General features: G+C 30.5%; 4 protein-coding genes and 1 long non-coding RNA gene across 5 annotated transcripts; 3 read left to right on the top strand and 2 right to left on the bottom strand.

The window, feature by feature from the left end:
• The first annotated feature begins 4,301 nt into the window (after window positions 1–4,301).
• On the top strand, window positions 4,302–6,597 carry LOC110009928 (protein DETOXIFICATION 19). Its single transcript, XM_037635715.2, has 4 exons — window positions 4,302–4,379; window positions 4,458–4,696; window positions 5,734–5,853; window positions 5,934–6,597. The coding sequence occupies exons 1-4, from the start codon at window positions 4,348–4,350 to the stop codon at window positions 6,035–6,037; spliced, it is 495 nt and encodes a 164-aa protein (XP_037491643.2). The 5' UTR covers window positions 4,302–4,347; the 3' UTR covers window positions 6,038–6,597.
• A 1,787-nt stretch (window positions 6,598–8,384) lies between these two features.
• Window positions 8,385–11,357, bottom strand: LOC105637637 (3-hydroxyacyl-CoA dehydrogenase family protein). Its single transcript, XM_089724529.1, has 4 exons — window positions 11,102–11,357; window positions 9,623–9,844; window positions 9,291–9,403; window positions 8,385–9,032 (listed from the first exon to the last, which is right to left on the bottom strand). The coding sequence occupies exons 1-4, from the start codon at window positions 11,285–11,287 to the stop codon at window positions 8,663–8,665; spliced, it is 891 nt and encodes a 296-aa protein (XP_089580655.1). The 5' UTR covers window positions 11,288–11,357; the 3' UTR covers window positions 8,385–8,662.
• Window positions 11,358–24,370: 13,013 nt separating this feature from the next.
• Window positions 24,371–34,917, bottom strand: LOC149494960 (uncharacterized). The gene is made up of 7 exons (XR_016321699.1): window positions 34,171–34,917; window positions 33,827–33,954; window positions 33,033–33,117; window positions 26,552–32,230; window positions 26,208–26,335; window positions 25,414–25,498; window positions 24,371–24,611 (listed from the first exon to the last, which is right to left on the bottom strand). It is a non-coding gene; the product is annotated as an uncharacterized LOC149494960 (long non-coding RNA).
• A 4,604-nt stretch (window positions 34,918–39,521) lies between these two features.
• Window positions 39,522–44,102, top strand: PSKR2 (phytosylfokine-alpha receptor 2). Its single transcript, XM_012221162.4, has 2 exons — window positions 39,522–39,855; window positions 40,072–44,102. The coding sequence occupies exon 2, from the start codon at window positions 40,651–40,653 to the stop codon at window positions 43,786–43,788; it is 3,138 nt and encodes a 1,045-aa protein (XP_012076552.2). The 5' UTR covers window positions 39,522–39,855; window positions 40,072–40,650; the 3' UTR covers window positions 43,789–44,102.
• Window positions 44,103–54,328: 10,226 nt separating this feature from the next.
• Window positions 54,329–54,981, top strand: LOC105637744 (uncharacterized). The gene has a single exon (XM_037639881.2). The coding sequence runs from the start codon at window positions 54,601–54,603 to the stop codon at window positions 54,892–54,894; it is 294 nt and encodes a 97-aa protein (XP_037495809.1). The 5' UTR covers window positions 54,329–54,600; the 3' UTR covers window positions 54,895–54,981.
• Window positions 54,982–72,089: the final 17,108 nt, after the last annotated feature.

Here is a 72,089-nt window from a genome sequence, read left to right as displayed (position 1 = left end):
GCATTTCTCTAGTTAAGTGCAATGAATTTACTAATTTATCTTATTATCTAATTCACTCAAATTTATGTTATGGATATCATTGTAATTTATAGTTTGAGAGCAATTCACTTCTCTGGAAGTTGATTTGCATACCAAACACATACAAATTATACTTTCTAGGAAATAATTTCCTTGAAAGTGTATTTTTTGAAAATTATATTTCTCTGTAAGTCAATCATTTTGAACCAAACGAGACCTAAGATAATCTGATTCAACTAGTAATTTGAGGATGAGATATGTTGGATTGTTTTTGTACAATGAGCGTGAGTCGGTTCCATTTAATTAATTTTTTTTAAAATCATTTAATTAATAATGCTAATCTAACATGCAATATAGTTTGGCTTACAATAAGACAATTTTTTTAATTAATTTACTGAAGTTATACATATAAAAGAATTTTCTAGACTGACCTTTTTTATATTATACTTACAATTGCATTGTATTTATAAAAATTTAAATGTTTTACTTTTGGCAAAAGAAATAATTTTTATCAAAATAAAAATAAAAAAAATATTTTATTTTTTTTACAAATTTGATGGAATATTTTATTTATAAAATCAGCAAGTAGTTGTTATTTATTATTTAATGTAGTGGTCAATTTTTAAATATTAGAATCTAATAGCTAATTGGTACCGAAATATTAATATTTTGTGTCATAGTTTTATCCTAGGTTTTCTTAATATTTTTTAGAATATTACTCATTAAATATATATTATTTTGAATTATATTGAATTATTTTATTTAGTTATGGAAAGCTTTTATTATTGTTGTTGTTGTTGTTACTACAAGTAATAAAAGTTAATTCAGAATTATGTTTGAAGCGTTAATGAAGTTTCATGTATATATAATATAGCTTCAATTTTATATAAATACATGATAAATATTTCAATAACAAGATAAATAAAAATTTATAATTCTTTATTAAAATTTGAAATCCTTATTTTGGATAAATAAATTAGATATTTTGGTGAAAAGTAAATAGCTTATTTTTTGATAACCTATAGGACAAGTGACCAATAATTTGTTTAATTTTAAATCTAACTGTTTATATTTAACTACTTAAATCTAACTATTTTTATTTAACCACTTAAAATCTAATGGTTAAAAAACATTTTTTTTTAATAAATAAATTTTAAACTCTATACAGTAGTCTTATCCTTTCTTCAAATCATACAATTGTTGATCTGAAAAAAACAATGTGATTCATTTTCAAGTAATTATGAATAAATTCTATTAGACAATACTTATATATCTAATGTCAATGTTGTACAAATAATTGCACCAAGCATTGTTGTTATTCACAAAGTAAATTGTATCAAATTTTATTTATGAGTTAAAATTTTAAAAATTTTATAGTAAGTTGTAATGTCATAAAACTAGATTCGACATCCTTTTTCATTAGAAAAAATAAATAAAAACTTATTTTAACAGAAAATTTTTGTATATATTACTATTGTACTCTCCTGTTCTATTTATACAGACAAAGTCAAAATTTTTCTAGGATTAATGAGGGTGATCTTTTTGTGGATTTCTTCCTAATTTACCTCTGAAAAGATATTAAAGTGGTTCCCAATTTTCAATAAAAGGTAATACATAATGAGAGAGAGGATCTGTTACTTAAATAAGGCGTTTTATTTATTTAGACTTCCAATAATAAAAAACGTGGATTGTCTAATCGCAATTGTGCCCTAAAATTTCAATATCAAATTTGGATTGAAAAAATTGGCATAAAAATTGAAAGAACATTTGGAACCAAAATTTTCAATCTTAAATTCTTTGTTTTTCTTCTCCAAATTTACGCATAAAAAAATAAAATTTTGAGCCAAAATTTTCAAAGTTGAATTCATTTAAATAGAGATAAGTTCACAACTCTAAAATTTAATCCACAAACGCCATGGACACAGTACGTTCTTCCTTTGATTTGAATACAGTCCCTCAAAACTTGCTTGCAACTTCAGAAGATGTGCCCGTACTCAACAATCAATCCTTAGACTTGATCTCTTTGTCATCCATTGAACAACCGCCTTCTATAGAATCTGAAACCATACCACTACCAATTAACATTCCAAAAAAGACTCAAAAATGCAATAAAAGGAAAAACATTGAAAATGTGAAAAATATAGTTTGTATGTAACTATGTTCTGAAATTGAAAAAGGTGAGTAAAATGCTTGCAGTATTCATAAAGTTGTAGACATTTTATCTATATCCACTAAGGCAATTATAGAATTTAACATAATGCAAAAATTGCACACAACTATTTTTATTTAAGTAATGAAATTAGGGTTTAAATTTTGTAACTCTCTCTTTAGCCATTTAAGGATTTTATTAGAGTAATTATAAATGGGCATAACTATTTTTATTTAAGCACAATCATTTAGAGGAAATTTTGCTTCGTTTAGGATTTATTAGAGTTGTGAGTAAATTTCACTATATGTGGACAGTTAAATGTTAAGGCAAAGATTCTTGGTGAAATTAATCTGTGCATATAATGTGTTTGAATCTCGCATTTTCTTAATGCACGGTTCAGTCAATTTTTGAATATTGAAAACCAACTACAATAATATATGTTACTTTTTTGAAATACTCCCAAAGTCAATATTTAATCTATAAACCAAAGCAAAGGCATATTAGACTTTTTACTTTGGCATTAGTCCCAAAATTACCATATTAGGAAAATTTCTCTATGTAAAAAGAACGTTCAAAAACAAAATTTTCTCTTGATAAATAGAACCGAGAGAATAATTGATAAAGAATTGTAAATGTTTAGTATCTATAAAAAAAATTTACTTGTTACTCAAAATATGGAGACACGTGCAAGCATCTCCTTTCTAAGGTTTATACTAAATAGGAGTAGTTTGTTATTTAGTTTACTCCAATGTGACAAGAATTTGCTCATTTCAAATCGGAATAATTTGTTATTTACTCTGTTCTTTTTCATCTGTAGATTAAACATTGATTTTCTTCTAAAAAACAACCATCTCGTTCAGGGAGGTGACGACCGCTAAAACAAGTTGGGATATCATTAACATCATCTTCGCCGCAAAATCAAGAAATATTACAAAGTAACTAAACAACATGGACAAGAAACGGCCAACGAATGAGGAGATCAAAGCTCTGCCAAACGCTAGTTCAGATTCTGTACAAGCGGCGGAAGCAAATAGTATCGGTGGAGATCAAGAGGAAAGCAGGGGAAGGCGGTGGTGGCGGTGGTACAATAAGGTGTCAGATGTGAAAGAGTCCAAAACTCAAATCTTGTTTTCTTTGCCTATGATTCTTACTAATGTTTTCTATTACTTAATACCTTTGGTTTCCGTCATGTTCGCCGGCCTCCCTTGCCAATTCTTGGGCTATCGTCACTGGCTTTGCTTTTATGTAACTCAACCCTCTGCTCATGAATTTCAAGAATTCATTAACAAATTCATATTTCCAAAAATATTTCCTTTTAAAATTTCTATAAAATTTAATTATGTTTGAATTCCTTTATTAAAAAAAATATATATATGTTTGAATTTCTTGTTTAAATTTAAGAATAATTTATAAACTTAATAAGCAAATGTTAAATTAACAAAGTTTAATAAAAGAACTGTTTCATTATCTTACATGATACATAGTCTTTCTTTGTGGTCTACACTAGTGGCGGAGCACCAAGAGGACAGCTGGCTGTGGCCCCTAAGTCTATACGATTTTAAAGTTGCCTTCTGCTATTGATTTTTTAAATTAAAATAATTATGTTTATTTATTCAATTTAAAATGTCAATAAAAAATACACTACGTGATATTTATTATTTTTTATGAAATTGAAAATATTCTTAATTAAATTTGTAAATTTCTTGATTAGAAAATTATTGAATGTTTTTTATTTCTAGATTTGTATAAGAAAACTTGAATAAAAATATATGTTCAACATGAAAAATGATTCTTGAAAAAAATAAGAACATGTTTCTGTTTTGGTAGATTCTCATTCTTAATTTTTATTAGATGTATTATATTTTTTAAAAGTTATTGAGACTTGTTTTATTTTGATATCAATAAATAATTAGTATATATTTCTTTCAAATAATATTATTTTTGAAATATATTTGTATGATTAATTATTCTAATATTTAAATTAATTGCGCACAATTTACATGAGGTAAAAAAAAATAGCCCTTTATTAAGAAAGCTGACTCCTCCCATAGTCTATGCAACATGTGTATGACCATGACTAAAGGGCGTCCAATTTAGTTTGCTCGAATTCTAGTCATTTACTAATTATTTTAAATTGTCTGGTTTTCATATCCAGTGTAAATACAGAAACTATAGCCTACATGTTAACCTATGGTCTCAGTGCTGCTGCAAGGTTAGCTGATATATTATTTGTTAAAATCCCATGTTTTTTTATTATATGTCAAGTTAAATTAATGTTTTGTTGTGACAGCACAAGAGTTTCTAATGAATTAGGAGCAGGCAATCCGAACAGAGCTAAAGGAGCCATGGCTGTGACTCTCAAGCTCTCTCTCTCTCTTGCCCTCATAGTTGTTTTGGCTCTAGCATTTGGTCACAATGTTTGGGCTGCTTTGTTTAGTGACAGCCATGCAATAATAAAGGAATTTGCTTCAATGGCATCATTTCTTGCAGTTTCTATCAAATTTGATTCCATTCAAGGCGTCTTATCAGGTTTGAATTTACCCATTTGAGAATGACTTAGCAGGTGTACAGATCACTCATATACTAAGTCAATATATTAAGTCAATGCTATAAAGTTATTTAATGTAAACGAGAATATTATTTTCTTTTCATTGAGAAAAAAAAACATTAGTAAAAAATTAAACTAATTTTTCAAAATGAAAATCAACAATTATTTTGGTGCATGGATAGTTTCAACGTTAGGTGTACGCAAGTATTTTCCTACTTGTGCTAATTAGACTCTTGTGTTTGCATATGGACAAAGTGTCGAACTTTAATGTCATTTAAATTTTAAAGAAAGTCAATTATCCAAATGGTAGATTTTTTATGAATACTAAATGTTTAATTGAAATATTTTTGTAAAATAAGAAAAATAAGACAAATGCTACTATTTCATTTATCTTTTATATTTGATTATTATTTCCCTTTTGCTTAATTATGATATAGAATTTAATAATCTATATTTTCTTATTAAATTAGAAAATTAATAATTTTATTCAAAAAGTATATTAAAGATTATTTTAACACTAATTAATAGTTTGGACTATATTAGTCATAGTCTTAATGAAGTTGTAAACTTAGTAATTTCATACCCAATTTGAATAATAAAGAAATTTAAAAGTAAAATGATTCTTTAAGAATATAATCAGCATTTTAATATTTTATTAAAGATATATATTTTTAAAAATTGGGTAACTATAAAGCATTATGATATTAACAATAATAAATAATATATGATGCGAATTCTAAAATGCCATCAAAAAATAATAACAATATAAAGCATTATGATATTTATTTTGAATATTTTTATCGAAAAATATATCAAGAAGAGTATGGGAAAAAGGAGAAGAGGGGAAGAGAAAAAAAAATTGAGGTATGATTGATATATACATACTACATTAATCCAAATTCAATGATTTATCAAGTAAACTTCTCAAAAAAATAATTTATTAATTAAAGAAAATTTATGTATTGTTAATTAAAGAAAATCTTGGTAAGTGAAACTTAAACGTTGATGGTGCATGCAGGAGTGGCGAGAGGATGTGGTTGGCAGCACTTAGCTGCGTATGGTAACCTGGCAACATTTTATTTCATTGGCATGCCTATCTCTTGTGTTCTTGGTTTTAAGTTGAAGCTTTATGTCAAAGGTAATCTACAAACTTGTTTCTTTGTACAGCTAGAGACAACATTTTTATTTAAGTTATATGCTCTCTTCAATTTGGTGCAGGGTTTATGGATTGGCTTAATCTGTGGTCTCTTTTGCCAAACTGCTACTCTATCGTTGATCACAATCAGAGCAAAATGGACTCAAAGAATTTCTATAAGAGATGAAGAAAACCCTATTGTAATTTAATAAAAATTTCCATTTAGTGCTATTAAGTGAGAGTATTCCCTCTCGAAGTAGGTAGGTTCTGATACCATATTATAAAATAGAGCGGTTCTAGCTCCAATTTTAAAAGCTAGATCAATAGGAAATTGTCGAAGTCTTATATTTAAAATAATGATTTTATCTCAAATCAATATGGAATGACAGTTTGTGATTTCTATTGCGTGCGCCCACTCGAGAGAGAGAGTAAGAGCCACAGAAACTAGTATTCATTAATAAAATTGAGAGATAAAAGTAATTAGACTCATTTACGTCTAAATTATAAATGTTTAGAATCTATGTTATGCAAGAAGACATTGTTTTTGCTAATTTGAACTCCAGAGAAACCTTTCATTTTAATCTCTTATCACATTTTGTTTTGCAAAGCAACCTTCCCTATCAAATGAGACACATTAATTTTTGAAACTCAAATCGAAATTATTTTCAATTATAATTCTATTTATAATTTGATGTTGACATTTCATCACAATTTTGTTTTATTTCACTGGGAGGCTTAAGAGACCGATATAACACTCACCAAGTTAGAGAAAACACTTGTGGTCGAGAGAACTCGAACTCGAGACCTCCCACTACCACACCTAATTGGCATATTTCATCAGAATTAGCAGATCTAAATTAAACAGAATTGATGCCTTTCCATTTTGTGCTTGAACAAGCACTGGTCTTCATCAGCAATCAATTAGAGTTACTAACATTTTAGTAGGTTTTTGCAGCTAATAGAATTAGAAAATTTGTAAGAAATAATTGATAAAACCAATGTTAAAATCACATAAAATAAGATGATTGGATCTTTAAGTTTTAATTATTAAAATTGTAAAAAAGCTATGAATTTATGAGTTCAAATCCCAAAATAAACCAAATCAATTAATAAACAAGTGCAAAGCCATCCCCTTCTGTACCAAAAAAAAAAAAAAAAAGGAGGGCAAAGCCAAATGTTGTAGAATGCTTCAATCCTCACTAAAGATAGGCTCATTCACATTTTCCACTATAGGGGCAAGAGACAAAATGACTATATGCAAGCTTTGAAGCAAAATAAGCAGAAACTAGATATGAGCTTGATATCTCATACATTTTATGAGATTTTGTAAAATAAAAGTAATGTGACACCTTATTTTCCATGGAAAGCAATTAAAGATGGAAGCATTTCACATGAAATAGAAAGAAAATTGTACATACAAACAATTACTTGAGCACCCAAATACCCATTTTGCATCAGCAATGCAGCATTTGCAATTTTTTATCACTCTTTTTTCTCTTCCTTGGAGTCCTCTACTTTAGCTTCCTTCGGCTTTGGTTTTCCCTTCTTGGGCTTCACAAAGCAAAAACATGAGCAACAAGGACACTGAAACAAGAACTTCATTGCTTAACCCTGCTCTCTCTCTCTCTCTCTCTCTCTATACTCTCAACTCTCAAGTCTACCTTGTAAAGTAGGGAAAGTTTTAGCTTTCCTATGCCTTTTTATCTTCTTTTTTGTTTCTTTTTTTTTTTTTTGGATTATACCTTTTTTTTTATTTCTTATCAAATAATGTTGTTCATTTTTTTTAATTTTTAATAATCCATTGGATTCCAATTCAATCACTTTCAATATAGAAAATGCATGGCGTAATAATGCCAGCTTTAGAATGAGGAATGGTGGTGGGGTTGGATATGAGAAACAATGAACTTAATACTCTTAATCGGCTCTTCTTTGTGGGTCATGTTTGGTCACTTTGTTGAAATTTAGAGGCTCCTTTTTGATTTCTTTGTCTCACATTAAAGATTCCCAGCTGGCAAGCAATACATAACATAACAGAAAATTTACCTCGCAAATCTTGTTTTTCCTTTCTTATGTCGAAGTAATTATAAAACATAACTAAATGTCTCTAACTTCATGTTTCAATAAACAAACTCTTAACTCTCAATCTTTGACAGTATACTTGAATTGCCTTCATTTAATTAACCTAAGGTTAATTTCATCATGAGAATTTTAATCCAGTAATAATTTGGTGTCAGATTTTCGCAATCCTTTTTTTTTTTTCTTGCACAAGCAAGATGCTGATGATATCTATTTTCTATTATTATTTGACTTTGCTTTAAATGTTAACAAAGAAAAGGAAATGAAAGCATGTGAATTTCAATCTAGAATGCAACTTTCACTATTGCTATTGCCCGTAAAAGGACTGGTTTTTGAAGAGGATTGATGTGGAGATTCACTACCCTAAACAAAAGGTCTCTAATCATGTTACTATTGCAGATTTTGTAGCTTTCTTTTGATTTCAAAGGCACATACACACACGCACATTGCCCCAATAATTTGAAAAGACTGCTGTTATCATCCACCATTTACTACTATTAAGATTCATTTCATTACATTCAAAAGTGTAAGCATCAAAAACTTTGAACAGAATAAATTCTGCAAAAATTATCCCTTCAAGCACAATCTTTCTTTTTAGTACAGAATATATTCTCAATTTATGAGAGTGTCTCCCGAGGCAACTGATACTAATTTGTTACAGAATTGCCTCCCAAGGTGAGCAACATGATACAAAGAATTGCAATATATGCCCCAGTTTTGGAAAAGCAATCTAATTTCAAAGCCGAGAAGATGGTATTACTTGTGCAGATGCTCTACCATAATCATATACCCCAATACCACATTTTCGTCCAAGACGACCTGCATCAACATACTGCACAAGAAGAGGACAGGGAGCATATTTACTGTCGCCTAAGCCAGCATGAAGAACTTTCATTATTGACAGGCAGACATCCAATCCAATAAAATCTGCAAGCTCCAAAGGACCCATCGGGTGGTTTGTGCCTAACTTCATTCCAGTGTCAATATCCTCCTTCGTTGCCACTCCTGTATACAGAGTATGAAATGCTTCATTTATCATTGGCATTAGAATCCGGTTTACAATGAAGCCGGAAAAATCTTGAGAGCATATAACTGTCTTGCCAAGCCTGCAGAATTTGACAGCCATTGATGTTAATAGATGGTGGATTACAATTACAATAAAATCTAAATAAGAGAAATTTTTTTAATAAAAGCTAAAAAGAGGATTTCATTCGCATTCGCATAATGGAACACTATTCGAATATATTCAATAGTTTTGTTTTGAATAAAATAATTATTTTGGATTACAGACACATAAATGGCTAAGAAAACTGATTATCATTTGAACAGCAACTACATTGCACAAAGAGTGTATTTTCTGTCACCTCTCAGCCAATGACTTGGTTGCATAAAATGTCTCATCTGATGTGCCCGCACCACGCACAATTTCGACCAATTTCATTATGGGAGGAGGATTCATAAAATGCATGCCGATTACCTGCAGATGATGCATTACTTTGAGTTTTTGACCGAGTCAGAATCCCAAATTGTTAAAAAAAAAAGAGGTGATGAAAAAGAAAACAGAAATTTCTGAGTTCATTAACAGTTGAATCAAATGCAATTATATGAGACTTTTGTAATTTGTCCGAATTTTGTAATTTTATTATTAGACACTCCAAGCATAAATTCAGGCCAAAAGAAGAAATAAAGAAATAACCTGGCCTGGTCTGCTAGTTGTAGATGCCAGACGAGTTATGGAGATGGAACTTGTATTAGAAGCCAAAATAGCAGAACTTTTAACAATCTTATCTAGTGCAAGAAATAACTTTTTCTTCACATCTTCAGATTCCACAATAGCTTCAATAACAACATCTGCCATATGCAGCTCTTCCAAATCTGTGGTATAATTTAGACGCCCTAAAGCATCGTGACCACCTGCCTATCAAGTGGAAAAGCCAGAATCTTTTAGCATTCATTCACGCGAATTTACAAGAAAAGGAAACAGAGTTTACTTTCTCAAAATCTTTATTTGCAAAATTACTTAAGTCTGAAGGAAATGGGTTTAATCTCTCCAGTCCTATCAACATCTTCCTAATACAAATTTTACTCAAAACTTAACTTGCTAAAGGTTTGAAAATTTATCATAGAATAGAAATGCTCAAAAATTATGTTTCCACTATCTTAATTGTCTAAGTATTGGAAAATACTCCCTCTTTCCATGAAAGCCCTGATCTCAGAGGCAATTCCTCAGCTAACTTGGGATAATTTGGTAAGCCATCATGGAACATAATATAGTGTAATCCAATATATTTTTACACTACGGCTAACTAAATGGTCTTAATTTTACTACTTAAAGACTTCAAATACAATCAACACATGGTCGCCATCTCTTTATGCAATATATATCCGATTACTCATATTCTAATGTCATACCATTGCACACATAATCGAGCATTGGGGTTCGTTTAACAGAAAACATAGATAACCAGAACATGAAAGCACCCTCTACAATTCAATCATACAATATCTTCAGATTTATTTTAAAAAAATGGTCCAAATGTAACATGGATGCTATAAATGCTTACCTCCAGCCCAAGAAAGAAGAAAGACATTGATATTTTATAGTCAGGGGGTAGGATATACCAACTTTTTGCACTAAGTAACTGTTTGGCTTTACTCTTTGAATTGCTAGTGATAGAAGCATTAGATACAAATATGTTGCTCAGACATAGTTAAAGTTTAACTTTAAACAGAGATTCACATGTTTTCATCATAAGAACTTCAAAACAGTAGTTAAACGTCTGAATTGGTTCTTGTTGTTTATCAATAAATTCACCGCTGGAGTCTGATTAAAAGAGTTCAAACGAAAAGGAAAATATCAACACATAGCAAAAGAAATATATCTCCATGTGAAAATTTTCAAAGTGACACTTAAAAACTTCACCCTGGAAATTAATGATCCTCCTACTTTGTTACTTCTGTAATTGGGCATCTGCTAATCCTACAGTCCTTTTACTCATTAGTACTTAAACACAGCAAGCATAATTGGTGATGAGGGCTTCAAAATTAGAACTCAAGTACAGTCAATCATATCAATAAGAAAAAATTCATAATTCCACTATTAATATTTGATTTCCCAAAAAAAAAAAAAGGTGAAAATATCAGCAAAAAGAAAAAGTTGTGTTATTTGATTGACCTGAGAGAGTTGCCCTTTGGAGATGAGTCGATTGATGTTATTGGTGATAGATTTTCTAGCTCTAGACAGAGCAGAAGGATCCGTGTCTAGGAGCCAGACATCGAACCCATGTACGGCGGCAAGTTGGGCGATGCCCGACCCCATTTGGCCGCTACCCACAACGCCTATCGTCTTTGACTCCGCCATTTTTCTCTTTTCAGGGTCTTTGACTAACAATTTCTCGAGTCTTTAAATGGGTTCTGCAGATCGCAATGGATAAGGTCCGAGTATTAATGAAAAATATTTGTGTCAATTTATTAAGAAAAAATAATTAATAAAATATTACCAACTGTAACGGATTTTTCTTATATACTAGTAAGTACTAATTAATTACTTTGCATGTTGATCGGCTGATCGGCAGGCTCATACACTGAAAATAGATGAATTTTATCCTTAAAAATTATTTTTATATTGAAATTTACTAGTATTTTTATGTAAAGTATACGAAATGGTGCATGGAACGATTCGTCCAAATCACGATAATGAAATAACGTTAAAAAATACAAAGCGGGGTCCACGGATAATTAAATTAAAGCCGTATCCAAAATTTATTAAAGCGGTATCCAAAATTAAAGCGGGTCCGATTCGAACCGGATGCACAAACAAATTTTATTTTTTATTTTCATACATCCAATTTTAAATTCCTTTTATTTTCAATTTTTCCATTCGTAAACTTACTTCATTTGATTTTTTTTTAATAATTTTCTCACATTTTGGAAATAATAATTTCCAACTCATTCCATTAATTTCATATTCAATTTATTCATTTTTTTCCATAATTCCATTTAAAAACATGTCACACAATTCACAAACCTCCAAGAGAAAGTGAGTTACTCAAAGCGTAGAAAAAATTGATTCAAACGAACCATTAATTGATTTTTCACTACAATTTAATGATGAAGTTCAATATCAAACTCTAGTTGAGGAACGTTATATTCGTCGTCATCCATCACAAGAAGTAACATCTCCTAACATTTCAATAGGTAAACCACTAAAATTATATGTTTTCAAGAAGCACTTTGCAAAAATTGTTTAAGATAACGGAGAAATCAATACGATTCGATATAATTATTGCAAAAAAAAAATACACTCAAGCTTAGAGGAGGCTATGGCACTCATAATAGGCATTTAAAATCATATCATTCAAGTGAGGTAGGAATAGATCTAACTCAAACTCAATTATTGTCATCAAGGTATGGTGATCCTAACACTCCACTATTTAAATATAGTGATGAAGCTAATAAAATTGAAATGGCTAAAATGGTTTGTATGGAATGATTATCTTTTTCATTTGGTGAAAAAATTGATTTAATAACTATCGTAAAAAAACATTAAATCTTTTACAAAAAAAGATATCTAGGAATACACTTAAAAGGACAATTTTATCTATTTATTTGAAAGAAAAAGAAATTTTAAAAAATATATTTACAAATTTTGATGGTAAAATTTATTTGTTGTGATATTTGGTGTGATGCATCACAAACTCATTCTTATATGGGTGTTATTTCCCACTGGATTGACAATAAATGGAAAATTTAAAAAAGAATATTGCACTTGGAGTTTTTGATGACTCTCACACCTCCAATAATATTTTTATCATGTTAAATATTATTTTAGAAGAATATAGTTTGGCTAAAAATTTTTACAATTGGTTTTGATAATGCTAGTGCAAATACGGTATCAATAAATAAATTAAAAACTATTTGTCAATCCAAATTTGGTGGAAAATTTTTTTACACTGATGTGCATGTCATATTTTAAATTTAGGTGTTCAAGATGCATTAACAACATTAAATGAATTTTTACGTCCAATAAAAAATATTTTAAATTATTTATGGACACATAGATATGTTAGAAAAAAAAAATTAAAATTTTTGTCACTCCATGGGAAAAAAATATAAAAAATTTTCAAGAGATATTCCCATGAGATGAAATTCAATTGCATGCATCACATTTTCAACTTTATCCAACCGATTGGACTATTTATAAAAAAATATTATATATTTTACAAGTTTTTGAAAATTGTACAAGAATTTTTAGTGGTGTTTATTATCCTACTTCCCATTTATTTCCATTTCATTGTTTGGCCATAAGTAGTGCCATAATTGAAAATGAAAATAATGATGATTTACAAGAATGTATATTCATGATGAAAACTAAATGGTTAAAAAATATTATATTGAAATTCCTAATTTAAATTTAGTTGCATTGTTTCTTTGTCCTAGATTTAAGTTAGTTGCATTACAATAATTTTTTTGTCTTTATTATGATATTTTAATATTGAAGTATATTATTTTTCTCTTACTAATAATGTTTTAAGGTATGTCTGGCACTTGTACGATGAGTATTTTAAATTAGTATCTCCCCTTCCTCAAGTATTACATCCACAAATTACACAATCCACTAAATTTTATTCTACACAATTTAATTTCATGCAAAATGTTTCAAAAAAACCAAAAGAGGATCCACATTTATACACGGAAATTGAGACATATATTAGCACAGATTTGGAGTTTTTGGGTGATGATACTGATGAAGACGCAACAAAATTTGACATTTTGAGTTGGTGGAAAAAGCATACAAATCGCTTTCCAGTCTTAGCTTCAATTGTAAACGATATTCTTTCTTGTCCAATTTCTATTGTTGCAGTGAAACAAGCTTTTAGTGCTGGTGGACAAATTTTAGATCCAACACGGTCAAGATTATGCCAAATAATGTGAAAATGCAAGAATGCGTTGACGATTGCACTAGAGCAGCGTTGAAAATTTAAGACCAGCAAAATTCAAGCGATGATGATGATTCTGGCTCAATAACGGGGACTAATGGCACCGATGACTAAAATTAATTGTAATAATTTGGAGGTTATTTTCCATTGTAATAAAAAAAAAAAAAACTACGTGGGCTTTGATTTCCTCTAATTCCCAAGAATATACATAGGTAATTAAATTAAAATTTTTCAATTTTAATTTAATTCAAGCCCAAAATTAAAAAAAAAAATTATAATTTTCTATATTAGTGAATTAGCAAAATTTATAAATTTAATGTAATAATAGTTCTAAGTTAATAGAAGTTTTTCTTTTAAAATTTTATAATAATTTATTTAGTTAATAAAATCTAAACATTTTAAAATTATTATTTATTTATGAATTCAGAATCAAAATTTTATAAATATTTTTAAAAATTTGTATAATACCGGAACCGTAATTCGAACCGTTGATTCATCGAAACCATGCTAGAACCGGAACAGGACCAGAACCGGAGGTTCAAGGGTCGATTCCGATTTAAAATTTTAAACATCTCAAACCGGCGGTTCAATAAACCGAAACCGATAGTTCAATGAACTGGAACCGGCGGTTCATTTAACCGGTCATGCCTATTCCTAATTTCGTGATGATTGTTTTTCTTTTACCATGTAATGTTTATACTCCAATTGCAAATGCTGTGAATCGTTTTTGGTGGAAAAATGATGCTAATTGTAAAACATGTGTTTCATTGGCTATCTTAACGATCTATGTGACGGAAAAAAGGAAGAGGGTGTATTGACTTTCGGTCAATCCATCAGTTTAATATAGCAATGTTGGCTAAAACAGGCTGGAGATTACTGACAAGGCCAAATTCATTAATCAGTAAAAGGAAATGACTAATGGCTATACAGACTTGTTTATGATGAGTAAAAGGAAATGGGATAATGATGTCTTAGCAGACTTGTTTAGCTATACAGAGGTGCACTTGATTTTGCAGATTCCATTGAGTCTATATGCTGTTAATGACTCGTGGAATTGGAATTCGGAGTCCAAAGGTCTATATATTGTTCGTAGTGGGTATCAAGCTCTCCTTTCGCAGATGCATTCTCAATTTTTGTTACCTTCTGCAGAATGAAAATTCTTGTGGAGTCTCAAAAATACCAGCAAAAGTAACAAACTTCATGTGGCAGGCCCTCTGTTGTACAGTTTACCCACGAGAAGTGCTTTATTGTCTAGAAGAATTGAGGTTCCACGCATTTTCCCTGTACGTATGTTGAAGAGAATCTGTTTTTCATTGTCTGGTGGATTGTTATTTTCCAAAAGATTACTAGTTAAACTCAAATGCAGGCTGGTGGGGTTCTATGACTTCCATTCTTGATTGGTTTCAAAAGATAAAGGACAGATGTACTATAGATATCTGTTGTGAAGCAATTGCCTTGGGTTGAAAAATTTGGAATATGCGAAATAATGTAATCTTTAATAATAAAAGACCAGGGGCTCAATCTTTCATCAGTTCTTGGCAGGCTACTCAATTTATGAATCGTTCGAATCCAACAAGAACAACTGGTTTCTATGAAGCTGTTGAAATGGAAGCCTTCATCGCCTAGTCAGTTGAAGATTAATATAGATGCATCATTTTATATTCAATCAAAGTCAGCTAGAGCGGGTTGGATGGTAAGAGACCATGCTGGTTTCAGTGCGGGTGGTGGTATGAAACATCTGGGCATTGTTTCCAATTCTTTACTAGCAGAAGTTTTGAGTATCAGAGAGGTTTTACGATGGTTAAAGGAAAAAGATTACCAAGTTCCTCTTTCTATTGAAATAGATTGTTTGATAGCCATATAGGAGTTGAAGAATTTATCTGTTGATTGTTCTATTTAGCTTAGTTATCCATGATTGTCAAAACTCTTGCTAAAGAGTTTATGTCCTTTATTTTTGTTGAAAAATTAGCAAACCAGATAGCTCATTTGTTAGTAGGAGCAGCTGGTTCTGTGTTTGGTTTTATGGAGTGGACTTCTAGCTCTCCATCCATTATCGATGATGTAATGCTTTCAGATCTTAATGATATTTTCTTTTTGGTTCTTTAAGAATGTGGTGTTTGAAGTCTACTAACCCGACTAATTTCAGATTCGCATCGAATAGGCCTGCAAAGGGGAAGCAGTCCCTCCCGGATACTTAAAAAGACTTCATACCTACGATTCGAACTCGAAATCTTTAGTCAAGGAAGAAGGAGTTTTAATAATAATTAAGCATTACAATTTTTCAATTAAAAAAAGAAGAAGCAAAATGGATATAAACATAGATATATAGTAAACAAAAAAAATTCTTTTAAATTGAGAAAAATTTCATAGATAGTTTCCTATGAAACAATAAATTAATATGAATTTAGCAAAATAATGTTGTAATATGCTACATTAACAAACTTGCTTCTGTTTTTATATATTTGTTTAATTACATTTCCAACTAGATTGCCTTAGGATTTTAATTCTAATTTTTCTTGTAGAATCAAAAATGGACAAGGATCCAATTTATTCAAAAAAAAAAAAAGTAAATAATCTGTATGAAAATAAGTTATTCTCATATTAGTCAAATACACAATCAAATCAATAAAAAGTAAAAGAAACATATTATTCATTTGGAAGAAAAAATTAATGAGAAATAAAAAATATATATAAGAGCTTTTTTTTTTTTGGCACAATTTGTTTATGAAAAAAAAAACTATATATGTCTAGACCTCCACATAGAGATGTGCAATCAATTGATTGGGTTCTGAATCAAATCGAAACGATAAAACTGAAAATTGAATTTTTTTTTTTTTTTTTTTTTCTAAACTATCGAAATCAAATGTTTTTGTTCAATTTTGTAGCCAAATTAACTTATTTTCAATAATCGAATCAAAAGCTGAAATCAAAATTATCTAAAATTATAAATCAAAATTGAACCAATTAACTAATTCAGTTTTACAGTTTTAATTTTTAATTGGTATGTGATCACCCAAGTCGTTACAAACAGAAACTAATGTAGTTATTTTTGTAAGGATTTTTATTTTGATTTTTGAACCTTCGGGTTATTCAAGTCATTATGGGCCTTATGGTTCCGAAAGTGACCCGTACATCTGAATAAGAAACATAGGCCCATTACCCAGCCCAAGATGAGCTCGCAGATGAAACTGGGTCCAATTGTGAGAATGATGATTACTTTCGTATTCATTTATTATGGCTCCCTTAGGCACTTAAAAAAATGAATTTGTCTTTAGCATCATTCGATAAGCTCGTAGCACTTAAATTACTTAGGAAAACCCATTAATAATTGCCAATTTAAAAAAAAAATAAAACAAAAGCATTTTTAGATCAATTTATATGTTTTAATTAAATTTTTTTTTTTTTTTAGAAAAGTAAATCCAAAGATCTGTTTCGACCAAGTTATACATATATATACTTCATTCCATAAAATTCGTCACATTTTAGAAAATAATTTATTCTAAAATACTTATTACATTTGTGGTTTTAAGGAGTAATAAATATTTTTTATATTTATCCTTTTTACATGACCAATAATTATTACTTTAATCTCATAGTTTTCTTAAAGAATTAATATTAAATTAAAGATAATATAGTCAATTTACATAATAATTTATTATAACTTAAATAAATTTAATGATTTTTTTTAAGAGACTTAAAATTTCAAATGTGAAATGTATTATATGACAGAGAGGTATTATATATTAAATTTCATTTTCACGTGAATTGAAGTGAACATTCCTGTTCTTTAATTTGTGTATCTAAAAATTAATTATTTTAAACACTAATTTCAAATAGAATCTTAGGCTTCATTCTATTTTAAAAAGTAATTTCCTTGAAAAACATTTTTTACATTTTATCAATATTTGAAGCGTTCAAAAAAATCCGTTAATAAAGAATATTTTTTAGATAAATGAAAAATTAAAATATTTTAAAGAAAGTTAGCTTTTATTCTCTCTTCTCAAAAGATGAATATATTTTTAAAATATTTTTAAATTACTTTTCAGAAATAAATTGAGTTTCAATTAAAATGAATTACTACTTTGTTCTTTTATTTTGTCAAAAGGTACTAATTTGTTTCTGTATTTTTTTAAAATACACTAAAATCTTTTCTATATTTTATATCTAGATTTCATTAATTTTTTTGTACTTTTTTCCATTAAAAAGCACAAAAAAATTACAAAGAATGTAGAGATAAACTAGTTGATTTTAGCAAAACATAAGAACGAAATAATTAATTTTCTCAAAGCAGTATTATAAGTATTGATAGAAAGCACAAAAAAGTGACAGAATGATCAAAGTTGTAAAGGATGCAAAACATATAAAATATTTATTCCTCTGTTACATTTTAATAGGAAAATTTTATTTCTTTTACAAAAATTAAATTATTAGAATACATTAATTATATATATATATATATATATATATATATATATATATAAGCATACCTAAATTGTTCTTCCTAAACTTAAAAATTTTCCATTTAATTTTGCTATATATCAATGCTAATTTTATCTCATATTAAAGCACCACCGTTAGAGTAGTACTTCCATTTATTTTATTTATCGCTTAATATAGTCAAAAACTTTAATTTGTTATGTGTGAAATCAAAATTTTAATTTAATTATAATTAAAGTAATGATAAAAAAAAGACAAAAATAAATTTCATATATTCAAGACGGATAAAATTGAAAAAAATTATTAATATACTCTCAAATTCATAAATGAGCACTTAAATAGAATAAAGTAAAATGCTTAATTATTGCTACTCCCTCCGTTCTATTTATATAGAGAAATTTTTTATTTTTGACGTTTATTTATATGGAAACTTTTTCTCATATGGCAACTTTTAATTAAGGTAAAGATTATGTTAAATTATAACAAAATCAAGTATAATTTAATTAAGTTAAAGATTTTGTACAGAAACTAAAAAAAGTAGTAATTATCCTAAATTATAACAAAATCAATTACTCTCTCAAAATCAAAACTAACTTTTGAAGATAGTTATATTATTTCTAATATAAATAAAGATAAAATTAAAAAGACGTTATTTATCTCTTTAAAATATTCAAAACAATTTATATTAAAGACAAAACAATGGTCATAAAAAAATCTATATTTTAAGAAGAAGACAATATATAGGAATATTCTCCTTCCAGCCATAGAGTAGCCGTAGATTGTAAAGTTTTTGATCCTCCTAATAAGTTGTGCTTTTCGAAAATCAAAGTTGTATTCTTATCTTTACAAAGATTGAGATTACTTACCCGTCAATCAACACGTGATAGTGATTTTCATTTTTTTTTATTTTTTATTTTTTATTTATTTATTTATTTTTGCATATCGTTGAATGTATTATTTTGATCCGCATAGAACCCATTAGTGCTTTTTTATGTAAAAATTAAGAGGGAATGGAATTTTTAATTTTGAAAATTTTACTTCTCTATTCTTTTAACATTCAGTGGCAAAGCATAAGCATAAATAACTAATTATATAAAATGAACAACTACATATATAAGTTATATAATTAGAAAATTAATAACCAAATTATAAAAGTGATTTTTGAAATTCAATATGCGGAAGGTTGCTTCTTTTTTTTTTTTTTTTTTTTTTTGATTTTGAAAATAAGGAAGGTTGCTAATTGTTAATGGTGCAAAAATTACGCCCTCTGAGTAAAATCAATCTAACATCCAAATATGAATTTCCATGATAAGCTATTAAGCTATAATACATAAACTTAATGAATTACAAATTATAATATACGATCATTTGCTATGAAATTGTACATGTAGGCTTGCATACCTTATAAATTTTAAGGTGGTAGATCAATGAATTTATGGAACAATAGCACCATTTTATGTGGTAATTTACAGTTAATTAAAGTTTGCTATTCATTATATATTTATTATCCATAGCACCATTATATATTTATTCATTAAAGTTTACAGTTAGTCGGTGACAATAATCTACTAAAAAAAAAAAAAAACTTTAACAACTTTTTTTTTTTTAGAAAAATCAAACTAGAATTTTATTAATTGGAAACTATATACAGATATGGGATACAAATCAATATTTTTCTATATTTTTATATAGGAAGCCTAATAATAAATCACTTGTACAAAAAATAAAAAAATACAATTTTAATTTGAAGTATTTGCTTGAGTTGATAGTATCATATTTGGGACAAAGGCGATCGCTTGCTCCACTTGGTGGTTATTCATGGCTACTATTCGACTTCATGGTCTTTCTAGAAATCTGATTTAATTACTTTTATTTTTTTTTTTATTGAAAAAGAGATATGCACTTATTTCTGCACAACTATTCAAATAACAAAAGACATTAAACATAACGGTGATAACAATAACTAAGAACTAGATCTAGGAACAAAATCTCATGATACAAGTAATAATAGTCCCAAAATATGGACCATAGTAAAGTTCGTTGACCTAACTAGCATAGTACATATTTGTCCGTTTGGTGGATTCTTCATTCATCTGCAACTGTAACCACTTCAATATTAACCATAAACAACATGTGGCCTCTTAACATATACTATGAGAGTAAGATTTTCTGTTGTAAATGGTTAAATGGATTTTTTTTATTCATTAAAAAATTTAATGGGCCGAAATGACGCTGTAGAGTACATTATAAATGTAATCATTAACTGATTAAATTGGCGAAAATTATTATGGACTCAAAAAAATTGTTAAATAGAACTCGTATTTAGATAAAATTGTCAAGAATGGTGATTTTTATCAATCTTATTTAATATTAATAAAAAAAGGAACCATAATACAATGTATTTATACATGTATATATCCAGTCATTTAGAACAAGATACATCAAGGCACGTAACCAGCACTAGACCAAACGTATTGGGTTCAGTGGTTATCTATCAACTTTAAGAACCTTGTTATTTCGTGTATTAATATTAATTGCTATAGAAATATATTATCTCCGTTCAATTAATTTTGATACTTTTTTATTTTTCTCAAAAATTAAAAAAAAAAATTGAATCACATCAATTTTAGAAAAAATAAAAATACCTGATTAAAATTTAAATAACATAGTCAATACTAGCTTGAGTTAAAAGTATTATTTGAATAGAATAAAAAATAATTAAGAAGTGTAAAAAATAATGGAACGGAGGCAATAGAAAACAACATAACGTGATTTTGTTTTTTTAGTCAAAACGACATAGCATTGCAAAAGTACAAGAGAAAATGTGAAGGAAGGAAAACATAGAGAAATTAAAAGAAGAAATGGACGGCATCTTGTTCACCATTCAATAAGATCTTATGTCATTACGTATGCTCTTTTTTTCTTTTCTTGTTTTATCTTTTGGTAATGGCAGCCATGCAGCCACTTTAACATTAAATGCTCATTTTATTTGGTTGGTCTTCTTATTTATATGAAAAATGAAATTTCTAATATTTGAGATCTCTTCATTATATGAATTTTTATTAATTTAAAGGACATAACTATTTTATTGTGTAGCTCATAATGTTCTTTCGATCTATTGAACTTTTTAATGAATAAAAAAATCTGCTCAATTATTTATTTTCTTTTTTCAAATGTTTTTATCTGCCATTCAAGAAGATAAATATAAGCAAAATTTTCTACTAAAATTTTCCCAAAAATATCCAATGATGTATACTTCTCACTAATTAATTATTTTCCCATTAAGATTAAGAGAGCGTTTGGTTCAGTTAATTCATTCAACTAATAGCTAATTCATACTCAACAACTAATTTATAAGTGTTTGGTGAGTTCTTTAATTAACAACTGATAGCTATAGAAGTCCCAAACAATTCCTTATTGTATCAACTAAGTTTTGTAGTTTTTTTTTTTTTTTATCAAGTGCTATCTGATTTAAATATTATTTTATTTGGACTCCCTTAACCATAAAAAATGAATACTCATGAATTTTCAAATATATGATCATGTTATTTATAGTTATTTAAAAATAACAATTCTTCATTAAATATTATTAAAACATTAATAGATTTTTTTATTTACACAATACATTAAAGTAAAAAAAATAATGCATTCACTATATATATACGCACATCATACATGATAATGTATAAAAATAAATTATATTCTTAATTTTCATTTTACATTTTAACAACTGCTATCAAAATTTTACCAAACACTAATATTCATCAATTAATTACTAACAACCACCAGCGACCGTCATCATTTGCCGGTATGAACTTTAAACCAAACTAAAGTTATAGTATTAATCTTTTTACATGTGCATAAATTGTATTAGTCTTTTTAGTATAAGGAATTAAATTAGAATATTTAACCAACATAATGGGATAATTTATAAAACAAAATGGATATATTTTGATTTTGGTTATAGAAAAAATAAATTTATATATATATTGTTTTATATAAAGTAACTATAACAATATTTTGTATATTATTCCATTGTTAGAAGAATTATATATCTATAGAAGGTCAATTGTTTTAAACTAGAACAAAAAAAAAAAAAAAAAAAAAAAAAAAAAAAAAGCTAAGCTAATCAGACTAGGTTAAAAACTAAAAAAATAAAATTTAAAATAACGAAATTTCTATGGTTCATTTTCTGAAACTAATTAAAATTTTTTATTTTTTTAGCGAGATTGATGAAATTCAAACTTCAATGCCTATTAGCAATATTTATAATTGATTTTGAATATTTATATCACAATGAAATTATGTTGGTTCCTAATAATACTATATGATTGTGAAAGAAGAAGAGGGAAAAAGGAAAAAAAGAAGGATATGATAGTAGTTGAAGTGGAGAACAATGTAATGAGTCAAATTATGAAATTTATTTTTCTTGGTTTCTGCAAGCGTAGGTGAGAAGAATATATCATGACTCGAGAGCAATGATTTTGTAGAAAAAAGGTGATAACAAAAGAGGCCCCACAGTAATAATTTGTATCTATCTTTATTAAAAAAAATTTACCATACTTTTCATACAATGCTTGACTTTAAAATTTTAGTTGGACTTTTGTAAGTGGGTCTCTTTTGTTTTTTTTTTAAATAAAAAAAAATCATTAAAAGAAAATTGTATGCTGATATAAGATATAAATCGGTATAATTTTTATATTTTTATATAAAAAATCTAATAATAAATCACTCGTATAAAAAATAAAAAAACATAATCTTGATTTGAAGTAATTGATTGAGTTGATAGAGCATAATATTTGTGTCATAGGCATTACTCCCTCCACTTAGTGGTATTCATGGCTACTATTCGACTTCATAGTTTTTCTACAAGTCTGATTTAATTACTTTCAAATTTTTTCTTTTTATTGGAGAAGAGATCTCTACTTCTTTCCGCACAACTATCCAAATAACAAATGACGCTAGACAGAATTATTATAATGTTGATAACAATAACTCAGAACCATATCTGAGGAAAAAATTTCAATATATTGGCAACAATAATCCTAAAATATGGACAATAATAACTCAGATTTATATACAGATATGAGAATTATTTGTAACAAAATAAAAAAGAGAAAAGGTTGACACCAGTGGCCGCTCATGGAAGAAGTAAAAAAAAAAAGAGCTTGTAGGGTTTTGGATAAAGAGTCCTTTTTTTTAAAAAAAAAAAATGGTATTTTTTTTATACATAAAAGTCGAAGACTTGAATAATATTATGGGGTCACATAGTAGACATAATCCTCCCATTTAAATGATATTTATTAAATTATTAATAATTTTATAATGGAAAGTATTTAAATTTGAAAATTCCTATAAAGGGTCTGTTCGGTAAAATTAGCAAAATTAAATTTTGATATTTGTTAGCTGTTTTAGCAGCATTTACCTCTTAGCTATTTGAGTAATTTTTCATAAAATACTAAAAACTAAATATTACAAATGATCAATTTTTTATAAAATGTTAGATTAACCTATAAAAACGAATTCAAATATTTAATTATCAAATATTATAAAAAATAATATTTAATATTTTGACTAATCTAAACGCTAAACGCTGCTATCGATAAAAAAACCGATTAAATCATACCGCAATCGAAGAAAATGAGATTTCATCACTAGATATCATCAACCATAATTGATGATCCATTTAATGCGAGACTGGCTAGGTCTAATCTAACCCAACCATAAAAAGTTTGTATTCTCGATAGTCAATCCTTTGATGACTTTAACATATTAACACTCCTCCCTATATCAATGGATGGATGTTTTGCATTCACATCATATGTCAATTATATCACTTCTATCATTAATGGAGTCTTTTTCTTTCTGAAGATAATATTTATATAATAAATTTACTTATGATTTTTGAAAATGATAAATTACTATATTATTTATAACATTTGCAAAAAATATTATATTTACATATATACATGTCACGACCCATTTCCATGGGCCGGACCGGCACTAGGACCTGGGTAGGCTTAAGGCCCCCGAAGCCCGTAGTAAGCCTGTACTATTTAAAACTCGCATTCTAATCACAATTGTGGATTCAGGCCCAATAATTTATTTCACGATTATATCCAAAATACAATCCAAATAATAAATGTTTATACTCTATTTGTTCATTTACAACCCAGTTGGAATACAATTGCGGAACTCTACTCCATAATTCGCTACCCTTTGCATTTACATATTCAATAATTATTACTCTTATCGATCCACATCTCGTTCGTTCATTTGGACTCCAGGATTCTTCTTTCCATCTATTACCTGGGGAGGTTGGAAGGGGGGTGAGTACTAAACTCAGTGAGCAGGATTAGATAACTCTCTCACCCCACACAATCGTACAAATGCTAAAATATTTTAATGTGGTCACCCATTTAGTTATATGATCATGCAGTTTTTCACACAAATGGCAATACAACAGCAATCACAATTATTATCACCTTCATATAATCACATCATGTGGAAATTAGTCAGTGGCACCACCTGAAACCCCAACGAGCCGTCCTCACACATGGCTCGCCCTCTCATACATGTGCACCAGGGAGCCGATCCCCCATACGGCCAACTGGTCTAATCCTCACTGACCAGTCCTCTCATTGTTTTTCCATTCTCTCTCTTTTCTTTTCCATACCAACAGGAGGCAACCCGGTGGTCTCCATCCAATCTAGATCATCAAGTGCTCACAACAGGAGGCCACCCTGCGGGCTACAATCAAATCTAGATTATCAGGTGCGCAACAACAAGAGGCCATCCTGTGGTTCTATATAACCCATATCATCAGGTGCACACGGGGGCGCCGATCTCCCATTTTCCCGGCCGACAGTCAATATCATATCATATTCAGGATCCACATCACAGACCGTCCTCACAAACCCATGGTGGTCCACTTCATCCCAATTCCACACAAACAAGGCACAGTATATTCATAGCACAAGTAATCAAACAATTTTTACTATCAACAAATAGTGCATCATAATATGGCACTTCAATAAAATAATGCATGATAACATTTAGCCGTGAATGCATGCATGCAGGCGGATGAGGTGAATTATCTAACACTACTCACAGTTCTTTATTGCCCTCTAAAGGGACTGCCTTTCTAGCCACATGCTTCCAGCCTTTGTCCTCGCATTTCAGAATTTTATAAACCTCTAAAATAAACAATAAAATTCTAAGTAAGAAGTTTAATTTGAAAGATTCTTTTTCATATTCGTTTATTAGTTTTGGTTTCCAGTCATTTAATTCACTTATTAAGATATATATTGGGTTTCCTTATTTATTTATTTATTCTAATTTATCGCCTTTAAATAAAACGTTTAGTTATCCGTTAAGTAATATTTTATAATAACGCTAAGAAGAATACGAATATTAATCATAATAATATTATTAATAGTATTAATACGATTGATAATATAATATCACAAACGATAATCATTTTAGTCGTATTATCTATTACGGATTTCTTTACTAAGTGTTCGCCGAAATTTCGGCAGCATTTCCTCTATAAACTGTACTACCCAATTTATCAAATTTTCACAAATCCACACGCACAGCCCATCCATCGGGCAAATTCATATCCACTAATCCCGTCCGCCATAACCGTCATTTATTCGGTCACTTAATTCACATAGCCCATTAAAATTAATTGTTTTATAACTATTTATTTGTTAATAAAATTCCTAAAAGTTATTATTAGCTAGGAATATATATTTTAGTACCAACCTTATAATTAATATTCATGAAATATATTTAACAATATTTAATTTAATTTAATTTAATTTACTTAAATACTTAATTAAGTTCATTAATTAATTAATTCGGGATTTATTCAAAAATTGCGAATTAAGCTTTAGAGTGTACCGATTGAAAATCAGATTTTATGTCCGTGATCCGCGCGAAGAGGAGATCATTCTGCCTCTCGGGGTCTTCGTCGGAGTCTCGCCGGACCACCGCCGTCGCCGCCGTGCATGGTGGCCGGAAAATTTAACCTTCACCAAAATTGACAAACGATACATCATTTTATTCGTTTCGATGAGAGGATCACTAATATGTATTCAAATCAAGGTGGGTGTGAACTATTTGGCCGAAAATTGACCGGAAAGGTTCGGTGATACCCATTTTGGGTTTTCCGATTCCGGCTATTACAGTCGACGAGGAGCCTACCAAATGAAAGAGGAAGAAGAGAGGAGTCGATCAACACCTACCTCGACACCTCAAGTCATCGGAAACGATGGGAAATCGCCGGAGAAGTTGTTGCAACGGTGCTAAACGTTTCGGTCGAGATTTCTCTCAATCCGGGCTCAAACCGCGCAAACCAAAGTTTAAATCAAACTCCTTGCGACGAGTAGATATTTTTAGAGTATCTATTTGCCGGATTTGGCCGCCGGTGGTCAGAGAACGAGAAGAAAAGGGGAGGGGGTTTGTTGAGAGAGAAGAGCGAGAGAGAGACCACTGAGTCTCTCTTCTCGTTTCTCTTTTCTTTCTCTTTTTTTTTTTTTTTTTTTTTTTTTGTTTTTGTCTAGAATTTTCTAATTGGTGGATGGGGTTTGGGTCGATTCGAGTCTGGTTTGGTTTAAATCATGGTTTTAGCTTGGTTTTTCAATTGATTTATGGATTTTTCATCTGGTTTTCGAAAAATTAATTTGATTTTTGGGTCCAGTTCAATTTATTTGATTATTTTGTTCAATTCCGTAATATTTTCTCAATTTATTCATAAAATATTAATAACAAAGATTTTTAATTTTAGGCTGATTAATTTATATAGTAGTTACATATATATAGACACATTTTTAATCGATTAACAATTAGTGTTCCATTTTATTTTCATCGAAATTTTAAGTATTACCCAAACGAAAATTCTAAATAATATGTTTTTGGGCTTGAGCCCAATTCGTAAAACTTTGGGCTCAATTAGAATTACTCGATCTTAATAGCCCATATCAACATAAATCTAGATTTTTGATTTAATAAAAATTCTAAAGTTTTAAAAATAAAAATTCGGGGTATTACAATCTCCCCCCCTTAAGACAATTCGTCCTCGAATTGAATCTAGTGGGACAGAATAAGAATGGACGCATGGAAAATTGTAAAGTTATAAGAAATTGCTTCCAATACCAAGGAGACAGCTCAAGAGCGAAAATACAGACCGAGGAAACAAAGTGAGTGGGGTATTTTGATTGTATTTCTACCGCCAATTGTCATGTTTAGAATAAAATTCCGTTGCTAGGAAATCTTTTGAAATAAAAATCTTATAATTAACCCAGCCTTTCAATAAAATGCTTACTATATATATATATATTAAATTTTATTACGCATTTCTTTATGAAAACCAAATATATAATTTGCAAAAACAAAACAATTTGAAATTTAATTTACCTACAATAAGAAATGATTCATTAAATTCCCATATGTTAGCACTAAATCTTTTCTTAATCAAAGTAAAAAAAATTGTTACTTTAATCCAAAAATTTAAGAAAAATTTTCTTGTAATTTTCGTTATCTATAATATCGTAGGGTTATTCGAGCTCACTCTATAGGAATTTCTACACTCTTTATTTAATCGCCATCCCTATGTCTATCACTTATTCCATAAATTATCTGAACATTTATCATTAAAAGTTGACTTTCATAATATCCTCTCATTTCACTTATGTTGCTTGTTAATTCATCTTAAGGATATTAAAGCATACTTATTTAAGTATTCCTTCCACTTAGTTTCTTTATACTACGAATCATGATTTTCCACGGCTTATAGATCACTATCGTTTCAACCTAATATCTATTATTTCAATAACAGTTCATAAGTCCCGACCTAACGGTGTCTTATTATTCCGACATCACACCAATTAAGTAGGCTTCATTAATTCCATTTCTTTCACCCAACTCTGAATTACATAATTTACTCGTTTTCATATGACAGTTCAGTTTATACCTTATTTATGAAATAATAGCAAGGCCCTAATCCATATTTATAATACATAAGCTAATTGTTTAAAATTATTATTTTTTTATTATTTTTATTTTTATTTTTATTTTTATTTATTCAAGTTTTTAATATCATATCAATTTATCTATCTTCTCTTTTATTATTTAGTCTAACAAGGTATTTATAACTTTCCTTGAATTTATCCATTTCACCTTATCATTTCTAGTTTCTCAGGTTAGCACATTGCCACCTTATTATCTACACCTCGACTTAGTTCATGTCTTTCATCCTTTCGTTGGCATAAATTTTATTAATTACCTGACGATTCACTTCACAGTTCGTTTCACTTAATTTTTCTCAACTAATATCAACTAGTAACTGTACATTTCACTAATTCAATAACTATTCTCGAACTTTCCTCTTGAAGTTTAATTGTTTAATACATTTATGGGTTGTTTACATCTACTACTGATATCAGTTTAAGATAGCCCCCTAATCAATTTAAGTCAAAGCTTTGTCTCACAGGAGGATCAACTTCGAATATTCTTTTTCTTTACCGACAACCATCCTGTCAGGATTTAAATTAATTAATTTAATATTTATTGAAGAGCTCGGAAAAATTAATTGTCACATATTTAAATTGTATTGTAGTAACATATCTTTTAACTTCAAAACTTCCCCTAAAGTTGACTAGTTTTCTTATGATCTCGTGAATTACCTGAAAGTTTAAATTTACATATCAAGTCTCTTTAGTTCTGATTTGTCACAATTCCTTGTAGTCTAAAAGGCATAGTATTAAAATTTCAATTCTTAATATACCTCTTTCAAAGTTTCACTAACTTGTATCTCTTATACCAAGTTAATTTCTACCTTAATAAATTCATTTCTTTTATTGATGTCATATCTCTTTTTCTTAAGAAAGAATTTATTTCAGTGGGTTCATTTATAATAATGGTCTACAACACTAGTTATCTCATATCAAACCTTTCATCAAATGTGTCTACTAAGGATTTTTGAGCAATTTAAGTCTTTATTTATTAATATTCACTGATATAAATTGGTAGATTAATCGTTTATTCAAAAATTCGACGAATGAGTTAACAACTACAGCCTAGGTGGACCATCCTATGGGTAACTGACTATTTAAAAAACTTTTAAAATAATTTTCCTTTTCCACTTTTAAAAACGTCGGCATGTCACTCACACAAAACCTTGAAATTCTTTTAATAGAAATTTGCATTTACTTTTATTTTAAACCAATCTCAATCGTGGTATAAAAATATTTTCATGAAGTTTGAAAATCAATACTCATTGCATTTTCTAAAACCTTTTGGTATTTAACAAAAATGAATTGTCTATCTCCACGAGGACAATCCTGAAATCATCTAGTTCCAGTCTAATGTTACATATTTCATCCCTAAATGATCCTCTTAAACCAAGAATATTCTAATCTCCATCATTACTATTCCTTTTGCTATTACTAGCCTCTCGAGTAGATTGGTCCACACCTTAAATTTTCCCAAAAGTTATTTTCACTAGTGATTTATATTTATATTATTATTTTATCTTTATTTATTTAGTTATTTATTTTATCATCATCATTATTTTTTTTTATTTATTTATTTTTTTTATATGTATATTTCTTACATCTGAATTTTTCTTCTTTCCCAATTTGTTTCTAATTATTTATTCTAGTATTCCACAGTAGATAAATTAATTGACCATATTATCATCATCGGCTTTTCTACGATTTAACATCCCCTAGTCTTATCCAAATTCTTTAGCCTTTTGATTCATTTTAATCTTTCTTTTATCCTTCATATCTCCTTAGTGTACCCAACCTCATTTAAGTCTTATCCGTAAAAGAGTTTTAAGGATGGGTACATGAATCTAAGGCGTAAAACCATTATTTTACACAAAATTTATTTCCATCCTAAGGTCATTGCTTCTCAGATTTCTTTATTCTAATTTTTCAATCTCTATTTCATTATTATGAGTTATCTTTGACCTTTATTCTCTTCCGAATTTATTAACTTTTATTTTATTTTATTTAGCACCTCGATCTAATTTCGCACTTAATTCTTTAAAGCAGATTTTATATAAATGTTCTTTAAATTTAATAAGTAGTATTAGCCCTTTCTACATAACTCTCTACCTAGATACATCCAATTTCCTTAATTTATTAAGCTTTCCTACAGCATCCACGTTCCTTTCCCCATTCATTCCCCATTTGTGATTTAAAGTTATTCACCATCTTCTACATTTATTTTATTATAATAGATTTACGAACTTAGTCTAGCCCTTTAAGTATCCTACATGTGCTAGGATCTTAATTATATAATGTCTAATAAATTTATTACAAATTAAACTTTCACCTTATTAATTTTTTAGATTATACCAACTATCCATTAGTTACACATTAGTCTCATAAGTCTATTATCGATTCAATCTAATTGCTCATTTTATTATAATAGATTCATAATTATTTCATGGCTTGTAATTACTTCCATTAACTATTAGTCAATCTTTTCCATATTAATCAAATTTTAACTTCACAACTTTTGCCCAATTATTCACTAACCACTTTAATTCTACATTAAAACACCCAAAATTTTACCCTTCATACTAATTGTTCAGAGGAAGTTTTACCTGCTTCTTTATCATGTTTACATTATTTTATATTGCTATAATTAATTTGACCTATTCAGTTAACATTATGTTCTTCAAATTCAAGCACATAATTCATTTAACATTTTCTTTTATATTCTTAAGTTTCGCCTTGAATAATTGAGGATTTCTTGTCTATTATGATTATTTGTCTTAGATCCTCCTTTTCTAACCCTTGATTTAATTTAAATTACCATTTTCACTTTTTAATCGCTAACAGTAACATTTCTAGAATTTAATCTACATCTTAATTGACATTTTCAGTCAGATTCATATTCTATACTATTTATTATTAACTTATCAGTATTAATTTCTATAGGCCTAATTTAGTCCTCGGGATAGACAATATGATAAAAATTTAATCAAACATGCAATCATTGTAAATAATTTAAATTCTAAAATCAGATAAATTTTTGACATGCCGACAAAATAATAAAACCAAACAATTAATTGCAACTTCAAAACAATTTCCAATAAGCAAATAATAAAACATGTTTCTCAAATCGTAGTTCAAATAAATTTACTTTCTTATTATCTTTAAAACTCCAACTTCTTTTCTAAATAATTTCAAATAATTTTCGAAGCAGTGTCTCCTGTCGAATCATGGTGTACTGGGTGATCAGGCCATTACACCAATTTCCAACTGATCCTCTGCTTCAAAATAGATGGAGGGGATTTAGCAAAACTCAAAGTATTTATTTTAGAAACGTCAGTTACCCGGACTCTTTTTATAATTCCCTATTATTTCTGTACTTTTAATTCTCGTCCTAAGTTTCATACAGATTTCCTTCCATCCTCGTGCACGATGCGTCCACCGGCACTAAAATGGAATTCAATCCCGACTACAGCTCCTTTGTTGGTTACGGCCGATCCCAACATAGGAGTTCTCTATTTAATTTCCTATGTTCCGCAATTGATTCCTACGGCCCAACTTATGCTCTGATACCAACTTTGTCACGACCCATTTCCATGGGCCGGACCGGCACTAGGACCTGGGTAGGCTTAAGGCCCCCGAAGCCCGTAGTAAGCCTGTACTATTTAAAACTCGCATTCTAATCACAATTGTGGATTCAGGCCCAATAATTTATTTCACGATTATATCCAAAATACAATCCAAATAATAAATGTTTATACTCTATTTGTTCATTTACAACCCAGTTGGAATACAATTGCGGAACTCTACTCCATAATTCGCTACCCTTTGCATTTACATATTCAATAATTATTACTCTTATCGATCCACATCTCGTTCGTTCATTTGGACTCCAGGATTCTTCTTTCCATCTATTACCTGGGGAGGTTGGAAGGGGGGTGAGTACTAAACTCAGTGAGCAGGATTAGATAACTCTCTCACCCCACACAATCGTACAAATGCTAAAATATTTTAATGTGGTCACCCATTTAGTTATATGATCATGCAGTTTTTCACACAAATGGCAATACAACAGCAATCACAATTATTATCACCTTCATATAATCACATCATGTGGAAATTAGTCAGTGGCACCACCTGAAACCCCAACGAGCCGTCCTCACACATGGCTCGCCCTCTCATACATGTGCACCAGGGAGCCGATCCCCCATACGGCCAACTGGTCTAATCCTCACTGACCAGTCCTCTCATTGTTTTTCCATTCTCTCTCTTTTCTTTTCCATACCAACAGGAGGCAACCCGGTGGTCTCCATCCAATCTAGATCATCAAGTGCTCACAACAGGAGGCCACCCTGCGGGCTACAATCAAATCTAGATTATCAGGTGCGCAACAACAAGAGGCCATCCTGTGGTTCTATATAACCCATATCATCAGGTGCACACGGGGGCGCCGATCTCCCATTTTCCCGGCCGACAGTCAATATCATATCATATTCAGGATCCACATCACAGACCGTCCTCACAAACCCATGGTGGTCCACTTCATCCCAATTCCACACAAACAAGGCACAGTATATTCATAGCACAAGTAATCAAACAATTTTTACTATCAACAAATAGTGCATCATAATATGGCACTTCAATAAAATAATGCATGATAACATTTAGCCGTGAATGCATGCATGCAGGCGGATGAGGTGAATTATCTAACACTACTCACAGTTCTTTATTGCCCTCTAAAGGGACTGCCTTTCTAGCCACATGCTTCCAGCCTTTGTCCTCGCATTTCAGAATTTTATAAACCTCTAAAATAAACAATAAAATTCTAAGTAAGAAGTTTAATTTGAAAGATTCTTTTTCATATTCGTTTATTAGTTTTGGTTTCCAGTCATTTAATTCACTTATTAAGATATATATTGGGTTTCCTTATTTATTTATTTATTCTAATTTATCGCCTTTAAATAAAACGTTTAGTTATCCGTTAAGTAATATTTTATAATAACGCTAAGAAGAATACGAATATTAATCATAATAATATTATTAATAGTATTAATACGATTGATAATATAATATCACAAACGATAATCATTTTAGTCGTATTATCTATTACGGATTTCTTTACTAAGTGTTCGCCGAAATTTCGGCAGCATTTCCTCTATAAACTGTACTACCCAATTTATCAAATTTTCACAAATCCACACGCACAGCCCATCCATCGGGCAAATTCATATCCACTAATCCCGTCCGCCATAACCGTCATTTATTCGGTCACTTAATTCACATAGCCCATTAAAATTAATTGTTTTATAACTATTTATTTGTTAATAAAATTCCTAAAAGTTATTATTAGCTAGGAATATATATTTTAGTACCAACCTTATAATTAATATTCATGAAATATATTTAACAATATTTAATTTAATTTAATTTAATTTACTTAAATACTTAATTAAGTTCATTAATTAATTAATTCGGGATTTATTCAAAAATTGCGAATTAAGCTTTAGAGTGTACCGATTGAAAATCAGATTTTATGTCCGTGATCCGCGCGAAGAGGAGATCATTCTGCCTCTCGGGGTCTTCGTCGGAGTCTCGCCGGACCACCGCCGTCGCCGCCGTGCATGGTGGCCGGAAAATTTAACCTTCACCAAAATTGACAAACGATACATCATTTTATTCGTTTCGATGAGAGGATCACTAATATGTATTCAAATCAAGGTGGGTGTGAACTATTTGGCCGAAAATTGACCGGAAAGGTTCGGTGATACCCATTTTGGGTTTTCCGATTCCGGCTATTACAGTCGACGAGGAGCCTACCAAATGAAAGAGGAAGAAGAGAGGAGTCGATCAACACCTACCTCGACACCTCAAGTCATCGGAAACGATGGGAAATCGCCGGAGAAGTTGTTGCAACGGTGCTAAACGTTTCGGTCGAGATTTCTCTCAATCCGGGCTCAAACCGCGCAAACCAAAGTTTAAATCAAACTCCTTGCGACGAGTAGATATTTTTAGAGTATCTATTTGCCGGATTTGGCCGCCGGTGGTCAGAGAACGAGAAGAAAAGGGGAGGGGGTTTGTTGAGAGAGAAGAGCGAGAGAGAGACCACTGAGTCTCTCTTCTCGTTTCTCTTTTCTTTCTCTTTTTTTTTTTTTTTTTTTTTTTTGTTTTTGTCTAGAATTTTCTAATTGGTGGATGGGGTTTGGGTCGATTCGAGTCTGGTTTGGTTTAAATCATGGTTTTAGCTTGGTTTTTCAATTGATTTATGGATTTTTCATCTGGTTTTCGAAAAATTAATTTGATTTTTGGGTCCAGTTCAATTTATTTGATTATTTTGTTCAATTCCGTAATATTTTCTCAATTTATTCATAAAATATTAATAACAAAGATTTTTAATTTTAGGCTGATTAATTTATATAGTAGTTACATATATATAGACACATTTTTAATCGATTAACAATTAGTGTTCCATTTTATTTTCATCGAAATTTTAAGTATTACCCAAACGAAAATTCTAAATAATATGTTTTTGGGCTTGAGCCCAATTCGTAAAACTTTGGGCTCAATTAGAATTACTCGATCTTAATAGCCCATATCAACATAAATCTAGATTTTTGATTTAATAAAAATTCTAAAGTTTTAAAAATAAAAATTCGGGGTATTACAATACAAAAATTAAATATAATTTTTAATTTATTACTTTTATTTGCAATAGTTTATTGAATGAAATATAATATATTTTAAAAATAAAAAATATTATTTACAATACACCATAATATGTTTAAAAATAATTGATTTATAGTTATTGTTTTATTTACAGTATGAGAGTTTTCAAAAAGAGCAGAAGAGGTGCATAATTTATTCTTTTCACTATAGTTAGTTTACATTATAACATAAACACTAATATATTAAAGTGTTAATTTTAATCATTAATTCTTACCAAAATTTAAGGAAATAAAGTGATTATAATTGAAAATTATGTCATAATCAATACTAAATATAGAAATTAAATAATTAAAATGTGTATATATACACATGTGCAAATACAAAAGTCAATATTAATTGTCAAGTGTATACTTATTTAGTGTGTGGTCGTAATTTTATAATGGTGTCCAAAGAGGAGGAACTCACGTGCTTTTAACTTCTAAGTCTCTAGTCTCCATGGATATTGGCATTAGTCTACATTGTCACTATTTACCATTTGTCAAAAAGGTGTTTTTGTTCATTTCACATGCAATTCATGTGTCTTCTTCTTGACATATGGGCACTAAAAGCTTCTTGACAATATATTGACTGCAGCGGTAAACCTACTTGATCCGTAATTACGATAACACAAATTCAATTTTCAGAAATCACATTTTCTTAACTGGAGTGATAAGCGATTTTAATTCCGTAAGCATAAAAATATAAATTTGATCTCTAAAAAATGCACTTTGTTGAGAGGGCAAAAAATCTTTACGCTTTCCGGCCCGAGTGGATTAAACCTCTTGATTATATATAAAAAAAAATCTTAATAAGTCATATATATATTATGTGTTTATGATAAATGCAAATAATTAAGAGTTGATTTTTTTAATTCGAATCTTGTCCATATTGATTATTTGTAATAAATTTAAATGAAAAGTTATAGGTTACAATGTTATTCCAGTCTTATAATTTTTAATAAATAAAAAAAAATATTTGTTTTTAACATCAATCTTATCTCTCCCAAAGAAATTTAAGTTTTAATTATCTCTTTTTATGGTCAAGATAGAATATACTTTGTTAACAATATTTTTCACATGCAGTTTTGGAAACAATAAATGAAATTTAATTTTGTCATATTTTTAATTTTTAGCATTAAATCTAAAAGATCTAATAATAGCTAAAAAAAAGTATAATTTTTGTATATTTAGTTTATTGAATCATTAAATTTGATTAAGAAGTGGTAATCTATCAATTAAATTGGTAAGGATGAAGAATCCAAATCTCAATAGATTAAGAGTTAATTTAACTTTCAATTAATGCTGAATAAGTACTTTTTTGTCCATTTATACACAAAATTCACTAAATTAGTGAAAAGTCTTGTGATTGAGATGATTTAAATACGAGATCTTTCACTATTCAAATTGGTGAAATAACCAATCAAATCATATCTGATTTGTACAATTAAATCATATATTTGGCAGATAAAAAATAGACAGATGAAGGATTATAAATTTAAAACAAAAAATTATTATGTTTGAAATAATTCTATTTAGTTATTGGTTACTGTTTAATGGTAAAATGTTGTATTTTGGAAATTACAAAATCACAAGCAAAAATCTATTTCATGATGGTCATGTGTGTTTGAGAATATTTGTAAAAATAATATTAAGTAAAATACTATATTGAGTAATATAATTTTATTTTACAATTGATCAATAAAAAAATGAAAAAGGAAACAACATACATGCTAATCTAAATCTAAACCAACATTAATTTCTTGATGCTATTGACTCTATAAGCTGGCTAAGACGACATAAAATTTAGTTGGTTGGAAGTAGTTGATAGCTTTTTGACTTTTAACAATTATAATTTTTTTATTAAATTCAGAAATCAATATAGATGTTACCTTACTTCAACCTAAAAATACAAGTCCTATAAAATTTTTCACAAATATTAAAAAAAACAATTAATTTCACAAAGAAAATTTTCTTAGGTAATTTGATTAAATTATCATTTATCTCACATTATTACTTTTATCATATTATCATATTATATACTCCATTCGTCCGAAAAAGATAGTCCACTTTTTATTTTTATACAGATAAAAAAATATAGTTACAGGACAATTTTATTCTTATAACTTTTTTATTATGCCCATTTTAAATAACACATAAGTAATTATTATATTGTAATAATAAGTAAGAATAATGAGGATTATTGAAAATAAAATAAAATTTAATAAGAGTATGATAAACAATTTAAGATAATGCAAAAAAAGGAAAGTAGACTATATTTTGAGATAAACCAAAAAGGAAAGATAGACCATCTTTTTATGAGGAAAGAATATAATATAAATAAGGGTAAAATTAAAAAAAAAAAAAAATATATATATATATATATATATATATATATATATAAAACAGCTTATATTTTGAGAGATAGAGAATAGTTATTAGCTATCTAAAAACCATTGTATCTGAAAATTTTATTTGAATTTTTTTTTAACTTCAACTCTTAGATTATATTATTTAGATTATATTTTTAACTTCAACTATTGTATCTAATATTTAGATTATATTACAGAATTTTTTTTTTCAAATTAATATTTAACGTGAGTTCTTTATTTTATTTTTTTAAATATTAATAATTATTGAATTTGTTTATTTTTTAAAAAATTCATACATAAAAAATAAGTATTTTTTGATTTATAATTTTTATATGTATAATAAATTAGAATAAAAAATGTCTCCCGTAAATGAGAGGAAAGCGAAAAGGCAATAAGGAGTGGGTTTGGTAGATTCACGTGGAAACAGATTTGAGTAGTTGACCCGACAAGCCAGTTGCACAGCAAAATCTTTTCATGACCCTGTGTTCATAGAATCCAGGCAGTGTCCCGTGACGTCCGCCCACAGCCGCTCACCCAACCGGCTACAACCGGTCAATTCTCACGTCATCGAGTCTTGGCCTTTGTTTGGATGGGTTTTAAATTTTTTTTTTTTAAATCTCTTGGGATCAAAATCTCTTGTTTAATTTGAGATAGAATATCGAGGAGAGTGTAAAATTTTAGGAGGAAAATAAATAGTAAAATCTGACACCCTTTATTTTAGTTCCACTCCTTATTTTACTTTCTCTTTTTCCAAACGAAGTATTAGCCTTTGTTTGGATGAATGTAAAATATAAGAGAATGTAAAATTGGAGGTGAAAATACGTTGGAATTTTCAAATTATCTTATTTGGTTTGGATAAAAATAATAAAGGTGTAAAATAAATTTATTTTACCTTTTATAATTTTTCTCCCAAAATAAAGAGAAAATAAAAAATAATGGGTGAAAAGTTACTATTTATATATAATAATAAAAAAAAAATTATGTTATATCTCCCTCTCCCCAAACATAGTGTTAATACTCTTAATCCAATTCCATAATAGAAGTGTATCTTTCTGACTATCTATCTCACTTTGACTTCCCTTCACTGTCCCTTTTTTTTTTATTTTTTGTCTCCAAGCGCCTTTAGAGCGCGTCTTAGCACTCCCAAATATTGCTTTGATCCTTCTCTCTCTTTCTTTCTTTGTTTTTAACTTTTATTTTTTGACTCCTTTGAAAAAAAAAAAAACTTAAAAAAAAAACTTTTAAGTTTAGGAGTCCAAAAAATTTTTTTTTCTAGGGAGATAATAAGCTTACTTTTTTTCAAAAAAATTATTGGGTAAATCATTTAATCTAAATAAAATAAAATTAATTTATTATAATATGATTAATAATTTTAGATATTCCAATTGAACTGATATAAAATTAACGTGTCCAAATTAATTATAAAATCTAAATTATAAAAAGTTATACTTATAATACAACACGTGCATGTGTATAATGAGTCTATCTATATATATTATTAAAGCATATTAGATGATTTGGATTGACATATTTAATTTAATCTATATAATAAAAGTATCGTAATTCAAAATAAAAATTTCTATTAATTGAATTATAATTAACATTATATGATTAAACAAAGGCATTAATTATGTCATAATCCACACATCATCATTAAATATTATATAAAGAAACTATATTTTTAATAATTTAATTTTAAAATTTAATATTACTAAAACATTAGCTTTTAAAATATTCTGTTGCAATTTAAATTAGCTTTTAAAATTACTATTTAACGTTTTTTTTTGTCTAGATTTTTTTAATTTTTTAAAATTGAAAGGATTTGAAAATTTCATACCATTGGATACCGTTGCAGTGCATGCTACGCGCATATTTGGAAGGTGTGTGAGAGAGTATTAGGACTTAGCGAATTTTGGCCAACCTGATGAAAATTGAAAATAAGCAAAAAAATCAAAAACCTTCCCCACCAAAATAATATTTGTTTTTCTAAAGAAAAAGACAAATGTAGGTATTGACAATCAGAAATAGCAGTGCAGACTTCATCAAATCTCTGTATGTATGAACCAGCAAAAACCCAAAAGTAAGTAATATATGTCCAAAAAAGTTAGCTCTTCTGTCTTCATTTCAAATTCAATATTTTTATTTTGTTTTCTTTATCCAATAAACAATGGTTTCTTTTATCAAAGAGTGAGAAGTGAGATCTTTCCTTTTACACAGCCCTCTTGTCTCTATTTTCTCTCTATCTCTGCCCTTTGAAAATCTTTTTCTTCAATTTAGATTTTGCCATCAATTCCTTTACTCTTTATTATTATTTTTTTATTTATAAATCTTTATAAATTAAATGCATTTGAGCCCATTTGTGGAAAAGTGCCCACTGTAGGTGTTGGGTTTACAGGGGGGCTTTAACTTGGCTTACAAGTGATGTTTTTAATGCTGATTGGAGCTTTTGCTGAGTTCATGACTCCCATTACCGGTAAACTTTGTTTCTTTCTTCAATAGTATATTTCAACTCTTCTGGTTCTTGTAGTAGAGTTATTTTTTTTTTTGAAAAGATTGTAGTAGAGCTATTTGTAAGCTATAAAATAAATCTTTGGTCTAATTAAACTTTGGTCTTGGGATCTGGTTGAAGTTTTTAAGTAAATTGTTGCTTAATTGCTTAACTTAACTGTCGCTTTTTGTTGTTTTGTAGGTAGGTGCTTTGGGATGCGTGTATGAAGTTTCTTCTATTGGGCGACTTTCCTGCTCTCTCTTTCTCTCTCTACAAGGAAGTCAGTGGGTTTAGTTTTACAACATTATAGGGTTTATGGGGGTTGTTCATTTTTGTCAAGGGTTTTGGTTTCAGGTGGGGACGAGAGATTTAGTGTGTATACTTTACTGGCTTCACTAATTTATTTATTTTGTTTATATAAATGCTTCACTTTCAAGTTGCTAGTTGGTTCTTATTCTTTTTTCTTCTGATTCTCCGCGCTGCTTTCTGCTTCAAGTTTCTCACTTTTTTGTAAATGGGTTACCACTTATTTATTTGGGTCTATGAATCTCTTAATTATTGTTCTTGAGATTTGATTTCTGGTGGAGATTGGTGTTCTTCTCCCTTTCTGTTGCTTTCGTTTGCAATTTGCGTTTCTTTCTAGAGCTCCTTTGGGATGTTGGTTAGCAAGTTTTTTAATTTGGATTTCCTTTTGAAAATTGTTGCCTACCCAAAAAATACAGCAGCTTCATTTTGGAGGTTTGGCTTGATTTGTGCTGGGGCTAAGCTTTAGTTTCAGTAATGATGATGGTGTTGGGCATTTTTTCAATGACTTTCCTCAGATGGGCATTCTTTATTTTCTTTCTTTGTTCATCTTTGGGTCTCAAAACCTCATCTCAATCTTGTGATCCTGGTGACCTTTTGGCGTTGAAGCAATTTGCTGAAAATCTCTCAAATGGGTCAATTATTACAGATTGGTCCAACAAGGCGAATTGCTGTCAATGGAATGGCGTTTTGTGCGGAAATAGTGGCAATGGTTCTACTAATAGCAGAGTAATTAAGCTAATTTTGCCAAAAAAGGGTCTTAAAGGAATCATTTCGTGGTCTTTGGGCCGTTTAGATCAGCTGAAATCACTTGATCTTTCCTGCAATGATTTGCAAGGTGGATTGCCTATGGAGTTATCTAGGCTGAAGCAGCTCGAAGTTCTTGATTTGAGCCATAACATGCTATCAGGACGGTTTTCAAGGGTGATTTCCGGGTTATTGTCTATTCAGTATCTGAATATTTCAAGTAACCTTTTCAAAGAGGATTTATCTGAATTTGGGGGATTTCCAAATCTTGTTGTGTTCAATATAAGTAACAATTCATTCACTGGCAAATTCCCTTCACAAATTTGCGGTTCCTCTAGAGGGATTAAGATTCTTGATTTATCAATGAATCATCTTGTGGGCAACCTTGAAGGTTTAGACAATTGCAGCAAATCTCTCCAGCAATTGCATTTGGACTTCAATTCACTTTCTGGCTCCCTACCAGATTCTTTATATTCAATGTCAGCTCTGCAGCAATTGTCAATCTCCAACAACAATTTCTCTGGCCAACTAAGTAAACAATTGAGTAAGCTTTCTAGCCTTACAACCTTGGTTATTTGTGGAAATCGGTTTTCGGGCTATATTCCTAGTGTGTTTAGTAATCTTACACAACTAGAACAACTTGTTGCACATTCAAATAAGTTATCTGGTCCACTGCCTTCAACACTGGAATTATGCTCAAAGCTTAGTGTACTTGATCTAAGGAACAATTCTCTATCTGGTCCAATTAGTCTTAATTTCACTGCAATGCCTATCCTTAGTACTCTTGATCTTGCCACTAACCATTTATCTGGACCACTTCCAAATTCCCTATCTGATTGTCATGAATTGAAAATTCTGAGCCTTGCTAAGAATGAGTTAACTGGCCAGATCCCTCAGAGTTTTGCAAAGCTCACGTCCCTTTTGGTTCTCACTTTGTCAAACAATAGTTTTGTGGACCTATCCGGGGCATTATCTGCATTGCAGCAGTGCAAAAACCTTACCACTCTTATCCTCACAAAGAATTTTATTGGAGAGGAAATTCCCAGAAATGTTGGTGGGTTTGATAGTTTAATGGTATTGGCACTTGGAAATTGTGCTCTCAAAGGTCAAATACCAGATTGGCTGCTACGTTGCAGGAAGTTACAAGTTCTTGATTTGTCATGGAATCATTTGGATGGCAGTATCCCTACTTGGATTGGTCAGATGGAGAATTTGTTTTACTTGGACTTTTCAAATAACTCTCTCACTGGAGAGATTCCAGAAAGTTTGACAGAGCTAAAGAGCCTCATTTCTGTGCACTGCAATAATTCCAATACTTCTGCTCTCATTCCACTATATGTAAAGAGAAACCGGAGTGCAAATGGTTTGAAGTACAACCAACCCTCAAGTTTTCCTCCCTCGTTATATTTGGGCAACAACAGAATAAATGGGACAATTTTGCCTGAAATTGGAAATTTGAAGCAGCTCCATGTTTTAGATTTGAGCCGGAATGATATATCTGGGACCATACCTGACTCCATTTCAGAAATGGAGAACTTGGAAATTTTAGATTTGTCATCCAATGAACTTCGTGGGTCAATTCCTCCATCATTTGAGAAGCTCACATTCTTGTCAAAGTTTAGCGTGGCTAATAATCACTTGAAGGGGCAAATTCCAACTGGAGGGCAGTTCTCTAGTTTTCCTAGTTCAAGCTTTGAGGGTAATCCTGGACTATGTGGAGGAGTAGTTTCTCCTTGTAATGTCGTTACCAGCATGCTGAAGCCTAGAATTCCATCGGGTTCCAACAGTAGCTTTCGCAGAGGGAACATTCTGGGGATAACAATCACTATTGGAGTTGGCCTTGCATTATTTCTTGCAATTATTTTGCTTAGAATGTCAAGAAGGGATATCGGAGCTCAAATTGATGATATGGATGAGGAACTCAGCCGACCACATAGATTATCTGAAGCCCTAGGGTCTTCCAAGTTGGTGCTTTTTCAGAATTCAGAATGCAGGGATCTTACTGTTGCAGACTTGTTGAAGTCTACAAATAATTTCAATCAAGCTAACATTATTGGCTGTGGTGGATTTGGTTTGGTTTACAAAGCCAACCTTCCTAATGGAACCAAAGCAGCTATCAAGAGGCTTTCTGGGGACTGTGGTCAAATGGAACGTGAATTTCGAGCTGAAGTGGAAGCACTCTCAAGGGCGCAGCATAAGAACCTTGTTTCTCTTCAAGGTTATTGTCGTCATGGTAATGACAGATTATTGATTTACTCGTACATGGAAAATGGAAGCTTGGATTATTGGCTACATGAATGTGTTGATGGTACTTCATTTCTTAAGTGGGAGGTGAGACTCAAGATAGCACAAGGCGCAGCCTCTGGGTTATCTTATCTACACAAAGTTTGTGAACCACACATAGTTCATCGGGACGTCAAATCTAGCAACATATTATTAGATGAAAAATTTGAAGCTCATCTGGCTGATTTTGGTCTCTCAAGGCTACTTCGACCTTATGATACTCATGTTACAACAGATTTGGTAGGCACCTTAGGTTATATTCCTCCTGAATATAGTCAAACATTGACAGCAACCTGCAGGGGTGATGTTTACAGTTTTGGGGTTGTTCTTCTTGAGCTTGTTACTGGTAGAAGGCCTGTGGAAGTCTGTAAAGGCAAAAACTGCAGGGATTTAATCTCCTGGGTGTTTCAAATGAAGTCCGAAAAAAGAGAGGCAGAGATTGTAGACTCATCAATCCGGGATAAAGATCTTGAGAAGCAGCAGTTAGAAATGCTCGAAATTGCCTGTAGATGCTTAGACCAAGATCCTCGGCGAAGACCTGTTATTGATCAGGTTGTTTCATGGCTAGAGGGTATTGGAATTTAAAGTGCTTGACAATGAATTTGATTGCTGCATTTTGTTTCATGCTCATTAGTTTCAGTTTGAGAGAAGGTATACCTGTAAAGCAAATAATACTTTTTCAAGCTATCTTCAAGGTTGGAAGCTGGAACAAGTCCTTGACCAAATGACTGTTTTTTCCTTTCTCCGCCTCTATAGAAACAATCCTTAGTATTGTTTAATGTAAATTAACAAATGAGCTGTGTATAAAATTGGCTCTTTCGGCCATTTTATATTAGAAATAAGCATTATAAGATTATCTTCATTTTTGTATAAATTTTCTTTCTTTTTCTTACTCTGAATATTACCATGTGAAATTCAAAGCCTTCTGATGTCTTTTTCATAGCAAGTGAATGTATCTGTTCTTTCCTAGCTTGTTAAGTGTTCTTCCTTCCTGACAAATGGTTTGATGTAGTGAAGAAGGTTAAAGATATTATCTTTAGAAGTTATGGAACTTTATGAGAAAATGGTCTGCAAATATTACAGCACATTTTCTGAAACACGCAATATATATATATTCTTCTTTTTTGCATTGGGTTTGTTTGATTTTCTTTGCTAAAAGCATACATGATTGGTTCAAAGAGAACCTAAAAAGGTATACTTATCTGAAAATAATTTATAGAATGTGTTAAAGATGCTTTGCATGTTCTTTTCCTTTTTCTTTGTTTGGTTTGGGTTTGTTATGTGATGAATGTCAGTTGATAGAATATTAAGACAATAGCCAGACAGGATTGCCTTTTAGGTTAACTTCTTTTTGACTTTGTTCATATAAGCTGGAGAAACCAAACAAAAGCGAAGTAATAATATTGTTTGATTGATGTGAAATCTTCAAATATCCTGTTAATATAGTTGACTTGTGTATTAAACAGGTCATTGATTTGTGTTTAAAACTCAAAAGTAGCTTTTAGCATAAAAAAAGAATGAGATTCCTTATAGTTGAATTGTAATTTATGCTCCTAAACAACAATAATAATAAAAATAATAAAGTTACTGGTGATTGTTGGTCGCAGGTTGTAACTCTCAAGAAATTTTGTAATATATTTGTTGATGTTGATGGATTATAAATAAGTCATGCTGCTCCTCGTGAATTGCTCGAGACTCAGCTCCAAAAAAATGTTAGGATACCGGTAATAAAATTACGAGAATAATTAAGCAGCGGAAAAATTAAAATTGGGACACAGAAATTTACGTGGTTCACCCTCAACTGTTTAGGGTTACGTCCACGGGACCAACTCCGAATAATTTTTCCACTATTAAAAATAGTAGGCTTACAAGAGAGTAATACAAAAATAGTGGCACTCACAAAGTGTTTCCCAAAAACACCCCAAAATAATTTCTTCACTATTTTCTCTTCCCTAATTTTAGGAAATTTTTCCTAAATTATAACTCTCTCTCTCTCTCTATTTTCTATTCTGCTGCGAGTTGTGTTTTGAGCCTTGGCTCATATCCTCTATTTATAGGAGAGGATTGGAGAGAGCCGTGCATTACTCATGCACGGCTCTCTGTTTCGTCAAACTTTCTTTTCTTTTCTTTTTTTTTTTTTCTTTCTTTCATCACATGTGTGGGTAGGCACCGCCACCACCAATAAAAGTTTTTGTGAGTCACCTTGAGTAGGTACCGACACTACCAACAAAGAATTTGTGGGTCCCACTTGAGTGGGTACACCACCACCAACAAATCTCCCCCTGCACGCTCAAGTGGGGACGTCAGCCAAACTCTCCATCATCCCTGCAGCTAATCGGCAATATTCAAACTTGTTTTTTGGAAGAATCTTCGTTAACATATCTGATCCATTTTCATATGTATGGATCTTCTCAAGCTGTAACTGCTTCATCTCCAGTACATCCCTGATCCAATGATATCTAACATCAATGTGCTTCGATCTTGAATGAAAGGAGGAATTCTTCCCAAGATGAATTGCACTCTGGCTATCGCAGAATATCAAATATTGTTCTTGATGAATTCCGAGTTCATTCAAGAACTTCTTCATCCACAGCAACTCTTTGCATGCTTCTGTTAGTGCTATGAATTCTGCCTCAGTTGTTGATAGAGCAACACATTTCTGCAATCTTGATTGCCATGACACGGCTCCCCCTGCAAATGTGATTAGATACCCTGATGTGGACTTTCTCGAGTCAACATCCCCAGCCATATCTGCATCTGTATAACCGACTAATACTGGCTTCTCATCTCCAAAGCATAAACATACTTTGGTCGTACCTCAAAGATATCTGAAAATCCATTTTACTGCAGCCCAATGTTCCTTTCCAGGATTTGAAAGAAACCGACTCACTACTCCGACTGAATGAGCAATATCTGGCTGTGTACAAACCATGGCATACATTAAGCTTCCAACTGCTAAGCATATGAAATCTTTTCCATCTCTTCCTTCTCTCCATCAGTAGAAGGGCACTGTTTTGAGCTTAATTTAAAGTGATTAGCAAGAGGACAACTAACCGCTTTAGAATTCTCCATTTTAAACCTGTGAAGTACTTTCTCAATGTACTTCTCCTGTGACAACCATAATTTCTTGGTTCTTCGATTTCTTGTAATCTTCATGCCAAGAATCTGCTTTGCTGGTCCCAAGTCTTTCATAGCAAAAGACTTACTCAGAGAATTTCTTTACGAAGACACAGTGATCTGAAGTAGTCTTTTTATAACCTTGCTCCCCCATGACAGACTCAAACTTCTTGTACCATTGTCTTGGTGCATGCTTCAAGCCGTACAAGCTCTTCTTCAGTTTACAAACATAATCTTCTTTCCCCTTTTTTATGAAACCCTCTGGCTGCTCCATGTATATTTCTTCTTCCAAATCTCCATGTAGGAAGGCAGTCTTTACATCCATTTGCTCGATTTCCAAATTAAAACTGGCGGCCATTCCGAGCACTGTCCGAATGGATGTCATTTTCACAACTGGTGAAAAGATTTCATCAAAATCAATACCCTTTCTTTGATTGAATCCTTTCACAACCAGTCTAGCTTTGAATCGTGGTTGGGAGCTGTGTTCTTCCTACTTGATCCTGAACACCCACTTGTTCTTCAAAGCTTTCTTGCCTTTGGGCAACTTTACCAGCTCAAATGTTTTATTCTCATGTAAGGATTTCATTTCATCTTGCATGGCTTCAATCCAGTTCCTTTTGTGTTCACTTTCCATTGCTTCTTCAAAGCATTCATGTTCTCCCCCGTCAGTCATCAATACATATTCATTTGCTGAATATCTAGTAGATGGTTGTCTGACTCTACTAGACCTTCTTAATGTTTGAGAACCTTCCGGTGCTGGTGGCTGAACATGAACACCATCAAAATCTTCTTCTGGTTCATTCTGATGAGGAACTTCTGGATTTTCTAACTCTGGCTCTTGTTCTTGTGGAATAGTCTCTTCATCTCCAACTTGTCTTTGTTCTGCTATTGGAGGAACTATTTGCACATTTGTTGAATCATCTTCAGATCTATCGGCAGTTTGCTTCTGAGTCTTTTCAACATCTTCAATAGTCTGATTTTCAACAAATACAGCATCTCTACTTCTTATCATCTTTTTCTGGATTGGATCATAAAATCTATAGCCAAATTGATCTTGGCCATAGCCGATGAATACACATTGTCGAGTCTTGACATCAAGCTTAGACCTCTCATCCTTAGGAATATGCACGAAGGCTTTGCATCCAAACACCCGCAAATGATCATACGAAACATCCTTTCCTGACCATACTCTTTCTGTAGTATCATACTGAAGAGGAACACATGGTGAACGATTTATAAGATGAACTGCTGTAAGAAGAGCTTCACCCCAAAATCTTTTAGACAACTTTGCATGTGAGAGTAAACATCGGACTCTCTCCATCAAAGTTCTGTTCATCCTCTCAGCCAAACCATTTAGTTGCGGCGTCTTGGGAGGTGTTGTTTGATGTCGAATACCATGCTCTTTGCAGAAAGCATCAAATGGCCCAGTGTATTCTCCACCATTATCTGTTCTGATGCACTTCAGCTTCTTGCCTGTCTGTCTCTCAACCAAGTTTAGAAATTGTTTAAAAACATCTAAAACTTGATCTTTAGACTTCAAAGTGTACACCCAAGTCTTCCTAGAATGGTCATCGATAAATGTTATGAAGTATCGATTTCTACCATATGACATCGTCAATGGTCCACATAGATCTGAATGTACCAGATCTAACACATTCTTCATTCTAGAAGGCTGAGAAATCTTGAAGGCTACTCTATTATGCTTTCTTGCCATACAATCAGAACATTTCTCTAAATGGACTTTATCCAATCCAGATAGCATGTTGTTCTTGACCAGAGTTGTCATTCCTTTCTCACTCATGTGGCCTAGTCGTTTATGCCACAATTCAACTGCACTGTCATCCTCAGCTACATTAAAAGCATCTCGGGAGAGCTTCGCATGCATCACGTACAACTTTGGATCTTTCTTTCCATTGGCTATCACCATGGAACCTTTTGTGAGCTTCCACTGGCCTTTTCTGAAGTTGCTGCAGAAATTTTCATCATCTAGTCTGCCAACCAAGATTAAATTAGAATGCATGTCTGGTACATGCATGACATCTTTTAAAATTAATCTCGAACCATTTTCTGTCTCCAGGCAAATGTCTCCCTTACCGACGACTTTCAACAGTTTGCCATCTGCTATCTTGACCACACCCAGATTTTCTGGTGTGTAAGATGAAAAATTTTCTCTCCGAGATGTTGCATGAAGTGTAGCCCCACTATCAATTACCCAACTGGTCTCCTGGGTTGCAAGATTGATAGTGTCTTCAATGAACAGTTGGAACTCAGCAATGACATTGGCTTCATCATCACTGCTTTCTTCTTTCTTTGCTTTGCCTTTGATCTTCTCCTGATCACTTTTAAACTTCCGGCAATACCTTTTAATGTGCCCCTTCTTTCCACAATGATGGCACACAATATTGGCAAATTTGTTTGAATTACCTCTGCTCTTATCTCTAGCATTTGAACTTCTAGATTGGCTCCTCCCTCTAGGCTGGTTATTTCTTTTAGCATCTGCTAAAAGTATGTCTGACTGAGATGAAGAAGAATTCTGTGATTTGCGTCTCATTTCTTCATTTAGAACAGCAGTTTTAACAAATTCCCAGCTAACTCCACTATGTGGTGTGGAGTTTGTTATTGATATCTTCAAAGTCTCCCATGACTCTGGTAAGGAGGCAAGCACCATAAGGCCGAGGATTTTATCATCAAATTTTATGCCCATATTTGACAGCTGGTGAATGGTCGCCTGCATTTCACTCAAGTGATCTGCTACAGAAGTACCTTCTTGGTATTTGAAATTCATCAGCTTTGTCAAATAAAATAATTGGTTGTTGCCGGATTTTGAGGCATATAGCTGTTCAAGCTTGTCCCATAATGTTCTGGCGTGAGTCTCGTTACAAATATGGTTATACACATTATCATCGACAAATTGTCGAATATAACCACAAACTTGTTCATGCTCAAAAGCCCATTCTTCATCAGTCTTGTCTTCCGGTTTGCTTGAACCAAACACGGGCAAATGCATTTTGGTTACCATAAGGAGATCTCTCATTTTATTTCTCCATATATGGTAATTTGCGCCATTTAGACTGATCATTTTTCTCGTTCTAACTTCCATGACTTTTGAGTGAATAGTAACCGTATATGTGAATAGTAACAGTATACGAGAATAGTAACTATACACGTAAATAGTACTATACGTAAATAGTACCTGTATGTGTGAATAGTACTATACGTGAATAGTGTTGGGCTTAACAGTGACGAGCTCAGCAACAGTAACGTCAATAGTAACTATTCACCATCAACTGAGAGTTACTATTTTACTATTCATCATTTTGCAACGTCTTTCCAAGCGGACTGCACCAACGGACTCGTCGTAATTTTCTCGTCTTCGTGGTATATTTATTTTCAAAATATATCCACGGATCCAGTACCGCTATCTGACCGGCTGAACCAGGCTCTGATACCACTTGTTAGGATACCGGCAATAAAATTACGAGAATAATTAAGCAGCGAAAAAATTAAAATTGGGACACACAGAAATTTACGTGGTTCACCCTCAACTGTTTAGGGCTACGTCCACGGGACCAACTCCGAATAATTCTTCCACTATTAAAAATAGTAGGCTTACAAGAGAGTAATACAAAAATAGTGGCACTCATAAAGTGTTTCCCAAAAACACCCCAAAATAATTTCTTCACTATTTTCTCTTCCCTAATTTTAGGAAATTTTTCCTAAATTATAACTCTCTCTCTCTATTTTCTATTCTGCTGCGAGTTGTGTTTTGAGCCTTGGCTCATATCCTCTATTTATAGGAGAGGATTGGAGAGAGCCGTGCATTACTCATGCACGGCTCTCTGTTTCGTCAAACTTTCTTTTCTTTTCTTTTTTTTTCCTTTCTTTCATCACGTGTGTGGGTAGGCACCGCCACCACCAATAAAAGTTTTTGTGAGTCACCTTGAGTAGGTACCGACACTACCAACAAAGAATTTGTGGGTCCCACTTGAGTGGGCACACCACCACCAACAAAAAATACATACATTTGAGTTCATTTTGGAAGATTAACGAGATGAATTTTAAGTTTTAGAATGAAGTTCATTAGTTGGCTTGTGAACTAGTTCGATATTGATACTTCCGTTTTAGTTCATGAGCTAGCTCAATGTTGGGAAAATCGCTATTTTTCCGCCCTTCGGACCGGCTTCAAGCAGGAACAAATGAGAAAATAAAATAATGACTGAGAAATTAAAGAGAATAAATAACACGATTATTTAACGTGGAAAACTCCCCAAGTGGAGAAAAAACCACGGCCGTTGCCAAACGACTACCAAGAAAAATATTCACTATGCGGCAAAATTTTTACAACCACAATTACAAAATATTTTTCTACCCGACACCCTCAAAACACCCCAAATATTTTATACTTCAAGGGACTCAAAAAGATTTGCTTTAAATCCCTAATATAAAACACATTCAAGTGTTTTTGGTGTGTTTAGAAACCTAAACCTTGGCTTCCTTTTATAGCCAATCCAACCACACTCAAATCTCAATCTCCCCGATGTGGGATTGAGCAAAACTATTTTTTTTTTTTAATTTTTGTTTTCAACAAAGGAGGCTAACAATCTCCACCTTGAAAAAAAAAAAAAAAAAACACAACATTGCTATCGACAATCATAATTCTTATCGTCAAGAATTATCCTACTCCACCATAAAAGAGTATTGCCACTTGGAACCACTTTACTGACTCCAAGAATTTTCTATCGGCCATGTCGAATCCCGCTAATAGTTTATGGTGCAACCCTCCTATTGACTTTTTTGAGAGTTCATTAGCCATCGGCATATTTTTTCCACCACACTTTGCATCAACTGTCAACCAATGCCGTGCGCATTTCCGTGGACCAGCTACCAATAATCCATCCTCTTCCATGGCATCTTAACGGGTAGCAATCATGCCATGAGGGCACACATCTCTCAATTACAGAGAGAACACATCATCTCCTTCGCCACAGGAGATCACATTGGCAGCAACAACATTAGAGCTTCTAGCCGAATCAGCTCCACCGTTCGGGCAATCCTTCCTCACGTGTCCAGTTTGACCACAACCCTAGCAGACAACCTTCCTCTTTCCGGAGCTTTTATTCTTTTTCCTGGTACCGACAGATAAAGATGAATCCTCATATGATTTATTTTTCATTTTATTCAGTCTTCTCTCCTCAGTAATGAGCTTACTAACCACATCCGCATACACCACTTCCTTACTACCATATTTCAGAACAGGTTTCATGTGCTCATATGTCGAAGGAAGTGACAGGATGAGTCGGAGAGCTTTATCTTCATCTTCGGTTTGCACTCCAAGAGTTTCCAATTCAGAGACGATACCGTTAAGAACACTCAGGTGATCTGATAGCTTTGTACCTTCCGCCATTTTCAACGTGTGAAATTGCTCCTTCAAATATAACCTGTTGGATATATTTTTTCCCTGGTACAATTCTTCCAGTTTCTCCCACAACTCCTTTGTCGTGGACAATCCAAGCACATTAGCAAGAACATTTTTTGCTAGACACATGCGAATTTGACTTGCCGCTTTGATATCCAGCTCCTCCCATTCTTCATCGCTAATCTTGGATTTTTCTGAGTTTCTATTGCCACTGTCTTTTCCTGAATTCTTTCCGCCGACTGGTTTACCCTGCAAAACCTTATGCAATCCAGACTGAATCAACACGTCTTTGACTTGCACTTGCCATAATGCAAAATTCATTCTCCGTCAAATTTCTCAATCTCACATCTCATAGCCGACATGCTTACTTGTGCTTATAACAGTGAACCCAATAATTAGTGAAGTAAACCGATTTGACAATACACATGAAAGACCACAATGATCTCCTAGACAGTATTACCATTCCACGTAAAATCCCAGTTGGGCGGAGGGGTCACAAGTGGTCCCACTTAAAATCCGGCCTTCTAGACAGAAGTTACGTGCACGGTATATTATCAGAACTTTAGTACTAGAATAACTTCAATAATTATCGTCAAGACCTTCACCACCGGTACTCAAGCACACCAAAGCAAAGCTCCACCCGCTTCAAGACTTCCAAAACTCCACCTGCTTTTAAAATAAAATAATTTCTAACAATAGTATTTCTGATGTGGAAGATCAGACTAAGCCGCAACCACAGTGCATACTTATAATTACAAGAAATTATTTTAACACTAAAAGCTCCGCCTAACAACTAGGCTCTGATACCACTTGTTTGGAAAATCGCTATTTTCCCGCCCTTCGGACCGGCTTCAAGCAGGAACAAATGAGAAAATAAAATAATGACTGAGAAATTAAAGAGAATAAATAACACGATTATTTAACGTGGAAAACTCCCCAAGTGGAGAAAAAACCACGGCCGTTGCAAATGACAACCAAGAAAAATATTCACTATGCGGCAAATTGTTACAATCACAATTACAAAATATTTTTCTATTCGACACCCTCAAAACACCCCAAATATTTTATACTCCAAGGGACTCCAAAAGACTTGCTTTAAATCCCTAATATAAAACACATTCAAGTGTTTTTGGTGTGTTTAAAAACCTAAACCTTGGCTTCCTTTTATAGCCAATCCAACCACACTCAAATCTCAATCTCCCTGAAGTGGGATTGAGCAAAACTTTTTTTTTTTTAATTTTTGTTTTCAACAAAGGAGGCTAAACACTCAAAATGTAAACGAGCTCGAACTTGAGTTTATAAATACATTTGAATTTAATAGATCATCGAGTCTGTAAACGAGCTATCATATTTTTACATTTTTTATTACAGAATGAGTTTAAGTGAGTTTGAGCTCAACTCTTTTTTAACGACCTGAGCTTAAATTTAGTAGAATTCGATTTAAATCAGTTGTATATATTTCTAGTTAATAAAATTATTAACGAATCACAAAAATCAGAAATTAATAATTTTGAAGTAATAAGAACAAATATTCAATTGAAAATCATAAATGATTGAAGGTTGGTATACATCCTTTTCTTTCTCGATCTTGAAGATCCGCAATTACCTCTCTCAATTCAACTTGTCAGGTATAAGACAAGAAGCTATGTAATTAGTGAAGATGTGAGTGTCTCCACTAACAACAAAAGGATTTATTTATGTGTTTCATTTACTAATAATAATTTAAGATGTGAATGTCTTATTAATGTTATTAAATTGTTGATCATATTGAACTTTTCAGTAATTTATCAGTATGGGTTTATTGGGCTGGGCAAGAGCCTATGATTATTGTCAAGTATCCAGTTAGGGCCCAGAGTAGTATTAATGGACCTCAAATTCACATAACAATTTATCGTTTCCCATTTTTAGCACCAAAATCGGTCGGAAGTAGCAAGAACCGGTCGGAATCAGCCTATTTCCACAATGATTTTGGCTATTTATGCTTAAAAAAAAAAAAAAAAAAACAATGGGATGTTAACCTGTGCGTTTTTTGTGCATTTCCTATTTAATTAATTAAAAAAAAAAAAGAAAAATGACAGAACCGAAGTTGAAAAGCTGAAATTAATAAGTCTGGATGAGAATAACTTATCTAGACTCGTCTATAGCTGCACTAATAATCAATCAATAAAATTTTTTGTTTAAAAAGGGAGTATTTTTAAATATTGATAAAGTGAAAATACTTTTTAAAATTCTTTATTTTTATTAATTTTGTCTATTGGTGGACTTATAGACCAAATCTAGATAAATTTTTTTCGGTCTGGACTGATTCTACTCGAAACCAATTAGACTCGAAAAACAGTTTCTTGAATCAAAACCAGCCGTTCCTGGAACCACCCGACCCTGCCCTAGCCCCTAAAAACCTCAGTTGATGAGCAACAGAAGGGAACATTAGAAACATCGAAACGTGGAAGCAACGTGTCAAATGTTTGTACATAAAGTGATACGTGTCAAATCCCATAGTCAAAAGGTGTCAACTGCTCCTTCCCCACGTTGTCATCCATCTACAGAGTCACACCGATTGTACCCATCCGCACTATATAATTTTAATTTACGTGCAGGTTTGCAATGGCGAAAGAGAAGGGAGGATTCTGCAACAAAGGAAATTAAATAAACAAAGAAAGAAAGGAAGAAGAAAAAGGAAATGGCAGCAATATTTTTGTCAAAGAGAACCACCATTAACATCTCTAAAGCATCACTACTAAAACAAAAGCCTCCTTATGTCTGCTTTTCCACTGCCTTTGAACGTGCTGAGACAAGAGGAGAAGGAACAGGACCAGATGTGAGACCAGAAATATCAAGTAACGATCCAGCAGGTACTCAAAGGCATGTACGAGGCAAAGCAACAATCATTAGACATGGATGAGAGCGCAACCGCTGGAGCAACTCAGTTTGTAGCTGACTCGGCCAAAGAAGGTGTTCGAAAAGCTACAGAAATTGCAGATACTGTTGGAGATACAGCTAAAAAGACCATGGATGGTGCTTGGAATGTAAGTAAAGAGATTAATCAAAAGATTAAGGAATCAGTAGCCGATAATGAAATAGATGTACCAGTTGATACTGTTGAATATAGAAATTACATGGAGAGAGGAATAGAGGAGTTAAGGAGAGTAGGTTTTTGAATTGTCAAAAGTTTTGTGCTATAGATTGTCATATGAATCAAATGTTTTTCTTTTTTAAAATAATAAATAATAATATAAATACTGTAATTATACTGTAATAATCACTAAAAAAATATTGAAGTACATTCAAAATTGTTCCAATAATCCAATAATCTCGGGGTTGATAATGTTTTATGATGAGACGATGAAGTTATCAATTTTTAGTTTATTGTATAATTTTCGAACAATCCAATTATAATACTGGAATTTAGTCTATCAGTTAAATTTGGAAAAAAAAGCTACCTATGAGAGCACCCTGAAAAAGCTATCTACGAGAGCAGCCTGCAATAGAAGCAGAGCAGCCTGCAATAGAAGCAGAGCAGCCTGCAATAGAAGCAGGACACGTGGAAAGAATTTTCGGATTTAGTTCATTAAATACGAATCCAATTGAATTGCAGAATTAGGACACGTGGAAAGAATTTTCGGATTTAGTTCATTAAATACGAATCCAATTGAACACAGAGCTTTTGGATTTAGTTCACTAAATACGAATCCAACTAAACACAGGGAGGGATTGGATTTAATTTACTAAGTACCAACTAAACACAGGGAGGGATTGGATTTAATTTACTAAGTACGAAAGTTCACTAAATACGAATCCAACTAAACACAGGGAGGGATTGGATTTAATTCACTAAGTACGAATCCAACTAAACAAGAATCCAACTAAATACGCTTGCATAAATCTAATTAAACAAAAATCCAACTAAACAAAAATCCAACTAAACACACTTGCAGGGAGGGATAAAGAATTTTATTATGAGTGAACCTCGAGTCAGTCAGATTAAATGGTCAATACACTTTATTGGTTTAATAAACACACTTGCAGGGAGGGACAAAGAACTTTATTATGAGTGAACCTCAAGTCAGTCAGATTAAATGGTCTAATCTCAAGTTAGCCACTTGAGCCAGATTAACGGTATCTAATAATAGGATTTTAGGGTCTATAAGTCTCAAGTTAGCCGGATTAAATGGTCTAAGCTCAAGTTAGCCAGATTAATGGTATCTAATAATAGGATTTTAAGTCTCAAGTTAGCCAGATCAATGGTCTCTAATAATAGGGTCCATCGTGGTTTACGCTAAAAAAATTTGGGAAAGAAGCTGATCATGGCAGAATTTGTTTTTGAAAGAGATGATCATGGCTGAATTTACAATTGGGAAACGCAGATAGAGAAGAACAAAAGTTCTTTAGAGGGTTGACGCACGAATTAAATATTTAATTTATTGCTTCAATGAATTGAAGGGTAAACTTGTTAAATTTAGACAAATTAAAAGAGTAAATTATTGAAAACCAGTAGGGCTTTTTCACAATGTACACATTGCTTCTGGTGTTTCAAACTTGCTAAATTTTAGTAATTTTGCTACTATTAGTGAAAATTCTAAAATTTTAAGACTTTCAAAGAATTGAATAATATAATATTCTAAGGGGTTGTGACTACAATTTTATATTTTTTGAAATAATTAGAGTTGTTAAAACCGAAAATGTTAGATCAAAATATAACTTAAAATATTGATCACCAGAACGCAATAATAGAAATTTACAAATTTAAAATCTTGAACTAAAGAATATAGTTAATTTATTAAATATAATTGCACTTTTAAATCGTAGAAGAATTTGGGTATGTTCGGTAATGCTAGTTATTTTAATAGTTGTTAGCTGTTATTATACTGGTCGTTAATTGTTTTAATAGTTGTTAGTTGTTGTAGTAGCCTCTGTTCCATTGGCTATTAATTATTAAACTTTTAGCTAATAGTTGTTTATACAATGGTTTAAAGTAAAAGTGTTCGATAAATAGTAGTTATTTAAAATAATAAAAAGGTGCATTAACAATTTAATTAGTTGAATTAGGTGAAAAATAGTAGATACTGTTATCAAAAAATTTAATTAATTTTATGAAACATTAAACATACATCAGGGTGTTTAACGTTTGATGAAAAGCTTCATCAACGTTTGAAAGCTATTATAAATACTATGTTATTGAACTATACAATTAACAAAAGTAGAATTTTGACCCGATTAAAACGCTAAAAACTAGTTTAAAAGATGTTGCCGAATATAGCTTTTATGTATGTTTTTGTTGTACTATGTGGTCTTTTTACCGTCTTATCTTTCAAATGGAATAATGTACATTTAGAATATGTTCAGCAAAATTAGTTATTCCGGTAGGTGTTATTTGTTTTAATAACGTTTCATGGAACGCTAAAAGCTAACCATTACATAGATTAATTTTTCATAAAACGCTATTTTAACCTCTAAAAGCTAGTTCACACACTATGTACCAAACACTATAAAAAATAACATTTAACTGTTTGAGTGGTCAAAATGCTAAAAGTTACTCAAAAAAGCTATTGTCGAACATAGTTTTACACTGAGAATGATATTTAAGTAAAATCTTTTCATATGTCATTATAAAATATTCAAAAAATAGTTACGTAAAACTCGGTAGCTAATTTTAATAAATTCCTAGCTAACTGTATATAGCTACAGAATAGATACGAAAAATTCTTATCCTTTAAATGCTTGTAGCTAATAATATAGGTATGGATTTATGGTCCGCTGTTAAATTAGCAGTGGCACATGACTGAACCGTAACTTTTTTCCGCCATTAATCTATAGCAATTTCATAGTTAGTTTTGTAGTCAAATCAAACCCATAGCTCTATATTGTAAATCCGTTTCCAAAATTGTGGATCCGTTTGATTTAATTATTCATACCAGTGGATAGTCGATAATAATTACTGATAGATAATGATTGCGATTGATAGCAGTTAGTTAAAAAATATTACTGTTTATTAAAATTTTGAGAGCTTAAAATGTTAATTGACAATGAATAATCTCATTGTTCTTTATACATTACAAGACGTAAATTAATATATTATTTTTTATTCTAATGTAAAATAAAAGAATTAATTACAATTTTTAAATAATATTAATAAAGAATTAATTAAAAATTTTAAATAATATTTAATAAAAATTGTTATTCTAAAATAACGATAAATAAAACACTATAAATATATTAATTTGAAACATTTATTAATAGTTTTTTTTTTCAGAAGGTTAATATAGTGCAAATAAAATAAGAGCTAGATAACTCCCGAGGGGTGAGATGAGATGACAAAGATCCCTTCTTCTTTAATTAGAGATTCCTTCTTCTTTAATCAGAGATTCCTTCTTCTTTAATTAGAGATCTTGAAAGGAAGCACTTTGCCTCCTTTATAGGCCTGTCCGGTGCGGATCCTAATTGGTCGGGCAAATGGGCTTCAGATACCAGATGGTTAAACGAAAAAAAAAAAGGAGGATGTATTGGATTATGATTCTATTAGATTTTAAAAGATTTTAAAATAGTATTCAATCTAGATTTTTTTTGAAGTCTATTCAAATCTGTTGGTATTCAATTCAGACTCTTATGAATATATAAAAATCTGATAATATTGAATTATGACTTTTTAAAAGTCTACAAATTTGATGGTATTTAAAAAATTATTAATTTGGAAGGATTTTATAAAATTATTGATTTCATTTTAAGGTGCTATGTATGAATAAAAGAGACATTCACAAATCCATCCTCCAATCCAAAGATTTCAAAAATCTTTTAAAATCTAACATAATTTTAATTCAATACATCCCTTAATAAGGATGGAAGTGGAGCGGGTACTCGCGAATTTGAAATTTATCCATTTAAAATCTTACTACTCGTATTCATTCTAAACTCATTTAAATACTCATTTAAGTACTTAAATTCGAACCTGTTTAAATTTTAATATTCGTATCTGTCCAAAACTCATCTAAAGTACCTTGTCTACGGGTAGAATGCTCGTGAATCTTAAACTATTCAAATTCATATTTATTTAAAATATGTTTTTTACTAATAATGGATAGGATACCCATGGATAAGGTACCTGCAGGTACTATTATCGAACCTATTTAATATAGCGGTTAATGGATAGCGGGTATCCAAATATCTATACACGTACCCTATCTGTATCCATTATGGATAGTAATTTCACTATCCATACCCGTTATGGGTAGTAATTTCATTATTCATATCCATTACAAACCCTTTTATAACTATCCATATCCTCTTTAAATGGATCGGAGCAGAGCGAGTACCCTAAAATACCAGTACCACTTCCATCCTTACATCTTAAGATGTAAGACAGTGTACGTATTAATTACTGGATTAATTTTGAATTAATTAATGTGCTGAGAATTTAATATTTTGATAAAAGTTAATATTAATGGTGCTTCAAATTTTCAAAATAAATTTGATTATTTTTTAGAATTTTTATGCGTTCATTTCAATTAAATAATGATTTGATCAAATAAAAAATTGAAAAAGCTTTGAAATAATCCAAGAACTAAAGAATACAATCTGTTATTATTGTGGCGAACCACTAGGCTTCATGAGCCGTGAGCAGCGGGTTGTGCATCGGTTTTAAATTAATATAAAACTGCCTCCTTGCGTAAGCTCTAGTATTTAGTGTAAGTCTTGGCTAGCGGTGGTTGTTGGTTTTGAATCTGTCATTGTTGTGGCGAACCACTAGGCTCCGTAAGCCATAAGCGATGGGCCGTGCATCGGTTTTAAAATAATATAAAACCGCTTCCTTGCGCAAGCTCTAGTAGTTACTGCAAGTCCTAGCTAGCAGTAGTTGCTGGTTTTTGGTTATATATATATATATATATATAACCAAGTTTAATTTGTTTAAAAAGACATATCAGATACAGTAAGTGGCCTATTTTTGAACCGTATATTTTGAAAACGTTAGTGAAATAAATAGAGAATTAAATGTTCTTAGTAAAGATGATATTGAAAAAGATCTAATAAAATAAGTTTCTAAAATAACAAATTTATTAAAAATGAAAACCATATTAAAAACTTATACTTTTGAAGAATTAAAACTTGAATATTTAGAATATAAGATACATAACCAAACTGATATTAAATTCTTTGATTGGTATAAACTAGTTAAACAATCTGATAAAAGTTTAAATCCAATCACTGTTAGGGATAAAAGACCAGAATGGATAGTAAATGAACAAACCATAAAAAGTGATTTTCCTCCTAAAACAATTAGTAAATTAAAATATCAAGACAATGAAATTATTTGTGCACCTTATAAAATTGCTCAAGATAATGATGTAAATAAAAAGATAATTGAACAAAATAACTTTAGTAATGCAAGTTTAATTTGTTTAAACTCACAATTAAAACGTATAGAACATATGCTCGAAGATAAACCTTTAGTTATGGAAAATACAAAAGGTAAAGAAATAGTAAAATCTCATATGTTTAAACCTTACCAAATTTCCCAGTCAAGTAAAAAAGAATTTGTAAATAAATTAAAAGATCAATTAAGTAGACTTCAGGTTAGTTCTGCGACTATTCAGCAAGTAGCTCCTGAAACTCCTCAAGCATCTGTAAATATGATAGAAGAAAACACCAACTCTGATGTTAGTGAACCTGACTCAGAAAATATTAAACAATTTGAAATCAATCCTATAAATCATCATAGAGAAATAGTAAATAGAGCACCAGACTTAGGAATTGTTGATAAACCTAATACTATATCTCAATTTAAATATAATGCTTCAACAATTTATGAATGGAACATAGATGGTTTAAGCGAATATAATATCTTAAGTATTTTACAACAAATGACAATGGCTGCAAATGCTTATAAAACACAGTCAATCATTTCTGATAAAGCTATAGCAGAAATCTTAATTGCTGGATTTACCGGTCAACTTAAAGGATGGTGGGATTATCATCTCACTGACCAACAACATTTAGAAATCCTAAATTCAATTCAAATAGATGATGAAGGTGAACCTATATATGATGAAAATGGTGAAGTAATTCAAGATGCAGTGTCATCTTTAATTCTCACTATTTCACTTCATTTTATAGGAGATCCATCTCACTTAAAGGATAAAAATGCAGAGTTACTTAGTAATTTAAAATGTAAAAATTTAGGTGATTTTCAAAATTATAAAACGACTTTTCTCACTCGATTAATGTTAAGGGAAGACTCTAATCAAAGCTTTTGGAAAGAAAAGTTTTTAGCTGGGTTACCTTATTTCTTGGGAGAAAAGGTTAGAAATCATATTAAACAACAACATGGTCAACCTATACCTTATAGTAAATTAACCTATGGACAATTAATTAGTATAATTCAAAAGGAAGGCTTACAAATATGTCATGATCTAAAACTTCAAAGAAAGATAAAATATGAAATGCAGAAAACTAAAAAAGAATTAGGATCTTTTTGTAAACAATTTGACTATAGTATAACTTATCCACAGAAATGTGAGGGCCAATGTTCTAAAACAAATAAACCTAAAAAATATTATAGAAATAAATATTCTAAAAAACAATATAGGTCTACACCTAGTCAAGATAAATTTTATAGTAAAAAGAGAACAAAATCTTCTTATAAAAATAAAAATAAACAACCTTCTAAATCTACAACTAAAACTTCTTATAAAAATTTAACTTGTTACAATTGTGGTAAAAAAGGGCATACATCTAAATTTTGTAAATTTAATAAAAGATTACATGAATTAAATTTAGAAGATAATGTTTTAAATAAAATTTATGAATTATATATTGATTCGGATTCTTCGGAATCTGAGACTAATGAAAGTGAAAATCAAATTGATGAATTAGGAACTACTACAAGTTCTTCCAGTTCATCAAAATTTTCTTTAAACATGTTATCTAAAGATCAAAGTAATTTATTAACAGTAGTTAATGATATTGAAGATCAAGAAACTAAAGCTAAACTTCTTAGAAAACTAATAAAAAGTTTTGAAGAAGAAAATGAAGTAAAAGATATTACTCCTAAAATTCAATCTAATACTTATGATTTAACTACCATTTTAAATAAAAATAAACCTAAAAAGGTCGATGCGGATGAATCTACTAAAGAATTATATAAAGAAATTAAGATGCTAAAAACTGAAGTAAAAGAATTAAAAACCCAACTTCAACAAAACTCTAAAAAAATAAAAAAACTAGAATCCCAACTTATTTCTAGTTCTTCCTCAGAAGAAGACGAACCAAATAATAATTTAAAAATAAATGAATTAGATGAAGATGTAGATTGTAATTTTCTCAATTTATTACAAGAAATTACTTCACGAAAATATTTAGTAAAAATAAACATTCAAATAAATGATTTTGTGATAGATGCAATTGCACTCTTTGACACAGGTGCAGATTTAAACTGTATAAAATCTGATCTAGTTCCTAAAAGATATTGGTTAAAAACTAGTGAAAAATTAAGTACAGCCAACAAATCTAAACTTGAAATTATAGGAAAAACAGATGCAATAATCATAGATCAAGCCTTAGAAATACACACAGTATTTTTACTTTCACCTCAGATAAATTATATGGTAATATTAGGCACTCCATTTATAAATCTCATCACACCATATTCAGTTAAAGAGGATTGTATTAAATTTAAAATTAAAAATTGCAAAGCTCAATTGGAATTTACGGAAAAACCTAAAAAGAAACAATTAAATTTGTTAAAAGCTCATTCTATTAAAATGTTAGAAATAAATTCTTTAATCAAATCTAAAGAAGAAGACTTAAAAGATTTGAAAAATAATGCATGTTTAAATAGAATTACAAACCAATTAAATTCTGATTATATCCAAAATAAAATCTCAACTCTAAAAAATTTTATGGAAAACAAATTATGTGCTGACCATCCAAATGCTTTTTGGATGAGTCCTGAATTGATTGACCATTGTAAAAATGAAATTCAAGATTTACTTAATAAAAAATTAATTTCTAAATCTCGAAGCCCATGGTCTTGTGCAGCTTTTTATGTAAATAAAAACGCTGAAATAGAACGAGGTGCTCCCAGATTAGTAATAAATTATAAACCATTAAATACAGCTTTAAAATGGATTAGGTATCCTATTCCAAATAAAAAAGATCTATTAAAGCAACTCTATAATGCAAATATTTTTAGTAAATTTGATATGAAATCTGGCTATTGGCAGATTCAAATTGACCCTAACGACATATATAAAACAGCATTTACCGTTCCATTTGGTCAATACGAATGGAATGTAATGCCTTTTGGATTAAAAAATGCTCCTTCTGAATTTCAGAGGATCATGAATGATATTTTTAACCCATATTATAAATTTTGTATTGTTTATATTGATGATGTGCTTATATTTAGTACAACACTAGAAGATCATTTTAAACATTTAAAAACATTTTGTATGATCATCGAAAAAAATGGTTTAGCATTAAGTAAAGCTAAAATGGATTTGTTTAAAACTAAAATAAGATATTTAGGTCATTATATAGAACAAGGTAAGATTCAACCTATAGAAAGAGCACTTGTATTTGGTGAAAAATTTCCTGACGAAATTTCTAATAAACCCCAATTACAACGTTTTCTTGGTTGTTTAAATTATGTAATTGATTTTTATCCAAATTTAAATTGCATGATAAAACCTTTACATAATAGACTTTGTAAAAATGCTGGTCCTTGGACAACTCAGCACACTCAACTCGTAAAAAAGATAAAATCATTAGTAAAAGAAATTCCTTACTTATATATTCCTGATCCTAATGCTTTTAAAATTGTTGAAACTGATGCTTCTAATATTGGATATGGAGGTATTTTAAAACAAAAAATTAATGGTAAAGAAAGAATAATCCAATATACTTCAGGTCATTAGACTTCCACTCAATTAAATTATTCTACCATTAAAAAGGAAATTTTAAGTGTTGTTATTTGTATAAATAAATTTCAATCTGATCTTTTAAATCAAAAATTTTTACTTCGTATTGATTGTAAATCTGCAAAAGAAGTTTTGCAAAAAGATGTCCAAAACCTTGCCTCTAAACAAATTTTTGCTCGATGGCAAGCGCTTTTAAGCATTTTTCAATTTGACATAGAATATATTAAAGGCAATGATAATAATATTCCAGACTTTCTAACTAGAGAATTCTTACAGAACAATGGGAAGAAAGAAGGATAAAGGGAAAGAAATTAAACAAGATTCCGGCTCCCCAACTAAAGCTCTTTCTGAGCACTCTGAAGATCTTAGTAAAACCTTAAACACTAAAACCACTTCTCCTAAAGACCTTAAAAAATGGATTGAGGAACTTTCTCAATCTCCTGAAGTAATTAAAGCACTGCAGGGAATGGCATCCTCTTCTACAGAGGACCCAGGTATGTCTTCTAAATCTAAAGCGATCGTATCCGCTCATGATACGGCTACTCTGTCTCAAACGGTAGACAGTAAAGAGTTATCAAATCCGTTGATGGCTGTGGATTTGCCAAAAATCCAATATAAATCTACTGGTAATATATATATATATATATATATATATATATATATATATATATATTGTTAAATACGCGATTTTTCGACGAGATATTTGCCGTTCAGTCAAGAGACGAGAAGCCTGTGGTCTTCTGACCACATTGTGACTATTCTAGGAGCACAGGATGGCTGTCGATGATGCTGGCCATTGCAGGCCTTTCACTGTTGGCGGCGGTAAGGTTTTAATAAAGAAAAAAAAACGATTTTGGAGAAAGATTACGCATTTACTTTTTAGTCCCTTATTATTTTTTCAGTTTTTCAATTGGGCCTCAAAACCTTTTAATTTGTTCAATTAGGTCCTCAAATTGATTTTCATTAGACATAGAAAATCACTGTAATTCCATCAAAGTCCATCAAAATGTATAAAAAAAGTCTCACTAATTCCATAAAACTCTATGTAGAATTATAGCGGAATCTGTGGAAATCTTAGGAAATTCTTCAATTTTATCAAATTTAACGATTCTTTTAATATCTTACACAATCCTAATCCAATGCACCCCTTAAGACTTAGATTCCTATCAACTATCAGACACAAACAAATCTATTTCAATATCAGGCAGCTAAGCAATGGCTAAATTTATTTGTGGCAAATTTATAATTAATCTATCGATATTTTATATGATATTTAACTTTTTCTTTTTTGGATTTAGCAAACTTGTAAAAGCATGAGTTATAAAGTAAATATAGAAAAGGGAAAAAAGATGAAGAAGAAGAAGCGAAAAAGAGAAGGGGATAAGAAAGGTGAAGATGATGAATAAAAAGAAAAATGAAGGTCAATGAGAAACAAAGAGAAGAATTAGAAAAGAAAAAAGAATTAAAAAAGAGAAGAAGAACAGAAAAGAACAGGGAAAAAGAAAAAAATGATGAGGAGAAAAAAAAAAGAACATGAAAAAAAATATAAAGAAGAAGGAAAAAAAAGGCAAAAGGATGAGTATATGAAGAAAAATACGATAAAGAAGAGAAAATGATGAAAAAAAAAAGAGAGAGAAGACCAGAGAAAAGTAGGAAAAAAAAAAAAGAGAATAAGAAAAATACCGATGCATCACCAACAACAATTGACCGACGGGTTACTAACAATAGCTTGTCATTGTTTTCACGTCGACTTATGGAGATACTTTTGATAGAATACCGACAGATATTCCGTTGATAATTATCGACGATCGGACTTCTGTTAGTATATATTTTACCGTCTCTCCAAAGTTTAGTAACGAAGTTGTTGCTTTGGTAATCCGTTGGTAATATATTTTACCGACCGCTTTTCTATGTTTACTGACGGAATTCTATCGGTAAAGGCTGATTTTTTTGTAGTGAGGAGGATGAGGAAGATGAAGAAATAAAAGAAGCAAAAAGAAAATAAAGTGAAAGAATGAGAAATGGACAATGGATGGATAAAAATAAAAGGATTGAAATTGTGTAATCTATAGCAATTAGTTACAGATATTTTCGTTAATAATTTATAGCTTAATGATAGATTAGGCACGAACTTTATTTTATTTTTAATCGGTTGCTAATTCATAGCTATTCTGTAGCTAAATTTTTGTGATTTACCGTGTAAAATTATTATAATTTGTTTTTTGAAATCCACAGTCAATCTGTAGCTATAATTTAGTTGTGGATGGCTACGAATCAGCTGCAAAACGTATTTTATCACCAATTGATAGCTAATCTATCTGTTGGTAGATTGAACTCTAACATTTCGCCCTAAAATTCCATAGTTAATTTGTAGCTATTACATAACTATAATTATATAATTTTTTTTAAAATTTAAAATTAAATCATCATAATATGTTGCTAGTTTTTCGTTAATTTATTACGGGAATTTTGACTTCATGAATTTTTTTGGACAATGATATGAGATTTTAAAAACCAATCATCCTCACACTAAGATATAGTTTAACGGTAAATACATATATAATCTAACAATAAATCCATATTCGAATTTCCTCTCAAATAGAAAAACCAATCATACAAATAAAAGGTTTCTTTTTGAATTTACCAAAACTTAAAACACAACCAATGCTTAACAATGATAGATTGAGAGAAAGAGAGAGGTAGTAGCTAGCTGTCTCTCAATTGCACATTGTCCCCATTCTATCCTAAAAGTGTCTACATTTTGTCCGTATGAATGTTTACAACAAAAGAACAAAGATTTTGCAGAATCTGATACGCCCTTTACTTTGCACAGTTCATAAATTGCCATAAAATTCCATGTGGAAAGATTGGTAGCTATTAGCTAGAAAGCAACCCAAACATATATATAAGGTCAATGAACAATTTCTTATAGGGCAAATGAAAATGACCTAGAAGCGACTCCTTCCGTCCTAAAATATATGATTTTCTGTCTCAAAATATAAATCGTTTAATATTTTCGTACGGAGATTAAAGAAGTAATTAATTTTTCTAAATTATAACAAAATCAAACGTAATTTTATCAAATTATCATTTATTACAGGTAGTTATTATATTTAATATAAATAAGAGTAATATAAGAAAAATATTATTTATTATTCCTTAAAATAATCAAAACGATTTATATTTTAAAACAAAATAATAACTAAAATGACTTATATTTTGGAATAGAGGTAGTATATACATAAGCAATACTACTTCCATTCTATAATACTTGTCACATTTGAAAAAATAATTTGTTCCAAAATACTTTTTAAGGAGTAATAAATATTTTTTTCCATATTTATCCTTTATATATGACCAATAATTATTACTTTAATTTAATAATATTCTTATAGTATTAAATTAAGGGTAATATAATCAATTTATTCAATAATTTATTATAATTTAAATAAATTTAATAAGTTGTAATAACAGTAATTGTAAGAAGATAAATTATTTTATATTTTCAGATAATATCATATAAGAGGAAAAAAGAAAAGAAAAGAAAACTAAATTAATATTAATAAGCAAAAACTATTTTATTTGGAAATAAGAATGGAATATAAGGGAAAAGAATTTCGATAATTTTCTCGTCAAATTAGAAGCAAAATAAAAAACTATAAAAATAAATTTCTAGAGAAAAATTAATTTTATTATATATATAAAAAAGTAACATAAGTAGGACATTTATACGCTTAGGACATACTATATTAAATAAGTATATTATATTAATATTTCAAATAAATAATCAATCATTTATAATAAATCATAAACATACAATATAAAAATACTTAATTTCTTCTTTCAATATAATTAGTTAAGTTCTTAAAATTATTATCACCACTGTAAACTAAATTAATGCGTGAGCATTTTATGATGCAGGTCATACTAGGGGTGTCAAAATAGGTAAGACACGTGAATACGATTCGCCTAATACGCGAAATAAAATGGGTTAAGGTTGAGATTAAATTGGTTCGTGTCATAAACGAGTTACCCATTTATGACACAAATATAATTGTATTGCGGATTGACACGCAGGTTAGGCGAGTGACCCATTTATTTAAGAGTAAATAGGTAATTCTAGTGTTAGATATAAATACTCAAACTAAAGCCTTGTATTATTTTTTTTTATTTTAGTTATGAATTTTGAAGAATTTATGCAGTTTATGGACGGAAATTGATTTTAAAATACGATTGGAGTTAAATAGGTTACAATTTAAAAATTTTATAAGCAGGTTAAGTGGTCATATACAGGTCAACACGACTCACTTAACCTGTTTATGATATTAAGCGGGTTACATAGTTCGTATACGGGTCAACACGATTCACTTAACCTGTTTATGATATTAAGTATGTTAAACGTGTTGTGTTTATATCGCTTGCCTAATTTTCGTGTCGATAAATTTAACACGATTATTAAATTGGTAGTGTTCGTGTTAACCTAATCTTGTTGCATGGTAGGCGAATCTGTGTCGAACCTAACATGCCAATCCATTTTAATGCCCCTAGGTCATACCATGCATGGCTTTTGCTATTACATACCTTGGTAAAAAACTTCGCGTGATACTTAAGAAGACACATCTTAGCATTGCAACTTTTTTTACCATATCTCAATGAGATACAATTTTATAATGCATTTCACAATCATTTTATTATATAGGTTTGTTATTTTTGAATGATATTATAAAAGATTATTTCATCCTTTAATATTGCTCCACATATCGCGTGGCCTCTAACATTAGTTTTTACTAATAAATGGATAGGGTATTCATGGGTATTCATGCGCAAACCGTTTATATAGATAGCAGGTACCAAAATTTTAAACCCGTACCCTACTTATATTTGTTGTGGATAGCAATTTCACTATCCGCATTCGTTTCAAACCTATTTATAATTATCAATGTCCTCATTAAACGGATTGGAGCAATGGGTACTCTAAAATACCCGTATCACTTCCGTCCCTATCTGCTAGCCATCCCCTGAGTTCTCCAATATTTAAGTTAATTTAGACCTTTCTAACTTCTGTTTCTATCTCACAATCGAGGCTTTCCGTTCACAAAATGAGTTATTTACTGTCAGTTAAACACATTTTTTGGAACTCAAAGACGTTATAGTATTTTTAATATATGAAGGGACTTAATTGCTAATCTAAATTATTTTTTGGAACTCAGTTTATATTTTATCCTTATCTTTTAAATTTGAATGGTATATAATATTAATTATATTATAGATATACTGAGGAATAAAATACGATCAATAAAGTGTTAATTGGAATGATAAACTACCTCAATCTTTGTAAAAATGAAAACATAAATTCAATTTAAAGAAAACGCACTTTACCGAATATACGGTTGGACCAGAATTACACTTGTTATAAAAAAAAAAAAAAAAGAGTACAAGGATTGATTTGCATGACATATGCGTGATCAAGCCATACGACCGAATCATAGGAGCAAGTGTCATAATTTAAAAACCGAACAAAACAAATGGGTGAATAATACTTTAGTGCCACCTTAGCATAAGTTTGTTTCGAGAAACAAGATACCTTATCCTTAGCTTATCAGGACAAATATATTCAACTTCTATATCAAATAAATATATTCAACTCCTATATCAATTTTGGAACTCTTAAATTTATTAGTAAGGAGGGTCTAATGTATAATAGTAGTTGTTTTAATAGCTAAGTATTAAACTGTTAGCTGTTCAAAGTGAAAATATTTAGTAAAAATAATTATTTAATTACATGTTAAATTTAAAATGACAAAAAAAAAAGGTAAAAAGGATTGTTTTATATTACAGATAGGCTTGTTCATATGTAAAAAAGTAAAACGTATACGTCAAAACATTATCTGTTAATTATGTAAAACTTAACATTAAATAGAATAACGTTTCATTAGTCGCTTGCTCACCGAACATTATATAGATTATTTTACTGAATTTATAATTAATAAAAATAGTATTTTAACCTAATCAATACGTAAAAACCTACTTTAAAAAATGTTGCACCGAACATGTCCATCAAATTAGTCCGGACATGTAACCCACTTTCATAAACTTAACATCAAGGAAAAAAAAGTTAATATATGGATAAAAGAAGAAACTGAAGGGCCCCAAGAATATATCTGCAAGCTCAAACAACTGGAAGAATATGGGACCAAAACTCCAACTCAAAATGGAGAGCGATAGGCATTTTATAAGGGAAATATCTAATGTTGTATTGTAACGCAACAGAAAAAGGAAAAAAGAAAGAAGAGACGCGGAAGAGTGAGGAGGTGAAAGTTATGTGGTAGAAGATAGGAGCGTAGGACCATAGAATCATATATAGTATTTCAGCGGTTGAAATTGCGTTTCCATACAAACAACATCTATGTTAAATTTTCTTTTGTTTTGATCAATCTTTTGTTTGTTTATATTCGTTACTGCTTGTTGTTTTGGCAATTTCAACTCTCAGAATCCTATCCTGCGAATATGTTCCAACCATGCTCTCAATTTTAATAATCTACTAACATTTTCATTGATTTTTTCTATTTAATTTTCATTCTTTAACTCGGTTCAGTCGAGGCTTGAATCCATCATCTTATAATTTTTTGGAACCAGCGAGTTAAAATTTATTGATAATTAAGCAAGATTCAAACGTAAGATCTCTTTATAAATATCTCAAGCATTTACTCTAATACTTCTAATTTATGTTTTTCTAATTTTAGTAAAGATGGTATAAAATGTTATAGTCGTGGAGTGCCTACCTTGTAGTGAAATGAAGAGTTCAAATTTCCATTCTTTTCCCTATAAATATTTACTATGTACAAAAGAGAAAGACATTATAAAACATATTAGAATATAAAATTTCAACCTATGGGATGTGGCTTAGTTAGCAACGCATGTTGTACATGTGAAAAGAGCTCTCGAGTTCAATTCCACTAAATATAACTGCAGGGAGGGGTGAAGAATTTTAACTGAATTAGATAGTTCATGGTAATGAGATTCAAATACCAGTGATTTACAATATATATATATATATATTAAACTCAAAAGATTAACTTAATTGGTAAGTAGATTTATTTTCCATTTTATTGATCACGATTAAATTCTTAGAATCAGATTGATTCTTTTATGATTTCGACAAGATAAATCATGATCAAGTTGTAAATTTCAATTTGCAAAGAAAAGTGTGATTAAGTAAAGTAGGGCTCCGTTTGTTTCATAAAGTAATTTGTATAAAAATATTTTTTATAATTTTTTATTGTTTTGGAAATTCAAAAAAAAAGGTCAATGGAAAATATTTTCCTACTAAAAAAAAAAAACTAAATCATGTTTAAGGAAAATAACTTTTCATTTTCAAGAAAGTAAAACATTTTTTGTACATTGACAAACTTACAATAACTTTATAAATGTACATTTTTTAATTTATCAATCACTGTTGGCCACTCCCACCAATAACCCTTCACCAACAACCACCACCATAGGTCACCATTGCCACCACCACCAGTCACCAGCCACTTTCATAATTTTATCAAATTTTTTGCAGTTTTTCTCATATTTGACAATAATTTTTTTAAAAAAATTTCTATTATTATAAATATTTTTATAGTCTTAAAAGTAAAGATTTTAATATTTTTTTTGACTCCGTTTCAATATTTCATTCAAACAATAAAAAATAAGTTATTTAAAAAAATATTTTTAAGAAAAACATTTTCCTTAAAAATAAATTATTTTCTAGAAATAAACGAAGGTACAAAAAGTTCAGACACGCAATTCAAGAGGAATTAATTAATTTATCTTTTTTCGCTTGTTGTCCATTAAGATTGAAGACTCCCAACATTATCATGATTCATATCATAGCTTTGAGAAATTGGTATCTTTGGTTTGTAGAAAGTACAATATTATTGGCAAATCGACATAACTCGACTCCACTCGAATCTCATAAATTTACGGTATTATTTTGTGCATGAGTCCAATGATTAACTCGATGCATTCACAACCCAAAACGAATTCGTCCAAAATACTATGACCCAAAACAACTTAACTAATGGTACAATAGCCATGTGAAGCACTAATGTTCGGTCATATCATAATTAGATATTGCCTGCTAATATGGTACTATTTCAACATTTTTATTATGCTCACGCCACTTTCCTATGTCTCCAGCAACCACGTAACCAGCTGGATTTAATTATAAACCGTAAAATGCATAAATTCACTTTTGTACTTTATTAAAAAGGTTTTGTATCACTCTAAATTTTATAAGAAATTTATTACATTTTTAAAGTTATGAATTTTGGTAAAATATTATGCATTTCTTCATTTAGTACTTCTGATTTTTATGTGCAAAATATTAATTTTATGTGTGGTTTATATAACTTTCAAAATAATAATTTTTACATTTTTCAATTATTCAATAAATGTTT

This window comes from Jatropha curcas, chromosome 7, assembly GCF_041381405.1.
Source record: "Jatropha curcas cultivar XTBG-Jc1 chromosome 7, XTBG_Jcur_1.0, whole genome shotgun sequence".
Lineage (NCBI taxonomy): Eukaryota > Viridiplantae > Streptophyta > Magnoliopsida > Malpighiales > Euphorbiaceae > Jatropha > Jatropha curcas.
The sequence above is the reverse complement of the archived record's forward strand: the minus strand, read 5'-3'. Positions and strand labels throughout refer to the sequence as shown.

What these genes read in the sequence shown, in the direction of transcription:
- LOC110009928 (XM_037635715.2), top strand. Translation starts at nt 4,348, where the DNA reads ATGTTAACCTATGGTCTCAGTGCTGCTGCAAG. An exon ending in CATTCAAGGCGTCTTATCAG is followed by an intron (nt 4,697 to 5,733) that starts GTTTGAATTTAC and finishes TGGTGCATGCAG; the next exon opens with GAGTGGCGAGAGGATGTGGT. An exon ending in GTTGAAGCTTTATGTCAAAG is followed by an intron (nt 5,854 to 5,933) that starts GTAATCTACAAA and finishes AATTTGGTGCAG; the next exon opens with GGTTTATGGATTGGCTTAAT.
- LOC105637637 (XM_089724529.1), bottom strand. Translation starts at nt 11,287, where the DNA reads ATGGCGGAGTCAAAGACGATAGGCGTTGTGGGTAGCGGCCAAATGGGG. An exon ending in CCAAAGGGCAACTCTCTCAG is followed by an intron (nt 9,845 to 11,101) that starts GTCAATCAAATA and finishes TCCACTTGATAG; the next exon opens with GCAGGTGGTCACGATGCTTT. An exon ending in CAACTAGCAGACCAGGCCAG is followed by an intron (nt 9,404 to 9,622) that starts GTTATTTCTTTA and finishes CATCATCTGCAG; the next exon opens with GTAATCGGCATGCATTTTAT.
- PSKR2 (XM_012221162.4), top strand. Translation starts at nt 40,651, where the DNA reads ATGATGATGGTGTTGGGCATTTTTTCAATGACTTTCCTCAGATGGGCA.
- LOC105637744 (XM_037639881.2), top strand. Translation starts at nt 54,601, where the DNA reads ATGTACGAGGCAAAGCAACAATCATTAGACATGGATGAGAGCGCAACC.